Source organism: Eulemur rufifrons, chromosome 11 (assembly GCF_041146395.1).
Source record: "Eulemur rufifrons isolate Redbay chromosome 11, OSU_ERuf_1, whole genome shotgun sequence".
NCBI lineage: Eukaryota > Metazoa > Chordata > Mammalia > Primates > Lemuridae > Eulemur > Eulemur rufifrons.
The window spans coordinates 1,273,903-1,329,305 of record NC_090993.1 but is presented as its reverse complement, the minus strand read 5'-3'; the positions used below and the strand labels follow the sequence as shown (position 1 = coordinate 1,329,305).

Here is a 55,403-nt window from a genome sequence, read left to right as displayed (position 1 = left end):
TCTGAGGCTGCGATGCAGAGCAGAGATTCCGGCCGGGCGGCAGGGAGGGTTTAGGTCAGGGTGAGTCCGGACCGGGTGGGAAAGCTGAGGTTCACTTTGCTTATCTGTGTTGTCCCCTGTAACGTGTAGGCACTGACGAAGGTTACAGTATGTGGGAAACCCCAGGATGCTTGGTAAACCCCCTCCCCTTCTCTTCCTCGGTCTTTTCTAAATTTGCTATGATAAGCATACGCCTTACTGCTTTTGTTAATGCTGTCTCTTAGATCTCGACCCGAATAGGCTTTTAAAAGTGAAGTCGTAAACTAGGCCAGCTCTGCAGACCAAAGTGGCCCCCTGCACCGCAGCCCAGGTTTGGAACAGCCTCTGCGGGTGCGGAGGGGCCTCCTTTCTGCCCCCTCTGGACCTGGTCCCTCAGCCACACCCCCCTGCCCACCTTCAGTCCCGGGTCAGTCTTGGCATCTAGACTGCCGTCCTGAAACCTGTGCGGCCCGACAGAGAAAAGCACGTGCCCGAGTGGACTGGGATTCCTACGTGTTCCTGCGCTGCGACCTCCTCTGTGCCCTCGGAATCCACCCGGCAAGCAGGACGGACGTCGGCTCACGGCCGTGAAGTCTGGGAAATCATCTTGTCCTTTCAGGACTGTCAGGGTGGCACTGGCCCATCTCAAGGCATCTCACATCTTTCCTGTTCTTTACGATTCCTCCAGGACCACCAGCAGCCGCCCAGTGACCAGATCCGCACGTGTTCTCAGCCCCCTTGCTCGTTCCCTCGCCAGTGGGGGCTGGTCCGGGGGAGCTGCAGGAGGCAGGCAGAGCAGGGAGCTCCTGAGAGGCACGTGGGTCCCTGCGCCTCCTTAGACCCACACTCGGGAGAAATCAGAGCTGCCCTTGGGGGTGGTCAAACTGTCAGTTTCTGAATTGGATGTTTAAAACATTTTACAGTTGCACATTTTAATGACAGGTCAGATGCCTTTTCCTTTGGGTGCACCCGCAGAGGAAGGAAGGAGGACAGGGCGAGACGTGGTTGCCTGGGGTGACTCTTTATTTAACAGGACATTTGGGAGAAGATAAGGCAACAAGGCTATAGTTTTACAATGTCGCTAGCATTACCCAAAGTAAAGCCAGGAAACAAGCTTGTGCCGTTCCCACCAGAACTGCTAAGCGATGTCTCCTCTAACTCCACGGACAGACGCTGACGGTGGCGATGTCCATAAAGTTTTGAGGTGGCAGACAGCTTGCTTTGTCCTTTATCACAGTTGGTTTGCAACCTGGACTCCTGGTTTTAGTGCTCTGCCTCAGCTGGTCAAGAGTAGAGTCCCTCTAGCATTTATAAGACTAGATGCATCAGGCCGGATGCGGTCAAGAACTTGAGTTTGAGAACGATCTGCTATTGCCAATCAGTGTCATATAAAACCTGTCTCTCGTAATGACACAGGTTTGCTTTCTCACCTGGATTCTTCAGATGCCTTGACAAGATCGCTTCATGATGCTTCTGTTCCCCAGTGTGTTGGAAACGGTAATCCCGGCTGCTGTCTGGTAGATGCAACAGCTGCATTTTTAAACTTGAAGTTGCGTTAAGTATTCCCAGCAAGGGCTTTGTGGCCTTTGCCATTGGCTTAATGTCTGCTTGGTTGTTAAATACCTCCCTGCATTTTTTCCTAATTTAATATTGCTATAAACAGGAAAGTGTGGAAAAGTAAAAAGTGTATCCCATTTACAGATTTAAAGCTTGCTTTGAGCTTACCAAGGGTTAAGCGACTCACGTGCATTTAGTATGATAATATGCAAATCCTTTCCTTTGATATGTGAAAGTTCTATCTCCAATAGACAGTATCATTATTTGCAGCTATAATCAATCATTTAAGTAAATGTTCCCATAATTTCGAGGTCCAATACGGAGTGTTTTTGTGGGAGCTTAGTCCTTGGCCGATTTTCTATCAACGAGACGTCTTCGAGCAGGTTAGTTCTAACTTCAAAGTACTGAAAAACAGAGCCACTGTGAGGAAGAGAGAAAAAGAAGTCAGCTCAGTGACGGTTTTTAAAATGAAAGGCTATTCGAGTCCCTGCAGATTATTCTGAAAAACTGCTGTACCGGAAAAGCTGATCAAGGGCTAAGATAGCAGTGTGCTTAGATTTTTTTCCCTACATAATTTCTAGCGTCGAGCCTTTTACAGAAGGTCAGTAGTCTCTGTGTTATTTGAATCAGGTGGTCGTGAATCGTATTACGGGGTTGACGGCATACATGAAAAGTGAAATTCAAACCACATATAAATAAATCGGCATCTTCCCATCTCTGCCACAGAGCATCACATCAGAAGTTAGTTAGGGATGTCGCTGTCCCTGAAACCCGTGGTTTTCTGCCTTAATTCTTTATTAGAGTGACACAGGAACTTTAATCGGATTGATTGACCAGGTCTGGGATATGGCCTGGACGTCCAAACGTTTGCAAAGCTGCCCACACGGCGTAACCTGGAGCCAAGGCTGGAAATCCCTGCAGACGGAAGCGGAGGTTTTCTGGACTCTGGTCACTCTTAGCAAAGGCTGCTAGAGGTGAGGAGCTCTAGGACCTGGGAGAGGGGAGGCTTAGGGCTGGGGGTGGGGGGGGGAGCCAGAGGGCAAGCGGGGTGGACCCCGGGGGCCGGGGTGGACCCCGATATCCGGCAAGACGACAAAAAGCCTTGAGCTTCCAGGACTTAACACACAGCACGTTTTGTGTCACGACTGTCTGGACTACTGCAGATGCAGTCCCGGGGCGGGGTATTTCCCAAGCTACATGTATCCATAGTGTTAAGCAAGTTTGCGTCATTTGTAACCAGATAAGCTACATTTCCAGCTGGGTAAAGGTGCTTTATAATGCATAACTGCAGTGAGGCAGTCACTAATATTTAGCTTCTGGCTTCCTCCAGAGTTCAAATTTCAAGGAAAAGAGTTGCCAGAACCTCGGACCTGTGCTCCTGTCCACTCTCCTCCTCTGTCCCGTGCAGGTAGGAGTGACACCTTTGCCATCCCCACCCGGCACGGCCCCTCGCCAGCCCCCTGTGGCCTCCCCGAGTAGAGAGGAAACGGAGACCGGGGCCGAGGGCTCCTCGGCGTATATCCCACCTGGCTCCTTTCTTTCAGGGAGAGAACTTCCTGTCATCGGGATGACGGGAGAACACTTTGTGCTTTGCTCTTTGTGCAGTGGGGACAGCGACTTAACTCGGAGTGAGGATCATCTCAGAGTTGGGCCTGGCTGGGGTTCTGGACACAGGAGCACAATAACTAGAAATGGCAAACTAACTTACTCCTGTTAATTTTAAAGGGGGAGGAAGTAGAGAAAAGTAATTTGTTCAGAAAGTATTTTCAGTAGGTCTGTTCTGACAATGGCAGATCTCACCCTCTTCTCAGTTTAACCTTGCGTAGACTCAAGTCAAAGCTCGTGGGAACGGGGGGCCAGGTGTGTTGCTTTGGATTTGAGAATCATTAGGGAGCTGGGAAACAAACGCAAGTTCGAGTGCATTGTGGGATCTCGGGACCGTTTACAGGCCTGTCCCCGACGGACCGACAGATGTTTAAGCGAAACTGTAAAAAGCAGGTCACCCAAGGAGCCATCTTCCTGCCCCCACCGCCTCCCCACCCCCTCGGGAGGAGGCCCCGGTGTGAGCCGCTGACTCACGGAGATGAGGTTGAGCTCTATGGTCCCGGTGTTTTCGGGGTCCAGCTGCTTGAATATCTCTGTGGAGGGGGCGGAGAGGGTGTCGTGAGCGAGTGACCCGGGGCAGACGTCACGTTAGCCACAGCTCGCTCTTCCCTCCCTCCTGGAAATCCCTGACACTAAAGAGGGATTTGCATTCTCAGCTCCTGGAGGGACCTGTCCCTGGGCCAGGTGGTGCCACCGAGGTGGACGGCCGGCCGCTGTGACACCGAGAGAACCGAAACGGGCCTCTCCCCAAACACCCACTTACTGAACATCGTTTCCAGCCGAACCAGACAGCGAACGAAATTGTCGAAGTCGATGATGAGCTCCTCGTCTGCAAACCGGGCCACGATGACCTGGTGGAGCTGGCAGGGCAGCCTGAAACCTGAAGTCAAGGGAGCAGGGTGACCGCTGAGGGTCACCTGCTCAGAGGCCACGGAGCGAACGTGGCGATTTAAATTACGGTTATAATTGCTTTTGTGCTCTGGCCACTTTTCTAGGAGACGGGTTTTATTCTGTGAAGCCGGAACCTTCTGTTGTTTCTTCTGTTTCCAAACTGTTCACCTCCGCCCTGCCTGTTCCTCGCTGGCTCACACACGCGACTCTTGCTGTCTGTTCCCGTTTCCGTGGTCCTGTCCACCACCCCTCCTCTGTTTTGCTCTGAATCATCTTGGAGACCAGCGTCTTCCTGGATCTACACGGCAGACGCTGTTCCTGGTCAACTAGATTAATCCTCCCCCTTCCCACAGCGGGGAGATGTTGGGGGCCCAGGCTGCCTCGGCCCTGCACTTCCCGGCTTCCCTGGCAGCCAGCCGGGGCCTCGTGACCACAGCCTGGCCCATGGGACGTGTGAACAGAGGTGACATGTGAACCCTTAAAGGCAAGGAGCTCTTCCGTCAGCCTGCTGGCCGCACGTGGCGGGGTGGCGAGCTGTCCCAGGCCCCTCTGAGGGCTGGTGAAGACACGGAAGGAGCCTCGGCCCTCGCGGCGGGAAGCCGCATCCCAGCCCTGGACCTCGGGAGCCCGGATGGCCGTGCGGGACAGAGATGGACCTTATTAACCTGCTGTTATCTGGGGGTCTCGGCTGCGGCAGGATATCCCAGCTGATAGAGTGAACAACCTCACATTGTCACGTGTGTTCCCAAAGCACACCTGGCCGACCACAGGCTCGCGTCCTTTATATTGACGGCTAATTCTTTCCACTTTGGCCTAACCAGCCCCGCACCGGGAAGGAGGAGCGTGGGGGGTCTGTCGAGACTGGCTCTGCCAGCTTGCCCTGCCCGGCTGCTCCGCAGGAAACCTGGGTTCGAGACGGCGCGGACGGCGGAGCACCCTGGACTGCGTTGCGTTTTACAATCGGTCTTTGATGGGGGAACGAAAAGGATGTGTTCGTATTAACCCAGCACCTACTCTACAGCTCACCAGGTTTTGTTTTGTCTGGTACAGACAAAGTGTTCACCGTTCTACAGGTAGATAAAACACAGGAAAGGGCCGGGCGCGGTGGCTCACGCCTGTAATCCTAGCACTCTGGGAGGCCGAGGTGGGCGGATCGTTTGAGCTCAGGAGTTCGAGACCAGCCTGAGCAAGAGCGAGACCCCACCTCTACCAAAAATAGAAAGAAATTATATGGACAGCTAAAAATATATATAGAAAAAATTAGCCGGGCATGGTGGCGCATGCCTGTAGTCCCAGCTACTCGGGAGGCTGAGACAGGAGGATCGCTTGAGCCCAGGAGTTTGAGGTTGCTGTGAGCTGGGCTGACGCCACGGCACTCACTCTAGCCTGGGCAACAGAGTGAGACTCTGTCTCAAAAAAAAAAAAAACAAACACAGGAAAGAAACAGTTATAAAGGTTACCTGCTTCTTCTAACGCTCTCCGCATTTCGTAGGAATTCATGGTACCAGACCTGTCTACGTCGATTTCCCGGTAAATTTTCTGGAAAGTGCGAAATAGTTGTAAGAACCATGAGCCAGAGTAAAATAGGTAGCAAGTTACCTCCGTGGCAGGTGTCCAGTTGGGGTGAGGTTTTCGCAGCTCCAAGCCTCTCGTTGGGCCTGGGAAGAATCTCCCATGTTTCTGCCTTAAATAGCTAATAAGATTTTGCCGTTTTCTGTGAGCTGCTTTGCAAATACGCCCCTCAAGCGAATTCGCCAACTCCCACAGGCTCATGTTCTCGCCTTACATCAGTTCTGCATCTGAGCTGTCAAAAACCCCAACTCCAAGGGGCCACACGACCTTTCCGGAAAACCCTTGATGGTGGCCTTTCGGGGATCCCCATGGTCACGTGAAGGGAACAGACCACTTCAGTGGCAGGTCCCTGTTCCCGCTTTTGTGTCTGGGTTTGCCCGGCCTCGTCTGAGCTCCGCCCTGGGCAAAATTCCACTCCTCTAGGAAACGCTTCCCACCTCCTGGAGCGGCTGCGTCTTCACGTGTGTGCACGGAATGTTCCCGACAGACCCGCTCGCTCCCCCGGCCCCTCCTGGGCGCCCCCCTCCTCCCCGGGGTCTTACTTGGTACTTTTGAATCTTCGTCCAGAGAATGTAGAACTCCCTCAGCCCCAGCTTGCCGCTGCCGTCCGACTGCGCCAGTCAAGGAAAGGGTTCACCTGGGCGTGGTGTCACCTGCCTGTCCTCTCTGGGGACCATCTGATGAGCCGGCACAAGGAGGGTCTGCAGGACCCTTTGCTGCTTTTCCCACGGGCCAAACCCCCTGGGTGGGAGGAAGGGTGGGCTCGAGCCCTCCCGGCTCCCTGCTGACCCTGGTCGCTGTTTTAGTCTGGGGGTGCTGTGGGCACCCCAGATCCGGCTAAAAATGAGCCATCAGGTGGTGCGCAGAGGGCTTCAGACGGCTCCCAGCGGCCGAGCCCTCACTGTTTCTGGAATATTCTCAGAGGCCTTTTGCGAAGGGAGCTAGCGGGTGTACGCCGAGAGTCTGCTACCTGAAACCTCACACAGGCTCGGACTGTCCCTTACCGTCACTTCTCATCAAGCTTCGGAAACAAGGGGGGACACGGAGGACTAGGTTGCCTTGGGGACAGGTGGGTGGCACAGGAAGGAGCTGGAGCCCAGGGGAGGGAGAAAGCTCACGGAGGTGGGCCCTTGCCTACAAATTGATCAGAAAATCTTTTTTTTTTTTTTTTTTTTTTTTGAGACAGAGTCTCGCTTTGTTGCCCGGGCTAGAGTGAGTGCCGTGACGTCAGCCTAGCTCACAGCAACCTCAGACTCCTGAGCTCAAGCGATCCTCCTGCCTCAGCCTCCCCAGTAGCTGGGACTACAGGCATGCGCCACCATGCCCGGCTAATTTTTTTTTTTCTATATATTTTTAGCTGTCCAGATAATTTCTTTCTATTTTTAGTAGAGACGGGGTCTCGCTCTTGCTCAGGCTGGTCTCGAACTCCTGACCTTGAGCGATCCACCCGCCTCGGCCTCCCAGAGTGCTAGGATTACAGGCGTGAGCCACCGCGCCCGCCCGAGCAGAAAATCTTGACCAGACAGAACAGATTCCCGTCAGAAATACGATGGTTTAGGGAATATTTTCCTAGGGGAAGCAACGGAAACTCCGTCACCCAGGAAACAAGTTCGAGCTGCTCTGGGCAGACGGAAGTTCCTGCCCCGCCCGGCAGACCTGCATGTGCCTGTCGGGGTGGGTGGGGGACTCAGTTTCCCTAGTAAGGGAGGTCGCCGCGACCGGCCGCTCCCGGGGGAGAGAGGGCGACACGTCTGCGTCTTTCCACGCGAGATCCCAACCCCCTCCCCCCCAGCCACTGTCCCTCGGAGCAGGAAAGGGTACGTCCAGCATGTCGACCATGATTTTGCAGGTCTCGATGCTGAAGCCGTCTGATTTGATATCTTGGCCTGAAAGACAGAGAGTGAGCGTGACAGGAGAATCTTCCAGAACGATGCTTTCTAGTAGAACTTTCTACGGTGATGGAAATGTTCTCTATCTACATCCTCCAAGTACAGCAGCCACCGAAATCACTCTGTACAGCCGCACGTGGCCAGTGGCTGCCACCGGGCCGGTGCAGGGGACGTCACACGTGTCCCTGACTTGTCTGTGTGTGTGTCACGGGCAGACAGGGTCTTAAAGGTGCTTTTAAATCAATAAAATGATGATAAACGGCTGGGCCGGTAAGCGCTCGCAGGGTGGGAAGTCAGCCCTGGTTGGCGGGCGGGGAGAGAGCAGACGGCGGGCGTGTTCGTTCTGGGCCGAGCCCTGGAGAGGAAGAGGTTTGCCTGAACTGCACGTTTCTGGGGTGTCCCTGTCCCCAGCTGATTGCGAAACCTGAGGACCTGTGAGCTGCTACGTTCTACGCTCCATGAGTCCCTTCTAGCTGGCTGTGGCAGGTGGCTTGAGACCCTTGTCACCAATGTGAATCTGGCTCCCCCCAGAATTCAGGAGGAGACAGGCCTTTTGGTTACGTCCTTGTAAAAGGTTAGAACCCAACTTGCCTCAAAGCTGCCACTCTGGGCACCGACCCCTTTTTGGGTGCAGGCGTGAGGCTGTGGGCCCCAGGCTGGAGCCACCAGGCAGCCGGGGACAGGGTCCTGAGCTCAGACGCTTGTGAGAAGCAAATTCTCTGCCCCAGCAAGGAGCCGGCGACTCCAGGCCTGGCCTGATTCTTCCCACCGCCCACCCCGCCTCCATCTGCGCAGAAACAATGAGGCCTCAGTCCCCGGCCTGGAGAGCCCTGTGACCTCACTTGTGCCTGGCGGCCTCAGGGGTAAACACAATCTTCTCGTCCTCCCTGGGAAATGAGGGAGGGAGGCGCAGACCTGGGCTGGCCCCGGGGAAGCCCTGCGCCAGGCATGGATGTCACTGAAGACATTCAACCACGCTTTTTTTTTTTTTTTTTTTTTTTTTATGAGACAGGCTCTCGCTCTGTTGCCCGAGCTGGAGCACGATCACAGCTCACTGCAGCCTCCACCTCCTGGCCTCAAGTGATCCTCCCGCCTCGGCCTCCCAGAGTGCTAGGATGACAGGCGTGAGCCACCGCGCCCAGCCTCAACCCCACTTGCGAAGTCAGCAGTCATACGCCTATTTTGCAGGTAAGGAAACAAGTCAGAGAGGTTACGTAGCGTGGTTTGGATCATAAAGCTGGTAATTAGTGGAACCCCGGATGTGACCTCTGGCCCCTGGCAACCTTTGCTCTTTTTCATCACATCACACAGAACCTCCTTCCTCCTCTTGGGAGGCGGGTTGGGGGACAGGGATTACGCAGGCCTAGGGAGCGACGGTTTAGCACAGCAGCCAGCAGGGAGGGGGAGGATTTCCACGTTCCCTCCCACAGGGGAAAGAGCAGGATGGGGGGTGAGCAAGGAGGGGACACTCACGCTTTGCTAGAACTCTCCTCAGGATGGTCTGCAGTTCGAAGGCAGAGATCTCGGCGTCCTGTGGACACAACCAGACGACGTTACGGCTCCCAGGGGGAGCTGGACAGTGACTGGGCAGATGGGGGCCCGGAGCAGGTCTGTGAACCTGCAGTTCTAACAGTGCGGGTGCTGCTGTCCCCGGGCCACACTCCAAGTGGCACCGACACAGCCCGGGTTTCAGGGTTTGAATGTGCAGTGCGCTCTGGGTAGAGATCACCCAGCATTTGCTGTACAGAACATAAGTAATATTCTACCCGTTTGTGGTTTCTCTGCATTCGGTTCTCTCACACTACTTCCCCTGTCCAATGCGTCTTCTTCATCCTTTAAAACTCAGGCTTCTTGTGAAACGGCCTAGAACCGCCTGTCTCCAGGGACCGGCCCGGCCCCCCACGGAGCAGGCCCCCCACGCCAGGGTCCTCGGAGCAGCTCAGGGACCTCTGTCCACTTCTGCATTTGTGTGACTGAGGGAGGGACGCCTGTGTTTAGAACCAGGACTGACCGTAGTCGTTGCTGGCTTTTGTGGGTGTGTGTGTGTTACTCAATCAGCAGGAAGGGGGACTCCAACGTCCCCTTCCCCTGGGGCTCTCGGGTGGGGGGTTGGGCGGGGAGCAGAGGCGCCGGCTCAGCACTGGGACAAGCCTCTGGCCAAGTGAGGGGACCCGGAGGAGCTCGGTGGTGGACACCGGAGAGCACAGACACTCCTCATAGCGAAGCAGGATGACTTCTTTGTGGAGTTGTTGGGAAGAAAGAGGCTAAATAACTTCACAAGGGGCCTAAATGGCCGAAGGGTTTTGTTAAGATCAGGGAAGTCTAATACCGTCTTGTAAGTCGCGTTCATCATGGAAATCTGAAACCTTCCGTCTCCCTAAATGTTTGAGTGGAAGTCAAGGGCAAGGGGCCGAGTTTCAGCCTCAGCGGGGGCGGAACAGGGAAAATGGAACAGCCACCAGGGGAGCCCGGGAATGTCAGAGCCGGGGCTGACCACGGGCACGGGAGCCCCCTCGGCGTGCGGAGGTCTCGGGGGGACAATCTGAGTCACGTTCGCGATTTCTCGTCGCTGTTGTTCAGTTTGTTTCCTCCCCCTTTAACTGAAGTCCCCTGGGAACACACCCTGCCTTCTCCCCGGCACGACACACCTTCGGGGACACCCACCTCCCCTGCCAACTGGCTGAACAGCTTCCTGAACCCGTCCTCGATGTCGTCCTCGCTGACGTCGACCTGGAAGGGGAGAAGCAGAGACGAGGACGCGTCAGGGCGGACAATGACGGCAGCGTCCCCCTCCCGTCCCCGCAGCCCCTCCCCTGCCACGGTCCCTGTCCTCCCGCCCTCTTGGGCCTGAATTCCAAGGTTATCGGGACTGAGATAAAGCACGGTGTGAGAATTAATAAGAGAGTGTTTTTCCAAGGTAAAACACATGAGAAGGAATATAAACCACGTGGGAAGGAATTAGTTTAATTCTCACACGGGCATCTTCTCTAGCGTCCAACCCAAATGGCTCTTTTGTTTTTATTTTTGGGTTTCTTTAATTTTTTTTTTTTTTGAGACAGAATCTCACTTTGTTGCCCAGGCTAGAGTGCCGTGGCGTCAGCCTAGCTCACAGCAACCTCAGACTCCTCGGCTTAAGCGATCCTCCTGCCTCAGCCTCCCGAGTAGCTGGGACTACAGGCATGCGCCACCATGCCCGGCTAATTTTTTCTATATATATTTTAGTTGGCCAGATAATTTCTTTCTATTTTTAGTAGAGACGGGGGTCTCGCTCTTGCTCAGGCTGGTCTCGAACTCCTGACCTTGAGCGATCCACCCGCCTCGGCCTCCCAGAGTGCTAGGATTACAGGCGTGAGCCACCGCGCCCGGCCGGTTTCTTTAATTTTTATTTTATTTTTTTCAGCTGGACGTTCAGCTGAACCCACATGGCCTTTTACGATGTATTCTAGTGGGGACTCAGAAGCGTAAAGCCTAGCTGGAATGTTCCGGATGGATTCTGACGGCGGCCAGTGAGCACGGAGGCCTGTCTGCTTAGTTTCGGGCCCACAGAGTCCCAGGGGCGTCCTGAACCCTCGGACTGTTTGGCTTCGCAGCTCGGGGCTGCCCGGGATGGGGTGGGTGGGATTTGGGGAGCGACAAGTACCTCTTCAAGGTCGGCCTCGATTTCATCATCGACGGCTCTGGAAATAGGAGGGAATCGTGTGTTAGGGGAAGGCAGGCAAGGGCTAGAAGGCAGCGCTGCAGAAATCCAGCGGGACCGGGGGGGATTTCTCTGCACCCCGAGTTTCTGCGATAGCGAATCCCCTCAGCACAGAAGCACGGGCCGGCGTGGTCTCAGGGAGGTGCCGGGACCAAAACCACTGGGGCAGTTTGAGGGTTTTTAGTTTCTGGTCTTTATCGACTCGCCCTGAGGGACTCTAGACAGCTCGCTCAGTTCCCGGCTTTCAGGAACGGCTTTAAGTTCCATGTGAAACCCTCTTTGCCATGGCAAGACTTTCACGCTGAGAGTCAGGCCGTGTAGACTACTGCGTGCTTGCTCCGTGTCGGGCTGGAGAGGCGGGCGGCGCGGAGCCTGCGTGCGAGCTCCGTGGTTCGTCTGTCCTGTGCACGGCCCCCTGCAGACAGGGCCAGCCCCTCTGCTCCACGGCGAGGGTGTAAGCCTGGGGGGGGCTTCCCGGGGCCCCCACGACCTTAAACAGGCTACCAGGAGTCTGACCCCTGGCAGAAGAAAGGAGGGGACCTCTCGTGCTGACAGAGGGAACTGGAGCAGAAGGGTTAACACCCTGCGACAGGGAGCTCAGAGCCTTTGCGGGTGGGCGTCCCATCGGGGGTGGGCGTCCTGTCGGGGTGGGCGCCCTGTCGGGGTGGGCGCCCTGTCGGGGTGGGCGTCCTGTCGGGGTGGGTGCCCCGTCGGGGTGGGCGGCTCACGCTGAGGGAGCTGAGGGGACTGAGGCTTCCCTGGGACAGGGAGGGAGACTGGATTTGACAAAAGACAGGGTCATTCTAAAGCCACTGGGTCAGGATCCTGTTTCTTTGTCAGTGAGGACTGGGCTGAACACCCCAGGCTTCCTCCAAAGTCCTGAGAGCTCAGAGGAAAGGACCGTCCCCGTGGGGAGCTTAGCAAAGTGAGAGCCTGTTGGTGGCAGGGGCTGCAGCCAGCCCTAGTGGCACTTGCCGGCTCCCAGCTGCCTGGCACTGTCTCCTCTCCCACCCCAGGGCGGTTATTTCTCTGTCCTGCGCTGTCTGGAGCCGGGGCAGGTCCAGGCCTCGGCCTTCTGCGGCCGCTTCCCCGCCAGGAGCCGGCAGGCCGGTGGCTGGCCCAGCCCGGTCCTCCCCACCTGCCCTGTGAGGCCAGAGGGGTCACTGCAGGCCCCGGGGACCGGCACATCCCTGGCTCCTGCTCTTCCCGGCCCAGCCCCGCCCCGCAGCCGGGAGCCTCCCGCAGCCTTTCGGCGAATTTCCTTTGCTTCAGTTGCCCAGTGTCCATGCTGCCTTTGCCAGTCAAGTACCCAACGGATACACGTGGTTGAGGCAGCAGCCAAAGCGGCAGATGCCACTGTGAATTGAGGCCACCTGGACAGCGGCAGGAAGCCGTGGTGTCAGCCAAAAAGGGTCCCCAACAGCTGGGACCCAAGAGGACGCCAGGAGGGACCTGGAGACACAACAGGGACTTACGCCGACACTGCCCCCGTCTCCAGATGACGGGACGGGCTCACAGGTGGTGGAACACAGGTCACTAAAGTGACAACTGGATAATTCAGAGACACAACCGAAAAACGAGATTCTATACTCTATAACCAGCCCTTTCCCACCTGAATGTAACCCTGAAAATTCTTCAAAACGTCCAATCCCCACACTGACCCTTCGAGGCAGGCAGGTGTCACAGAGAAAGAAGCTGACATTTGGAGGAGTCAGGAGCCCTCCAGGGGCCAAGGCGCAGAGCCGGGGACAGGGACGGGGACAGCTGGGGACAGAGAAGGCACCGAAGGACCTACTGGTAGTCGGCTTTCTTTTCGGAGAAGACGCGGACGCAGAAGTCGCCGTCCTTGTGGGGCTCGAAGGTGGAGGGCACGAGGATGTACTCCCCCGGCGGCAGCTTGAAGCGGTTCAGCACCTCGCGGAGGTTGATGAAGGTGTCGGAGCGCTCGCGGGCGCGCGTGGTCAGGAAGAACTTCTTGCCCAGGTGGATGTTGGTCTGCCCGGACAACTGTCGCCGAGGGAGAAAGAAGCGCAAGTGGAGGGAGGGGAAGGCCCCGAACAGACAAGAGGATTACAGCGGCAACGTCTGGGTCATTTTAGACAAAAAGCAAACTTTCGGCTGGGCGCTGGGCACGGCGGCTCACGCCTGTAATCCTAGCACTCTGGGAGGCCGAGGCGGGTGGATCGCTCGAGGTCAGGAGTTCGAGACCAGCCTGAGCAAGAGCAAGACTCCGTCTCTACTAAAAATAGAAAGAAATGATCTGGCCAACTAAATATATATAGAAAAAATTAGCCGGACATGGTGGCGCATGCCTGTAGTCCCAGCTACTCGGGAGGCTGAGGCAGTAGGATCGCTTGAGCTCAGGAGTTTGAGGTTGCTGTGAGCTAGGCTGATGCCACGGCACTCACTCTAGTCCGGGCAACAGAGTGAGACTCTGTCTCAAAAAAAAAAAAAGCAAACTTTCCACCACAAATGCCCACTGGGGGACTCAGAGCATGAGCAGCAGGGAGCTCCGCGTCCCCTCAGCCCCCTGCAGAGATGCCCCAGATCCCCGCAGAGTCCCCATGAAAGCAGTGACAGGACCAGGGTGGAGAAGAGGTCCTGGTTCCTAACTCAAGTGTGGCCGTCGGACCAAGGCTGGGGCCGGAACACACAACGCAGAGACGCCGCTGTGAGATGAGACTCCACAATTCACTCCACAGCCTCCCCTTCCCGTCCCAAATGTCCTGCAGTGGCTTCCAAAAACGCCCACAGGCCACCGGTCACGCTGCCTTGCTACGACAGCAACGCACTCCGGTGGGTCGAGGGCCCGGTGGGTCTAGTTTAATGACTGGGACCTGTGAAGTCACAGCCACCGTGCACCCCGGCTGATCCAGCTAATTCTGATTGTGGGCCCAAGCGCGCTCGCATAAGCTAACTCATCCGGCGAGGTGGGCGGTTGACCGGTTTTACTGAAACAGGCACAGAGAGGGTGTGCGACTTATCCGTGGTCACACAGCCTGGGAATTGGGTCCCGGTCTCTTTCTCTTGCTCTCACGTTATCCAACAGTACAGTCTGCAGGGTTCGTCTTTTTCCCCAATTCAGGCTTGTTCCGAGAGCCACACAGGACTCTGAGAAGAGCCTCCTGCGGTGCTGGGACCGTGGGGACGTCCACCCGGAACCAAGCCCCGTGTGGCCTCTGCCAGGTCGCAGGGAGGCGCAAGCCCCACAGGGACTTCCTGGGGTTCCCTGCCCGGAGCTGAGACCGGTGAGATCTAGAACCCGAGCACCCTCAGCAGGGCCTGGAGGAGGCGAGGACTCCTTCTTCCCAGCCCATCACCAGCCCCTGCCCGAGCTTTACGACACGACCTGAGTACCAGCGGTCCCAGCCTCACGCGTGGGCAGACCCGAGCCCCCAGGGACGGGGCCACGCGTGCCAGACGTACCTCCTCCGGGACCTGCAAGATAAAGGAGACGCAATTCAGATCCCAGGGAAGCAGCGTGGGATGTCATAGCTGTGGTCCTCTCCTTGGCTGCTCCCTTCCCTCTGCGGCATTGGCGACATCAACGAAGCCAACAGGGTAACTGTTTTCCAAGGAGCTCAAAGCATCTCCACAGTGGAAAAAAAATCCTCCTATAACACGGTAACCACGGGGACGAGCCTGTACCACCATTCCCAGTGTGTAGGGCCCAGATCCGAGGCTCGACTTGTACAAGGGCACCGACCAGCTGCCGCAAAGCCCACCCTGCCTCCCGCCCACAGAGGGGGCCCGGCCCGGTCACAGGAGGGAGCAGGCTCTGCATCTCCCCTCAGCGAGTCACCCTCCTCTCTGGCCTCGGTTTCCTCATCTCGAAAATACGATCACCGAATGATCTCGGGGTCCTGCCCGACTCTGAGAGCCGGTGACAGGCTTTCCAAGCCCACGAGGTGGTGCCTGGGGCCGGGGAGGCTGCGTGTTTGCATTTGCCTCGGAGCTGATTCGTCCCAGATCTGAAGCCCTCGGCTCCTGGCTCAGAGACTGAGGGGTCCGGGCCTGTGCGCACGTTTCCAACCGACGGCGGCTGCCCGGCTGCATTTCTCAGGTGGGCGAACAGGGGTAAGGTCACCACAGTGCCAGTGACAAGTGAGCGCAGAGAGCCTTCTCCCTGGCACCTTGCCGGGGCTCTCCCCGCGGTGTGGGGGAAACTGGGTTGGAATCAGGTAGGGCGGAAGCCCTGGTTTGCAGCATGTGCCGATTTCCGTGGTGTAAACACCCCCCCAGGGCTCCTTTCAAGCTGCCAGTGAGCAGGGCGGGGGAGGAGCCGCCCCTCAGACCCAACGCACCCCCAGTCCAGCTGCCCTGCCTCTGCCTCCTGCCCTCGGCTCCCACGGCCAAGCCAGGGCCCTGGAAGGTTCTGTGCTGCAGAAAGGAGTCGGGGCAGGGGTGGGGGGGCCCAGGGGCCCAGCATGTCCCTGCGTTCTGGGTGCCCCAGGCCCAGCCCCAGCCTGCGGGGGGAGCAGCGCTTTCCTTTAACTCGGCTGGGAAGGGAAGAGGGACCTGCGGGCAGTGGGAGGGAGGGTGGTCTGTGCAGGGAGCTGGGCCTCAGCCCGCAGAGCCCAGGGGAGGCCACAGTGGCCAGTGGTCCCCTGTCCCCGCGCTCCCCGCACCCGGGCCACGCCTTTGCCGGCGCTGACCAGCTGTGCCCTCGGCTCAGTGCCGCCCCCACGCTATTTCTGGCGTGGCTCTTGGGCGTCGGGAGACCGCCCAGCACGCCAGGCTGGAGGATGCGAGAAGGCAGGTGGAGGCCACTTGAGAACGCAGTTCCCAGGAGGCGGCTGTGGGGGCCCCGAGAAGGCTCTGGAAACGCCCCGTGCCCCAGACCAGCCGTGGGGGCCGCCCCGTGTGAGCTGCTCCCAACCCCGCCAGGCCTGTGGCTTGGCTGCTCCTTGGCCGCCGAGCTCCCTGCCCGAGGACAGTTCAGCCCCTGGGGAGGGGAGGCGGGAGCTCGGCCCCTGCTCGGCCGCACCTCGTAGATGCCGAAGCCGCACCTCGTAGATGCCGAAGCCGATGGTGTGCATGTCCTCGCCCATCTTCCTCTGCCGCCGCCGGTGCTTCTGGATGAGCCCCACCAGGAAGGTGCAGCCGCTCTCGCCGTCCTCCTGGTCCTCGTCCTCCTCCTCCAGCTTGATCAGGTACTGAGGGTTCATCCAGAAAGTGTCTGCAGCCAGAGGGGACAGAGGGCCAGCCCTGAGCAGGCGAGCCGGGGGACGGGGAGAGGGGGCTTGGAGGCTACAGGGAGAGAGGGGAAGGTGAGGGGAGATGGCAGGAGACAGCGGGGACAGAGGAACCAGGGCCGGGTGGGGCCCAGCGGTGGTCCCTGGAGAGAGGGCGGCCTGCACGTGTCTGAAGCTCATGGAGACCAGGCTAGAAGCTTCCCCTTGCAGTTCTCTCTCTGGCCCTCGGACTGGCTTGTCGTGGGCACTGCTCTGTCACCCGGGAGGCAGGTGGTGCCTTCCCCTCCCTGGGCTCTAACGCGGAGGCCAGAGATGGGCCTGGCTGGGGGGACCCGGTGTCTTCTCCCTGCACAGTGGCCGGCCCCCTGCCCCTCAGGGAGCCCGGGGCCAGCACACCCTGTGCACAGATTCAGCCTCGTGTTCTGTGTCCTGCCTCTCAGGCCCACCCCCTCGCCCACCCCCGAGGTGTCCCTGCCCGCCCCACTTCCAACACCCGTTAGGGACAGGAGCTGAGATTCATTCACGTTTAGGGGGATTGTGCTCATTGCTTCCCCACACCGAATGGGATAAAACTCTAACTGTGGAATTAAAGGCACCACCTTGGGTAGGGGGTGGCAGCTACGGCCTCGCGGGCTGCCGCCTGGTTTTGTAAATAAAGTTTTATTGAAACACAAGCCACATCCACTCGCTAAGTATGGCTGCCTTTGGCTGCAGCAGAGCTGAGCAGTTGCCATGGAGACTGAATGGCCCACAAGGCCAAACGTGTTCACCGTCTGTCCCTGTAGAGAGTTTGCCAGCCCTTGATCTAGGAGAGGTGTTTGTGGGGGGGGTGGGCAGGGGCCTTTCCAGCATCCCTGCAACCCCCACGTAGTGGCTGCGTGCTTGAGCTAGAGCAATAAGGAATTTTACGTAATATTTTTAATAATTTTGTGCATGAGATAAAGTTTTGACTGCGTTTGGACTGTGACTGTTTTGACCAGGGACTGTCACTTAACATCAGGAGTGGAATTTTGCATTCGTGGCGTCATATTGGGGCTCGAAAAGTTTCGGATTTTGGAGCAATTTAGATTGAGGACTTTCAGACTGGGGACGCTCAGCCTGTGTATCAAACACTCAGGACAGTCCCTGGCACCTGACCTGTGCTCCGAAACTGGCAGTTGTCATGGTGATTGGGTAAGTTCTGATGGACTGAGCCGTCAGGGCGGAAGAGCCAAAGGGATCGGGCAAGGCTGGGCAGGAGGAGAGACCCTCCCCTCGCGTGAGCGGGGCCCAGGGGACGTTTGCCGAGAGAACCGGGCATACGAGGGGGCTGCAGGCGACAGAGGGGCCTGCCCCGCACAGGCCCCAGTGGGAGCCATGGCCGAGGTCCCCGCAGCTCGGCTGCCTGGGTTTGGGTGGATGAAGGAGCTCGTGGGTGTGAAGGGGACTGAGTTCCGCCCCGGTGGGCACGGTGGCAGTCAGAGTGGGCGCCGGGGACGCCAGGCCTGGACAGGACATCACAGAGATAGCAAGTTTGGATTCTACCTGAGGGCAGCAAATGAATGCAGGAGGCGACGGGGCTGAGAAGAGAGAGAAGGTGCTGAGACCGAGCCTCGGGGAGAAGGAAGACAGAGACGGTCCCAGCGAGCAGGAGCTGCCCCACCCCCTCCCCCGGGGGCTGCCAGGCTGGGGTCGTGCCTCAGGGTGGGGGTTGGGGTGCCCTGGCCTGGCCTGGGGGTGGGGGGGCCACGTGGCGGCGGCTCTTACTCGGGTAGTTCCTGCAGCCGCCCGCGGTGGAGCCGCGCCTCCAGCTCCCGTCCATCTTGGTGAGTTTCCACTTCTTGTAGGTGTCGCTGGTGAGGGTGTCGGGGGTCAGGTTGCAGATCTCCAGGCGGGAATAGTGACGCAGGAAGTCACTGAAAGACATCCTGGCGAGAGCAGAGACACCGGCGTCCCGGGTTACGACAGGACACACTGGCGAACCTTGACCCTCCGCCAAGGCCGGACCAGGAGCCAGTCAAGGCCAGGCAGGGCAGCGTCTCGGGGCTGAGCGGTGGGCCCCAGGCCCAGAGTCGGAAGGCCCAGATTCCAGCCCTGGAGCTGCCACTTTCTAGCTGGGTGGCTTCGAGCAAGTGACCTAAACCTCGCTGAAGCTCAGAACTCTCGTCTGTAGAAATGGGAGCCACGAATCCCAAACGAGACGACAGACAGGTCCCATTTGGTAAAGTGCGTGTGCAGAGACGTAGCTGGTCCTCAGAGTGGGCACACACGGCCGCTGCTCACACTGGCTTCTTTAGGGGCTGGGATGAAGCTCCAGGAACCGGTGGGGAGAAAGGCCCCACCTTTCCTTGTGTTTCCCCTTGGGACCTGACCATTGCTGAAGGAATTCCACTTGGCCTTTCTGGGAAGCTGCTCAGCTTATAAACCCCTTGGCTGAGATGGACACACTGACGAGGTTTAAGAATTTTTAAAGTTCAAGATTTTATAGTGAATTTATTTAGTTAGTTAGTTAGTTTGTTTTTTCTTTCTTTTTCCACCCTTTCAATGACTGACATCTTACAGTGGATTTAGAACAATAAGAAAACCAGGATCCCACGCCTCTGGGCTCTCGACGTGATAAGCTCACTTGTGGCAGACGCTCTTACTAGCAGTTTTCTAGTAAAGAACATCGAGGCCCCGGAGCCTCTCCCGGCCTTACCAGAACTCCCCGTCTTCATGGCGTCTGGTCAGCCTTTCCCTCACCTCCGGGTCTACCGTGTTCCAGTTTGGGCAGCTGGAAAACAAAGCAATGAGAGAGGCATGAGAAATGCGTGTGTGACAATGACTTCTCCTGTCTTCCCAGTGTTGAGGAACAGGGACATCCAGTCTCACCTCTGAGAGCCCAGACTCTAGAAAGGGGGAAGTAACCCACATCTGGCCAAGAGCTGCACTTACAGGCTCTCACAGCAGCAGTAACCAACCGTTTTGGCACCAGGGACTGGTTTCATGGAAGACAATTTTCCCACGGACTGGGAGTTCGGGGGACGATTTTGGGACGATTCAAGCGCATGACATTTACTGCACAGTCAGACCCCTCTGCTAATGATGATCTGTATTTGCAGCCACTCCCCAGTGCTAGCATCACCCCTCAGCTCCACCTCGGATCCTCGGGCGTTAGATTCTCATAAGGAGCCGCAACCGAGATCCCTCCATGCACAGCTTACAGTAGGGCTCGTGCGTCTATGAGAATCCAGTGTCACTGCTGATCTGACAGGAGGAGGAGCTTATGCAGGGATGTGAGCGATGGGGAGCGGCTGTAAATACAGATGAAGCTTCCCTCGCTAGCCTGTCACTCACCTCCTGCTGTGCAGTATGCAGCCCGCCCGGGGTTTGGGGACCACAGTCTTACAGCATTTTAAAGAGTCTAGAACATTCTATAGATGCAACCAAGGGGGTAAGGTGAGAGGGCGAGCTATCCTGCAAGATGGGCCAAGGCGGAGTCCAAACAATGAACACAGCTCATCAGACAGAGATGAAATAGCACAGCCCAAATTGAGATGGGCCTGGCGCTCTTTTAGGGTCAAAACTGAAGATCTGGTGGAGTGTCCTGTCTAGGCCTCGGCAGCCGAGCTGGCAGGAAGCCTTGGGGGTGTCTCTCTGCCCCGGCCGAGGGTGCCTGGGAACAGGCCAGGGAGCAGGCGGGACCGCAGGTGCTGGGCTGTGGAGGAGCAGGACCGAAGCCCCAGGAGACGCTCAAACAAGTGTTTACCCAAATAGTTGCGGGTCCAACCGGCCCACAGTAAGCCCTGGGCATCAACAGAGGGTGTCTCTCTGGTCCTCGGCACAAAATTCATAGCCTTGGAATGGAAGAAGTGGCCGGGGGGAGGCCGGGTGAATTTTTTCCCGAAGGCCCCAGAGAAGGGTGAATCTGAGCTGGGAGGGGACGCACCAGGAGGCAGTGGAAGGAATGGACGTCACAGAGTGAGCCTGGGCGTGTGACAAGGTCCCCAGATGCTGAAGTGGTGTCCTGGTTAAAAGACCCTTCAAGGGGCCACCTGCACCCCAGGCCCCCTCAGCGTGGCCTGTGCCCCCAGGGCCTTCTTTCTCAGCATGGCATGCAGGCCCTTCCTCTCTCTCTCCGATTTGCCAGCAGAACGCCCCCCAGCCAGGCCCCCCTGCACCTGGTGCCTTCCTCACTTGTCATTCCACCTGCCCGTCCACTCCACTTCTCCCCAGGGGTTGCGGATGCGGATCAGCTTCTGCAGGCTTCCGCTGCTTTCAACCTGCGGGGTGAGATCAAGGAGAGGGAGAGGCTGAGTTCAGCCCCGGCCTGGAAATATTCAGGCCAAAGAGCCCAGAGGCACTGGGATTGGGGGGTTGGGGGGTTGAGTCTGTGCATGAGGGATGGTCACAAGAGGAGGAAGGGGCTTGAGCCCAGGTCCTCAGGGCCGCCCAGCTTTGGAAAATGGGAACTAAAGTTCCCACAATCCAGTTCTTAGAGGGCCAGGCTCTTGAACCTTTGTCCTGAGCCCGGGGTGTGAACGCAGCTCACGCCAGCGTCTGCTGGCCCTTTCCCTCTGAGACTCGGCGTAACTGACTAGAGTAGGGTGTGCCTCTGTCACAGGAGCTCAGAGAAGCTTTTGTGGAAACGACACAGGTGGCGACAGGTGCACACGGCGTGTGCAAACTGACTGAGTCCTGGATCGGGAGGGGAAGGGACGTTTGGGGCAACTGGGAAAATGTAAACACGGACTTTATATTAGGTGCCGTTACTGGATTGATGTTTATTTTCTTGGGCATGGCAACAGTCGTGAGATTATGTAAGAGAATGTTCTTATCTGTAGGCAATAAACGGTGGAGTAGCTAGGAGCGAAGTATTACGACATCTGCAACTTACTTTCAAATGACTCAAAAAAAAAAAAAAAAGCACACACATAAAGCAGATGTGACCAAATGTCAACAACTGTTGAATCTAGAGGAGTGTTTGGATATTTGTTACACTATTCTTCCAACTTTTCTGTAGGCTTGAAATTTTTCAAAATAAAAAGATGTGTGTGGGCGGGCAGAGCTATAAAAAAAAAAAAAAAAAAACAGAGAAGACTGGACAGGTCAGAAGACCTGGGGTCCAGTCTGGGTGTTGTAATTAACAGTGAACTTGGGCTGCTTGATAGCATTTACAGTGACAACAGCAGGGACAGCAGCCGACTCACATGCAATGTGCCAGGCACAGTCCGGGCACTTTACATATATTCATTGCATGGACTCACCATATCCTTACAGTGGATTTTATCATTAATATTGTTATTTCCATTTTAAACATGAAACTAAGGGACAGAGTGTTAAGTAACGCGTCCAGGCCACAGCGCTGGTACGCGGCAATCAGACTTGAACACGGGCATGATGCTTTAGCGGAAAAGCGCTCAAATGCGAAAGCGCTTTGTGGAGTACAGAACACTCCAGAAGCAAAGTGGCGGTGCATTATTTTTAGCGGATCTCGGAGCGAGGCTGCAGCTCTGGACCCGACCCGGCCGCCAGGGGGCAGCGCGGCGCGGCGGGCGCTCGGCAGGGGGCGGTGTGAGCGCGGGCTGGGGACGCCGGGCTGGGGTCGCCGGGGCTGGGGACGCCGGGCTGGGGTCGCCGGGGCTGGGGACGCGGGGCTGGGGACGCCGGGTCTGGGGGACGCGGGGCTGGGGACGCCGGGACTGGGGGATGGGGGCTGGGGTCGCCGGGGATGCCGGGCTGGGGACGCCGGGCTGGGGGATGGGGGATGGGGGATGGGGACGCGGGGCTGGGGTCGCCGCGCTGGGGACGCCGGGCTGGGGACGCGGGGCTGGGGTCGCCGGGGCTGGGCTCGCCGGGCTGGGGTCGCCGGGGCTGGGGACGCCGGGACTGGGGGATGGGGGCTGGGGTCGCCGGGGATGCCGGGCTGGGGACGGCGGGGCTGGGGTCGCCGCACTGGGGACACTGGGGCTGGGGGTTGGGGGCGCCTGCGCTGGGGTCGCCGGGCTGGGGACGCCGGGCTGGGGGATGGGGGCTGGGGACGCCGGGACTGAGGACGGCGGGGCTGGGGGCGCCGGGCTGGGGGTTGGGGACGCCGCGCTGGGGGCTCCGAGGCTCGGGACGCCGGGACTGGGGACGGCGGGGCTGGGGACGCCGGGCTGGGGGATGGGGGCTGGGGGCGCGGCCGGGCCTCACCTCCTCGGCGCCGGTGACGGAGTACGCGTGTCCCTTCACCAGCTTCTGGAACGTGACGGCCTCCGAGTCCGCGGCGCTGGTGATCTGGAAACAGGAGCGGTCAGCCCGGGGCCGCCGCCCTCGCGGGGTCCCCGGGACAGGGACCGGGACAGGGGACAGGCCCTTTGTCGCACCTGGAGGCCGCCCTGCCGCGCTCAGACGCCGAACCGGGACTAACCCGAGAAAGGGCAGAGCGGGGCGCGGACGCGTGAATGGCGCCTCGCGGGTCTGCGGGCGGGAAAGGGCTCGGGGACAGGGACCGGGACAGGGGACAGGGGCCGTGGGGGGGGGGGGGCTGACAGGTTTGCTGCTGCTGTACTGAGAACGCCTCAGAGCCGCTCCTGTCCCCTGCCTGTCACCATAGAGGTTGCAGACGGAGGAAAGGCCGAGGGGGGGTTGAGGATTCCTGCCTCGAGGGTCTGACAGATTTTGGCCCCAGAGCCGGGGCTTCTTCTTCTCTCTGTCCCCAGCGGAAACCAGCGTCCCGGATGGGACGGGGACGGGGCTGGAGCCGGGCACAGCCTTTGTCCCCAGGGCGCCCGGGGACTGGACGTGGTTCCCAGCGCCCATCCCTGGGGAGGTTTGCCCGCAAGGCTACTAGGAACTGGTTTCTTCCCGGCGCCTTCTGGGTCTCCCCCAGGTGCGCTAGCCCGGGAACGGGGTGCAGGGCAGGCAGGGGGTGTTCAGGGCAGGCAGAGAGCGGGACGCAGGCTGGGGAGGGGGGCACCATCCCCAAATCCACTGCACCCCACAGCCTGGCAGCCCCTGGCCTCCAGGCCATAAGCAGTGTGTTGCATGTTGGGGCTCAGAAGCCGCTACCCCAAAACACGGTGCTGTCACTGCTGAACTGAACCCGAAGCCCCTCAAGGTCTCTCTCCCCTCCCCCAATCCCCCCTCCCCTGTCCCTCCCAAGGCCGGGTGACGTTGTTCTCTGAAGTTCCCTTCTCTGCCTGAAGCCCCAGCCCACCAAAGACTGAAACAACAGCCCTGGGTCCCTTCCCTGACTTTTCACTAACTGAACTCACGTCCCAGGAAGACAGACTGAAGTCTGTCAACGCACCCGGAGAGACTTTTGTCACAAACCATTGTCTTGCTCCGCAGGCCCGGCAGGTTTTGTCTCAGGCCACTGTATGCTCTTGGAGCCCAGTGAATTCTCCTAACAATCATTTACTACCCGCTGAAATCACCCAGCTTCCCATCCCCCTTTCCCCCAAGAAGGGGGTGTGTAACCACCTGCCCACCCCCGTATGGCCGGGCAGTCACTCTGTCCTCCCCATGCATGGTCATAAATTTGGGTGGCTTCTCTCCTATTCATTTGCCTTTTGCCAGATAGTTTTCAGAGGGTGAAGGGAAGTTTCCCACTGGCCCCGCACGAACAAGGGGGGTGTCATGTTGCAAACGGGGGCGGTGGGTTTCCCTGGGCGCTGTGGGAGCCCCCGTGGGCACGAGCAGCCTGGGAGTGGGGTGGGGGGAGGGGGGGAGCCTGGACTCACGTCGATGGAGCAGCCGAGGAGCGAGCCTTTCTGCAGAGCCTTCTGGATGATCCTGAACAGGTTGGCAGGGGGCTTCTGCAGCTCGTACCACTCGGCGATGCCTCCGGTGAAGTCCTCGAAGCCCTCGGTGGTGGCACCCCCCGAGAGCGCTTCGTAGCATCCGTTGACCCTGCAGGAGGGGGTGGATGCTGCCGCCACTGCTGACGCCAGACACCGCTGACGCCGTCACCCTTCAAAGTCCCACCGCCCTCCCCCTGCTGTCCCCTTCGTTTGATGCTCCAGGGACCCTCTGCTCACATTCTCCTTGGCTCGGTCCCCAGCTCAGGGTGCCCATGAAGGCAAGGTGTCACGTCCGCAGGTCCCATTTCCCTGGTACTTTGTGAAGGTTTAAAAAAAACCTCATAGAACCTTAGAGTTGGAACGACCTTAGTGATTTATCTGGACCAACCTCCCGTATTGTATCGATTCTTGCTACATCCGGACAGGAAAAGAGAGGTCTACTAATTGACTGTTTGGCATTTAGAGCTTAAAGAAAGACAACAATTCAATAACAAAAGCAGTTTTTTTAGCAGGGCACGGTGGCGCTGGCCTGTAGTCCCAGCTACTTGGGAGGCTGAGGCAGGAGGATCTCTTGAGCCCAGGAGTTGGAGGTTGCTGTGAGCGATGATGACGCCACTGCACTCCAGCCTGGGTGACACATGACCCCTCTTTCAGGGCATGGGGCTGTGAGGAACAGAGATCCACTTGCTGCCTCGGAGTGGAGTCACTTTAATAGCAGGAGCCAGGCAGCATGGCCAGGACAAAGCCACTGTGGAGAGGGGCTGGCGGGGGCTTCCTGCTGAGGGGGCCCTGAGCACTGGCCAAACTCGCCTCTCGGCAACCCGGTGGGCAGCGGCTGGGAGGAGATGGGGAACTGCATCTAATCAGCAACACCATAGATCCTGGGCCAGTTCCACAGTTTTCCTATCTCTACAATGGGCAGTTTTGCCATTAGCCCAAACTGCTCCTTTTAGTCGATAAAAACGTGAACTATGTCCTGCCAAGGAAGCAGAGTTCCTTCTCAAGGCCAGCGCAGTCGGCACTATGACTGATTCCTGTGCCTTTGGTTCAAAATGCCAATAGCTGCCAACTATCGGTGCGTAAGTATCTCCTTGAATGCAGAGCCCAGCGTTGGCCAAAGCAGTCCTTCTACAGAAGAGGACTCCCACTCAAGGTGGTCCTTGATTAATTCCTGCTTTTTCTGGATCAGGGCAGCGGGGGCAGGCCGTGGCGAGCGGGAGGGGAGGGACGGCCACTTACTTGGCGTAGGCCTTCTCCAGCAGGGCGCTCCAGAACTCGCTGCCCTCGGCCGAATGCACAAAGAGCAGCTCCCCGTCCTTGGTGGGCAGCCTGTCGTCCACGACCACCTCCACCCACTCGCCGTACTGCCAGAACTGCAGGACAGAGGGGGCGCGGTGAGGTGGGCTGCAGGAGGAGCTGGAGCCTCAGCTGCACCCGGCCCCCCGCCCTGCCCCCTTGCGGGTTCCGAGAGCCCATCCTGGAGCAAGTGCTCCGGTAACTCCTACCGCGGGCAGCTCCTCGCTAAGAGGGCAAGGACAACCGACGGTGGCACTTGTCCACCCCTCCAAGCCCACGCCCACCTCTTCAGCATTCTGCCCGGCACTGCGGGCTTTTTAAAATATTATTTCTCGGCCGGGCGCGGTGGCTCACGCCTGTAATCCTAGCACTCTGGGAGGCCGAGGCGGGTGGATCGCTCAAGGTCAGGAGTTCGAGACCAGCCTGAGCAAGAGTGAGACCCCGTCTCTACTAAAAATAGAAAGAAATTATCTGGCCAACTAAAATATATATATATACAAAAAATTAGCCGGGCATGGTGGCGCATGCCTGTAGTCCCAGCTACTCGGGAGGCTGAGGCAGTAGGATCGCTTGAGCCCAGGAGTTTGAGGTTGCTGTGAGCTAGGCTGACGCCACGGCACTCAATCTAGCCCAGGCAACAAAGCGAGACTCTGTCTCAAAAAAAAAAAAAAAAAAAAAAATATTATTTCTCATTTACCAGGAGAAAAGGAAGAGAACTGTAACATTTGGTCTCAAACCTCAAGTAATAAGGTTTTTTTTCAAACCTGAGAGTTACTTCCTGAACACCCTGGGCTGCCTCTCTCCTCGCCTGCCGTCCCCGCAGGGCCCAGGGAGCTTCCTGCTCCCGCCCAGTGTCCTCTGGAGAAGAGCACTGGTCCAGGAGTCTGCCGACACCAGGGACTGACGAACCCGGCCAGGCCAGGGACTGTCCCCAGCTCCCAGGACCTGCTGAGAAGCCGGAGCCAAGCACGGCGTTACCTGGAAGTGGAAGATCCCTGCGTAGTTTTCCTGGAAGCTCTGGTCCAAGGGGACCACTCGAGCCAGGACTTCTTCGTTCAAGGTGAGGGAGGCGATGGCCGCCAGCAGCCAGCAGTCACCTGGGAACAAGCACAGGGAGCTCTCGTCACAGCCGTCCAGAACCAGGAGGGGGTGAAAGACTTTGTCCCCCACCTCTGGGGTTGACGCTCAAGACAACCCCTGAGCAGACGGAGTTCTCGTCTGGGGGTTGGGGCGGAGGGCGTGGGGGCTCCTGTGAGGGAGATGCAGACGGAGAAGGGTTTGGTTCCGCTGTGGTTGCGCCGAGACGGGAAATGCGTCCCCAAAAGACACAGGACTCGGCGGTGGCCGAGCTGCATCCTCAGGGCCCAGCCCGTGCCCGGCGCACTGGGGGCCGAACGACCCAGCTGGCAGCAGGGGCTTCCGAGAAAACAGGCTCTGAAGGGGGTTTGAGGGAGAAGAAAGTGCAGTGCAAGGCGGCCGGCTCTCCGGCGGGGGCTGTGACATCACCCCTCGGTTCCCTCCATCGCAGGTCCCTGGAGTGGCGCTGGCTTCGCGGTCCCACCTCCGCTCTGTCCCTCACATAGCCGAGGCCAGAGGGGCCTTTAAGGGCCACCCCCCCTGCTCCCCCTTCCTGAGTCTGCACTAGTGACAATCAGCGTCTCTTCCTGCCGGCCTTGGCTATGGCTTCTCCCGGGGAAATTGTACCGTTTTTGTGCCCACGGCAGAACAGCAGTCGCGCATTCATTTATTCCTTTGTTCAACAACTATTTTTTTTTCTTTTTTTGAGACAGGGTCTCGCTGTTGCCCAGACTAGAGTGCCGTGGCGTCACCGCAGCGCACAGCAACCTCCAACTCCTGGGCTCAAGTGATCCTCCAGCCTCAGCCTCCCGGGTAGCTGGGACTACAGGTGCGCTCCAGGATGCCCAGCTGATGTTTCTGTTTTGTTTTTTTTAGAGAATGAGGTCTCGCCGTGTTGCTCAGGCTGGTCCTGACCTCCTGCCTCAGCCTCCCAAAATCCTAGGATTACAGGCCCGAGCCACCAAGCAAGCCTCGGACAGCAATTTAGTGACATTGTCTCAGGCCCACCCTGGGGCACCCGCTGAGATCACTTAAGCCACTTTTGCATATGGGCCCCCAGGGAATCCCCCCCAAATTCAAACTTTCTCCACCCCTTCTAATTTGTTTAGGAAAAGGAGGTCTGAGTTGGATTTTTGGATCATTGACCACAGCAGCCTCCCCCTTCCGGACTCCGGCTCTCTGGATAAAGGTTTAACTGTCCCCGGCTGGGCTTGTCCCCCTGGGGGGGTCCGTGAGCCAGGTTTCCAAGGCCTTCCCTACCACTCCAGCTCTCACCTAAGACCCTGGCAACAAGGGGCCGCCCAGACCCTCCTCGGGGGCAGGCACTCCCGGGCAGACCTTATGAATGACTCCTTTAAACTCCAGCGCTCTCTGCTGAAAAGATAAATTCATTCAGGGCCATGTCAGTAAATTTCCAGAGCGGAGCTGGTGTCTGTCCTGCAGGTCATTCTGTGCACAGGCTGCGGCCGCCGGGGGCCCATCGCAGGGGCGGGATGCGGCTGGGTTACTAATGCTTTTGGCCGCTGTCGGTTTTCCAAGAGGAGAGCAGAATATTTGCTCTGTGTTTTCTCCTGCTTTCCCTTCCACTGTCTTTCCTTCCCAAACAGGAGGCGAGGCAGAGCTGGGACGCCACTGGGGGACCCAGGGGACGCTGGGCTCTGTCACACCTGCGCCACCATCACCCCGGAGTGCGGTGGCCCGTGGACAGTCCCCGCAGAAGGGCAGTGAGGGAGGGACGGTGTCCGGCTGGGTCACGGTCACAGCCCCCAGGCCTGCACAGGGGCACATGTGCCCAGCGAGGCAGCTCGTGCATGGGTTAGCTGAGAGACGCTGCTCGATGCCAGACCTTGCTGTGGGGTCTCGCCTTCCCGCTTCGCTCCTTTGCCTTCCTGCCGCAGCCAGAGAGCCACGGAGGCACCGAGATACTGGAGGCCGCTCCTGGCTGAGGTTTGCCCTTCCCGAGACAGCGGAGTTTCAACGGGTTCCAGCAGACTGGACACCCCGCCCCAAGGGACAGATCTCTCAAGGTCCTGGTGGGGGTGGCGGGGGCCACACTCTCTGGCAGCTGTGAGTCTTCGCTTGGGAGGGAGGGGAAGGAACCCCAGGAGCCGACTTAGGGCCGCCCCTCGGAGCTGGCGGGGAGGAAGGTCTGCCGGAGGCTGAGTCACCCTGGGCTGTCCCTTCCTTACTCATTTCACGGCTGGGCAGCGGCTGAGAAAAGGATCCCCCCAAAGCGGAACTCCTCTGGCACCTGCAGTCACTTGTCATTTAGACCAAGGGCTGAGGGGCGGGGCAGGGGGGGCGCGGGGAAGGTCCTGCACTCCACGCATGTTCCAGCGCTCATTGGCACAAATGTTTTCCGCCCATTGCCGTAAACTGCAGTCAGAACCGCGTGGGAGCAAGTGATCCGAACCACCTGTGCCCTGCCTCTCCCTCCCTGCCTCTCCCTCCCTGCTCCCTCCTGCTGCAGGGGGAGGCCGTAAGGAGAGGAGGGAGACCAGGGCCGGGCTTGGACTTCAGTGGGGCCCCGGCCTTTCTCAGCCGCCCTGGACCAGGCGAACGCCACCTGTTGCAGGTTTCACGTCTGTGCCCGTGTTCCCTGCTGGCCGTCCCCCTTGGTCACTACCTGGTAGCGGAGCTTTTATCTCTAGCGTCCCAGCAGCCGTGGCCCCCATGCCTTGCAGCCGCCTCCCCAGCAGATGTGCCACACGGCCATCATCGCTAGAGGCTCTGTGGGCCGTGCTGGTCTGGAGGCTTCCTCACCGCACACCAGCTGGCCAGGCCGCCTCCTCCTGGGGCTGCGTCATCAGCATTGCTGGCCAGGATCCCGCCAGCCCTCCCGGAATACACAGTCCTTCATTCCTGAACCCCCGACGGGAGCCCCTCTGCGGCTGACACTGGGGACCGACGCCGGGCGAGGCTCACACACCCTTTAGCGGAGACGCCGCTGCTCACAGACCCGCGTGGAGCCGAAGCCGGTACGTGTGGGTTCAGGGGCCGTCAAGGGGGGTAGAAGGTTCTAGAGTTGCAGAGTATCAGAAGAGTGGGGCATCGGGAAAGTCTGACCCAACACTCGTCTCAGAGGCCAGATGAGACAGCGATGTCACCAAGTCACCATGGAACGGGGCTGGGCTGTTCCAACCTCCTCGGCTCTTCCACGGGAAGCCAGAGGCCCTCGGGGCGCAGTGGCGGGAGGGGGGGGCTGCTTGGGGGCTGTGGGGCTGTGAGGTGTGGGGAGCAGGGGGCCCTGGAGAACGCACAGCAGCCCAGTGACAGCCACCAGCCACCGGCGGTAGCAGGAGCTCAGCCTTTGGATTTCCTGGGTCCCTGGGGCCATTTCAAGTGGCAGTCACCTGTAAGACTGTGGTTACTACCAGCAATTACAGAGCCGCATTTAGCTGCAGGGCTGGTCTCCACCCTTCCTCCACCCTTCCTTCCTCCAGAAGGGCGGATTTTTCTCGCTGAGTGAGTGGACTCAGCACAGCCGCGGTCCACACTGCAGGAGGCTCCTTGTCAGGGCAGCTCTGCAAAGGTGGTTTGAATTACTCTGGTGAAGCCTCGAAGCTGAGCCTTCTGGGAAAAGAGGGTGGGGGCGTGTGGGCGGATCACGCCTGGGCAGCGCAGGGAAGAGGGGAGGGCACTGGGGAGGGCACAAGTCTAAGGATGTCACCTGCCCGGGTCCCCTGGGTGAACTGAGTCCATCTCAGGGTAGAAGGAGCAGGTAGAGAAAGTGAATTTTGCTGAGAATCGTTTCTCAGCACAGCAGCCCGGCAGCCGGGGGAGCCCGGGGCTATGGGCAGAGTGCAGGGTCTGGAACCAGATCAGGGTTCCTTCCTCTGGCAGTTGTCAGCTGTGTGGCTTTAGCGTACCCTCCCTTCTCTGTGCCTCGGTTCTCTTACCTGCACAGGGGGAGTGAAAGCGTTTACTGTAGACGGGGGCTGAGGACAGGAGGTGATGCAGTGAGAAACGCTATAGGTGTCGCTCGCGTTCCTGCGGGCGATGGGCGTTGCTGTTATCCCAGGTGGGGGATAAAAGGGGGTCTCGCCGCGCCGTGACCCTCTAGCACAGGGAACAAGCAGCGGCCAGTCAGGGACCAGGACTGACTTCAGAAGAGCCGAATGTCGTATCCTGGGAGACTCTGAGGTCGCCCCATTCACTCTCCTTCCCTCTCCATTTTCAGAAGAGACTGAGGTTCAGAGTGACGACCTGCCCGGTCTGCCAACTACCGACAGAGCTGAGCCTCGGCTTGCATTTCTGGCCACGGGGCTGGTGTCCCTGCCACCCCCGTTCCTGATGCTTCTGAGGCTGTCGGGACTTGGTGATGGTCACCCCCCATCGCCACCCTGCACCTCCATGCCAGAATCAGGTGAGCGTTCAGAAAATGACACTTCACAGACTGTCACCTAACCAGGGTCCTCCAAAGTAAAAGCCCAAGAGAACAAAGCAGCCAATATGACATTTAAAAAAAAAAAAAAGAAAAAGACAAAGCGATAAAACCTTAGAAATTGCAGACTCAAACTCAGTACTGAGAAATTTTAAAAAGGTCCACATTTCACCTTGTTTACAATTCCCCTGGGCGGGGAATTTCTCCCAGGAATGTAAGCTTTGCCTGTCTCCTCTCTAAGTAGCTTGGTGGTATGTAAACAGGACTTAAAGCATTTATTTGTCACTTGCAGTCTGGCCCTTAAGACGTTGTTAAACTTGGAAGTAGACGTGTAGTCCGGGTGGGGTGTTCAGCAGTTGCTGCGTTTGTCTCTGCATTCTCTAAAGCCCCTGGGGTGGGTCAAAGTTTCCATCAACTTCCGGCTCCATTAATTTCCATTTTCTCTAATCAATGGATTTTCCTGGGGCACCCACCTTGGGTGCCCGGGGGTCTCTGAGGTCACCTCCTTCACCCTACCTTTCGTTGGAGAGAGAAGGAGGGAACGGGAGGCGTGTTTTCCGCAGGTGAGAATGTGCTCCGGCATCTCCGGAATCTGCAGTCTGGGCTCAGACCAGCTGGGCTTTCCGGAGGTCACCAGGGTCGTGTTCTCCCTCACAGGCTGTGTCTGCCCTGATGATTCACACGGCTCCTCTGACATTCCTCAGGGCCGGGATTTTTCCAGGCCCCCTTCTCAGGGTTTAAACACAGCCCTGGCATCAGACTGACCACACCTGTACATACACCAGGCCCGCACTTCAGGTGTGGGACGGCCTCAGCATCCTCCTCTATAACACGGGAATAATCCCGGTGCCTTAGTTTACTGTCTGGCACGTAGAATATCCTCACTAAATATTAGCTGTTACAACTGGGAGTGTCGGAACTTCTAGGCGCGCAAAGACAGGAGGTGCACGACTCTAGCTGGTCAGTTTCTTTACTGACGGCCCTGTCTGGGCAGCCGGTTGAGGCTGATGGCAGGAAATAGGGTTTCTGGTTTAACAGAGCAAATAATCTGCTGCAGTAATTACAGCCCCACATTTATTATGCGCAAACAGCGAGGGTGGATTTTATGAGGATCTTAAAGAGCAGTGGCAGGCACGGCTGTCGATGCTTCATGGACTCCCTGGGAGCTGTCATACTGACGCTGGGGGACTCCGCGTGTTCGAACCCTCGACACGCACCACACCCAGACGCAAATCGGAACTCAGCTTCAGAGAGCAAGGCTGCAGACCCTAGCAGTCAGCTACTCCGCCTAATTTTACTTAAAAGGAATGTTACAGTTGCCTTTACAACAGCGAGCATCTGCTTCCTGCTGTTGTGCTGCCATGGTGAGCTTGTCGCGCAAACACTGAGAATGCCCCGGTGCTTTAACTTCCTCTCAGCAGCCGGCACTGGGGTTTCCTCTCTCTCCACACTGAGTCACCGTCCCTGCTCCCTGAGCCTCAGCCCAGAGCCGTTTCGTGAGCCACTGGTCATAGTGGCCCCAGGAGGTACAGAGACCAAGGCCTGAAATCCAGAAGCCCCTGTTCCTCCCCGTGGGAGTATCTTTGTGACCTCAGCCACTGGCCCGGTGCAGGGGACAAGGGAGGCCTCAGCTGTGTGCTTCAGAGCGGGGCTGGGGGCAGAACCACTGCCCACTAAGGGACAAGACATTCCAGGGAGCTTCTGGAAGTGGAAACCTCCAAGCTGCTTGGGAAGGGGAGGAAGCCACCACCGATCCTCACCCCTCCAGCCACGGCCTTGCAGACACGACCCGCCCTGCCCCCCCCCCGGCTGGCGCTGGGTCCCGTCACTTACCCAGGGCTCCTTGGCAGATGTCTGTGCGGGTGGCTCCTCCGACAATAAACTGGGGGTCAGCGCAGAGCTCCTGCGAACGAGACCCACAGAGAGCCGTCAGCCCCCCAGGCAGGTGCTGCCGCCGCCAGGATCTCAGTGGGGCCTCGAGCCCCTTCTCCCCCTCCCCGCCCCTCCGAGGAAAGCTCTGTAGTCACAGTCTTAGCTTGGCCCCTGCTCCGTGGGCCCCGTGGGTGGCTGGGGTCCCCTGGCTGAGAAGGGCAGCCGGTGGAGCCCACGCGCTAAGCAGCCCGGAGCTGCGTCCCGGGGGCCAGAGCTGCATTAGCTCCAGCCTCTCCTGCCGGGTGTTGAGACCCTCCGCGCTCCGGAGCTCCCCACTCGCCACGAGCACCCTCCCTCCGTTCCTCCGTGCAAGTTGATCTGCTTGCCTGGAATTCCTCCCCTTCCCACGCGGCTCCCCCCTTTCCACATTGTCCCATATTTCCAGGTTCATCGCCACCTCCTCCGTGAAGCCCTCCTTCATACTCCAAACCTCACTCCTCCCTTCAAGTCTGAGTCCGGCAGTCTTTGTCCTCTGCAATTTCGTGCTTAGCTGTGCACTGGCTGGGGGGTGCTCGTGAGTATCACCCCCTCTTTCTAACACATACCCTTTCGGGGGCAGGGGAGTGGGTCTAGCCCTTCTGGATTCTTCCACAGGGCCATGGTACTTGGGGCACCCCAATATTCTGTGCCCGCTGTACATCAGATACTGTGCCTGGAACTGCATCTCACACAGCCCTCCCAGGAACACAAGGTGGGTGTCACCCCCGTTTTGCAGGTGCGGAAACAGCTCAAGGAGGGAGAGTGACGTGTCCAAAGTCACGCAGCTCGCCAGTGACCAACAGCACCGGCGTTTGCACGCATGAGTCTAACGGTCCGACGCTTTCCATTCCTGCCCTGCCTCTATCGATTAGTGACAAGGGCGTTACAACCTCAGGGGTGACTGTCACAAGCGGCCTGATGGAACTTGAACAATTCTGGCGCCTTCCGCAGCCCTCTCTGACCGTGTTTCCTGACTCTGAAGGGCTCCACCCAAAGCCACAGAGGAAGTCGGGGCACAAATCTGGGGCTCTCTCGGCTTGGGCCACCTTGATTTGCAGGAGACATTCTGCGTCTCACAACTGCTCGAGTGTCGCCTGTGCACGCCCCCACCGTGGCCCGCGGTGTGTCCCCTCCGCCAAGCAGACGTTTTCCTGGGGGAGACTGAGGTCCCCGTCCACCCTGGCCTGGAATGTGGAGGTTCTTCCGTCATCTCAGCCCTGCGTTGCCTCTCTCTGCCCAGGTCAGGCTGTCGGGGACGGCAGGGACAGTGAGAATGTTTTTCTGCCGAGACAAATGAAGTCAGCTGGACTCAGCGCCTGCCAGCCGGGCACTCACCCCGCTGATGGGGTAGATCGGGAGCCTCTTCAGTATGAAGACAGTCCTGAGTGTGCCAGGATTTTCTCATTATGTTCCAGAACCTTTCTCATGCCTTTGGCAGCCTCTTCAGCGAAGTCAAAGTTCAGAGCGGTGCTCAGAGACGCTTCAGAAAACCGAACTTTGTGCACAGCATGTAGGGAGGGCATCAGATGAAATACGGGACGTGCCAGTCAGAGAGGCTTGGGCTTGGATTCAGCCCTTGCCAGGGCTCTAATAACCCGGGTTGGAATCCTGGCTCTGCCACTTACGACACAGGTGCCGGGACCCTGGCTCGGCTCTTAACCTCTCGAAGCCTCAGCGTCCTCGTCTGTGAGGCGAGGATGGCGCTGTGCCACCCCAGAGGCTGTTCCGAGGGCTGAACGAGACGACTACGCAAACAGGCCCTGGGAGGCGCTCCGTGGGGCGGGCCTGGTACTATTACTGCTGACGAGGTTGATGATAATCGCCGGAGACGGGGCATCCGGGGCTGAGGCTGAGTTCAGCCCGCTGGAAAGACGCGAGTGATAAACCTCTCAGAGGTTCGTCTTCTCAGGGGACAGTGGGGACAGCGCCTGCCCTTGCTCCTACCTGCCCGGCTGCGGGGAGGATCCAGCGCACCACGTGGGGGTCATGCCGGCTGTCCCCTCGCTGGGCCCCCGCACAGCCCTGGGACCCCACGGTGACTTTAGCCACTTCCCGCCCCGGAGCCACGCCCTGGCGGGGCTGTGAAATCCATTCTCCCTGGAGGAGGAATGGTGGGTCCCAGCCAGCTCTGCTCCCCTGCCCGAATCCGAATCCGCTGTCCCGTGTCCTCAGGGGCCTGTTTCACTATCCCTCCCCTTTGCCTTTAGTCCCCTCCTCTCTGGTGACTCGACACAGAACACATTCAAGCTGCTCTTATCTGGAGAAACAGCCTCTGGAACCCCCAGTCCCGTTTCTCTGTCTGTCTGTCTGTCTGTCTCTCTCCACAGGCACCTTCTTGAATGAGTCAACCACGTTCTTCATTTCCAGTTCCCTTGCTTTGGAGTCTGCAGCCATCTGGCCTCTGGTGTCACCTGTCATTGAAATTGCTCCGCTAAAGTCACCAACGACTTGCTAACGTCCAAATCCTGCGGAAACGGTTTTCTGTCCCTTGCGTGCCCCCGGCAGTGTTTGAGAAGGCAGGACAGAGACAGAGGACAGCCACAAGGGACGGGCTCTAAACACACACAGGCTGGACACAGTCCTGGCTCCAACCCGGACATCTGTTTGCCACTGGCAAATATTTAACCTTCCCAGGCCTCAGTGGCTTCAGCTGATGAGCAGAGACAATAAAAGCCACACTCCTCTTGCTTGTGCGGTGCACGGGCTGCCCGCCCTAAGCCGGGGCCCTGAAACGGCCCTACATCCCTGTTTCTTCATCCAAAAGTCCTACAGGCGTGTCCACCTGTCGGTACCTGTCCGATTCCCTTCGCTAATCTCTAAAGTCTTCAGAAGCAAAAACGATATGCACTGTGCCTGGCATACAGTAGGTATTCAATGAATGCATGAAAGGATAAGCGAATTAGCGTGTGAATTCACCGCACAAACTGTAAAGTGCTACACAAATGCCAGGCGAACACATTCTCTTGTTTGTGTATCACTTTCCCAACCGTAATGTCATTCGAGGCTCGTTATATCCGGCATTCATTCATTCTGTAAACAGTCACTGTCCCTTGTGCTCCCTGGTGTATGTCCCAAGCACTCAGGACAGTGCCTGGCATCCAGCAGGCACTCAGTAAATGCTGTTCCATGGATCCTGTGAAGAGGCGTTAGCCGTGCTGGGCGCTGGGCATATGTTGGTGAACAACACACCCACGGTCCCCGCAGCTCAGTCGGAAGGACAAATCCATGTCATTACATCCATAAATCCTGACGCTGCTGTGAGGGAGATCGGCAGGGCGCAGTGCTAGAGAATTACGGGCGGGGACGTGATTGCTAAGAATGGTCAGGACAGACCTCTCTGGGGAGGGGACAGATGACTAAGTCCCGAGGAACGAGCGTGAACCAGACTGCACTGACCCAGGTAAGGCATGCCTGGCAGGTGAGCGGCCGAGGCAGGAGAGAACCGGTCTTTGGAGAGACTGAAAGGAGGTCGGGGGTCGGGGGGTCGGGGGGCGGTTGGGGGGGGGAGACGGCTAGGCCTGGTGAGCCGGGGAAGAGGGACTGCCGGTATCTCGGCATCACCTTTTCCTCCAAATGAGGAAATGGAGGCACAGAGGTTAGATGCTCACCCAGGGCACCGACGGGGTAGCAGGGACGAGAACCCAAGTGCTCTGAGTCCCCGTCTAGGGCATTTCCTGCGGCTCTCGCTGCCCATGGGCTGGATTGGGGGCAGTAGAGGGTGGCCTGGGGGGAGAGCAGGAAGGCTTGTTCTTATAATGGGAATCTAGATGTTGAATTTCCCAGGAAGTTTTCCCAGGTGCGGTGGGGGAAGCCCTGGGAAGTGTCCCCTAAGGAGGGAGCCGGCAGGGATTCCAGGGGAAACAGAATGGACAAGCAGATGAGGGAGCAGAAGTTGTCCCAAGGCCTGGGAGGGCTGGGGACAAAGACCCTGAGGGGCAGGATAGGGGCCCTTGGAGGGTCCCTGAGGTCCCCCTGAGCATCCTGGGCCGGTGGCACCTGATGAGACACTGGCTGCTTGGAGGACCCGTGCCCTTTGTTAACTGCCGGTGTAACTGGTTCCCTTGCTCCGCTTTGGAAAAATAAACAAGAAACTCGGATTGGATAAATCTGACCACCAGGACTGTATGAGACAATCCTTAGTCACAAAACGACCAGGCTGTGGCCTGTCCCCTGCTGAAGCAGACAGAGCCCGAGTGAGAGACCACTTTCCGCTCGTGGGGAATTGTCTGCCCCCCTTTTCCCGCAGACCCACGTCCCCTCCCACCAGAACCCGGTAAAAGTTTCCCTGCGGCTGCTTTGCGTCACCCCAAGTTTCTGCGCAGCCCGAAGGCGGCTCCCCTGCAGGCCCTGCTGCTGGGATTTGAGGACAGTGACGCCCGGTCGGTCCCGGGAAGCCTGGCGGGTGGGGGAGGGGACGGGCCCGCTCGGGGGAACGCAGGCCAGCGGGGGGCCGGACGCGGCCTGCACCCCACCCCGCCCGCCCGCGCGCGCGCCGCCTACCGTGGGTCGCTTCCACTCGATGCCCCGGGTTTTGCTGGAGTAGGGTCCCAGCTCCTTGAAGCCCAGGGACGACGCGATGGCGGGGAAGGCGGGGTCCTGAAAGAGCGTCCCGGCCTCCAGGCACTCGTCCCGCAGCGCCCCGTAGTCCTGGTTCAGGTACTTGACGGCCCTCTCGTGCGAGCCCAGCCCCTCGGCCGCCTCCCGGTCCCGCGCCAGCTTGGCCGCGATGCCCGCCATGGTGCGGAGCCCGCGTTGCGCACTGCGAGGTCGGCCGGCTGCGCTCGGCTGGGGCGCGGCAGGCCCGGCGCGCTCCCAGCGCTGCGGGCGCTGATTCACCGGCGGGAAGAGCCCGGCCCGCGGGGTGTGGCCTCGGCCGCTCCCGGCCTGCTGGGCGCCCGGCCCGGGACGAGGCCTGCGCGGCGCCGGCGGCGGGACCGCGGCAGCCCGGGCCGCTGCTGCCCTCTGCGGGCTGCGGCGGGGACGGCGCGGCCGAGCGGACACTCGCGCGTCCGGGCGCGACCCTGGGGGCGCAGACCCCAAGCGATCGCCCGCGTCCCACCCCTGGGGAGGAAGGCCGGGGTAGTCGTGCCTCTCCGGAGAACACCCGGCGAGTCGGTGGCCGCGGGGAGTAGAGTCCAGGAGACCGAACTAGCCACCGTCCGCCGGGCCCAGCTCTGCACACGCTGTCTCACCTAATGCTCCCCGCAACTCTGGGAGGAGGGTGCTGGGACCGTCCCCAGCTTACACGGGAGAGAACGGAGCCTCGCAAGGGGCCAAATGACATTACCATGTCGCACAACTAGCCCAGGCAGGGCAAGGATGCTACGCCACCAAGGCCTGCTGGAATCACATGCTGCAGTTCCTGGTCAGCTACTCGATCACAGATAATAAGGTGGTTAGATCTGGCAGATAGAAAAGCAGTTTTCCCAGTTAAATTAGAATTTCAGCTAAACCATGGATACCGTCTCAGTGTATGTAGGTCTCAAATATTGCATGGGGCATACTTATACCAAAAGAAAAGTACAGTTCATTGTTTAGCTGAAACTCAGATTTAACGGGGACAATTAATTGGGTTAGTATTGAGAGAGCGTTTAGAATATGCCCGTGTCGGCGCCTGTAGCCAGTCTGTGGCGGAGACGGCATGTGACTCTCAGCTCGCACACGGAGACGCGGGTGTGTGCCACGCGGCGCAGATCTGGAGACATCACCTCCTCTCCCTCCTCTCCGTCACGGGGAAGAATCCTGAGTTCCAGGGGAAAACTATGCCTTGTTCAAAGCCGTGATTCTCAACTGGAGGCAGTTCTGTTCCCATCCCAACCCAGGGGACATTTGGCCATGTCTGGAGACCTTTTCTATTGTCACAGCTGGGAGAGGTGGTGCTACCGGCCTTTATCTAGAAGCCAGGCATGCTGTTAACATCGTACAACGCCCAGGACAGCTCCTCACCAGAAAAAAAAAAAAAATCTAGTCCAGAATGTCGGTAAGACTGAGGCTGAGAAACCATGGTTTAGCTCACCTCCCTCCAGCTTATCTGGTTCTAGCTTTTCCTCGTTTTTGAATTATTTTGTAACTCTAAGTTGTTGATAACAGTGCAATGCGAAATACTTTTTCTAAAGCTGTGTAAATGAATTCTGTCCAGTGGAGGTGCTACTTTCGCCCCTGTGGAGGAGCCAGTTTTTTGTCTACTTGCACATTTGATTTCAATATTCTCAACTCAACCAGGCGCCTGTATTCCCAGCACTTTGGGAGGCTGAGGCGGGAGGATCACTTGAGGCCGGGAGTTTGAGGTTGCTGTGAGCTGTGATCACGCCACTGCACTCCAGCCTGGGTGACAGAGCAAGACCCTGTCTCTAAAAAAATTTTTTTTAAATTCTTAAATCTATATTAATTATGCGTCTTTGAATTCTCCTTTGAACTGGTTATAATATCTGCCAGGTTGCCTCATCTACTCAGTGAGTTAAAGGAAATATTTAAAATGTGTTCGTTTTATAGCAATATGAGAATCATAATTTTACCTTTTTTATTTTTTAAAAAAAATTACCTTTACTAATATTCTCCCCTGGCCCATCTATCCTTGCCCTTAGCCAAATGTCCAGTGGAACAATCAACAGTTTCCAGGGAAGGGCCGTCTCTGTCCTCTGTTCCCAGTTGCGATGGTGTCATAAAACCCTTGCACCAGAAACCCATGAGCTAGAAACCAATGCCTGCGTCCCCATCTCTGGATTCAGAGTCCAGAGTGCTAAGGGTGTCAAAGAGGAACCTGGGTCCCCATCTCACTCGCAGGCACAGAAAGCAGAGCCAAATGTCCACGGTTGCCCGTTACTTGCCCCCTGCTTTGCTTGACCACACTGCAGTCAGGGTTCTCGCTTTCTCTCAGGGCCCTGAACTCAGTTGCCCCCCAACCCGAGCAAGCACAGAGAATTGGAGTGTCCCCCGGCCCCCGTCAGCTTCTCCGGGGAATTGGCTGAACACAGCGAGACCCTTTTCCCGTCAGACCTCACTGGTCATTTCCCCTTCCTCCTCCAGCATCCTTCCAGAGTCTGCTTATCTCTGCTCGCCCCTCCTTACCCTAGGGAAAAAAATACAAAACCCTTTTTCTGTTTGATTTTGGGATGGTCGCAGATTCTCCCTATTGCAATGGTCTGTCCTTCTAATGAAAGTCTCTCCCTATCAGAGCCCGGATTTATTTCGATTTGACAGCCTCCATCTCCGTTTTGTAAGTCCGGGCACGATGCCTGATGGACGGGTGCCACTGCCTGCCACCAGGCTCTGCTTTCTGTACTTGCGAGTGAGATGGGGACCCAGGTTCCTCTGTGACACCCTTAGCACTCTGGACTCTGAATCCAGAGATGGGGACGAGGAATTGGTTTCTAGCTCATGGGTTTCTGCTGCAAGAGTTTTATGACACCATCGCAACTGGGAACAGAGGACAGAGACGGCCCTTCCCTGGAAACTGTTGATTGTTCCACTGTCTGATCCCCACGGGCCCCACCCTGATTGCTTCTAGGATCTGGGCTCCCGGGAGAAAGCCCGCCCACCCTGCCAGGGTGGCAGAGCCCAGCCTTCCGCTCCTGCTAATCTCGGGCCAGCCCATCCCTGGAGAAGGGCCTCTTCCTGGGCAGGCGGAGGTGGTTTCTCTCCCAAGTCCTTCCAGCAGCAAGCGGGCAGACTGGATCTGCCGTTCCAGTCTAATCAGAAGCTGCATGCAGCCCGCAGGCAGAGAACCTCCTGGCCCACCCCGAACTTCCCTTTCCTTAGCCGGGCAACGCCCTCTGGGTGCAGCCCGGCAGCTGACCTTGCCAGACTTCTAGGACACGCTGTGCACACAGGACTCTGTTCAGCCAGGGCCTTCGGCTGTCCTAAGTCACCAAAGTTTATCTGCAAACACACGCGATGATTGCTGCGCCCACCATCTGGACAAGGTCCGGTTTTCAGACCTGAGCAAATACTGCTGTCTGTATCGCGCTTCCCAGAGCCTCTCGCACTCTGTTATCTCAGCAGCCCCAGCAGAGTCTCCTCTTTCTCTGACCACACGACCCCTTCCACGGAGCACGCGGGCACAGACAGACGCACACTCCACCGCACACTCCACCGCACCGCTGTGGAAAAGTGGAAACCCTTCCTAGGCTGAGTCATCCAGCCCCAAGGGCAGGGTGCGTCAGGAGCATCTGGGTTTATCCCAAACTGCCTGGGCTTGGGCCATCGTCATAAGCAAATGATAGCGGGGAAGAGAGGAGAGGGGGAGAGAGAGAGAATGAGTAGGAGAATCGGAATGTGTGTGTGTGTCAGAGGGCTATAGCAAGGGCTCTCTTTGTAGCATTTTTCTTTAGATTATTTTCTCCAGGCAAAAGTAAAACACGTAGCCATACCAACTCCATGGCCCTGGATGTTTGAGCTGTATCAGAGGCACAATCTGGCCGGGCGCGGTGCCTCACGCCTGTCATCCTAGCACTCTGGGAGGCTGAGGCGGGAGGATCCCTTGAGGTCAGGAGTTCGAGACCAGCCTGAGCAAGAGCGAGACCTTATCTCTACTAAAAATAGAAAAATTAGCCGGGCGTGGTGGCACGCGCCTGTAGTCCCAGCTACTTGGGAGGCTGAGGCAGGAGGATCGCTTGAGCCCAGGAGTCTGAGGTTGCTGTGAGCGAGGCTGACGCCACGGCACTCTAGCCTGGGCAACAGAGTGAGACTCTGTCTCAAAAAAAAAAAAAAAAAAAAAAAAGGCACACTGTGCAGGTTCTGGACGTATTAATCAAAGCTTCCTTTTTAATTTTGCACCTCCATGGCCAGGCCCTGAGCTTTACACACATTTGCACGCTTCATCTTCACAGCCGGTCAAGAGAAATCTTACCCCTCATTTCATGGCTGAGGGAAGGAGAGGCCCCGCGACGCAGCGGCAGTCGGTGTGTCCGGAGCCAGCCTGGCTCCAGATCCCCGGACCGCAGCCCTCTGGGGTCTCCCCCCAGCTGAGGGGGCAGAGGGAACGGCAGACCCAGGCTGCGGAAAGGCCTGTGCCTCCTGCCCCTCCCTGTTCCGGGTCTGTGACCTGAAACCAAAGGAGATCGGAGAGGACATAAATTCCACAGTGTTGTGAAAAACAGTGTTGTCTGAAAGGAGGTTTCTTTCTCTTCTGGAGCCGTTACAGGGTTTATTCTCTCCTTGTGACTGGAGCGTGGTTCTTGGACAGGCTGTCAGCGCTCGGCGGGGAGGGGCTTCCAGGGGCTGAAGAAGGCGGGAGGTGCTGAGAATAGGAGAGAGGAAAACTCCAGAAAGAAGGCTTCCAAAGCCGGTTTCCCGGCACTCTGCTTCTCCTCCCGGTCTGTGGGGGCTCAGGGCGCCACGTCCCTCCTCTGCCTGCTGCCGCCCCTCCCCCGCAAATGCCATCTCTGCGAGGGGCTGTCATCGCAGGGGTCCCCCAATAACAACTTTACTCCTATAAATTATATCTTGTATTTGCAAGGAGTTCCTTGCAGTTTCAAAATGCTAACCATCAGTCCTCTCAGCTCTTACAATGGGGAAATGATACCGACTTTGCATAGTTCAGAGAGCTGACTTAAGTGTCAAACCACAATGGATGTGCAACTGTTTGGGGGACCGTACAACCCTAGGTGCCATCATTGTTGTGATCAGGAACCACGGCAGGGAACGCAAATACTTGACACGCGGCGGCAAATCCTCCACTGTTAGGCTTCCTGACATAGGAGACAGATACAGGGAAATACACTTTCTCCACCCCACGGGAAATGGCAAACTCAAGTGTCAGCCCCTCAGGGTGCCGAGATGCTGGCCCCGCACATAATTTCCATCAGCAGTGGCCCCAAGACCTCAGATAAATATGTTGCTAAGCAACAACGGGGTGCTTACTAAGCAAAAACAGCTACAAGACAAGCCCCATCCCCCTGACCCCAAACTCCATCTATCACCCACATTTTTTCAGTCCTAAGTCCCTCCCACGTGGAAATTCCAGACCCCTGCCGCAGATGTACGCCCAAGTTCACGTGGTAAGGAGGCCAGGAATGACACTCAGCCCTCCTGAGGACGCGCCGGTCAGTGACGGAGCCAGCCCAGGCCGTCGGGGTCCGAGCGCCGGGCAACCAGGTCCCCCTTGGCCCAGAGAGAGGCTCTGCCCGTCGGTTCTCCAGGGAGGACACAGAAACCCTGCGGGGGCCAAATAAGGGAATTTCACAAACGGGCCCAAAGAGCTGAGTCTGGGTCTGAGTCACATCTTGGCGAGGCGGCCACAACAGCTTCTGACTCAGAGCACAGAGATTGCCGAGCTCCTAGCAGCAACCAGGACAATCACAGCCGCACGGGCTTAGAGGAGGAAGAGCAGGCCAGGGCTGTCCCCTCTCACGCAGTTTAACTGCAGTGGGAAGCCGGGGCCAGGGGTGGGCTGTGACCGCCCAGCTCCAGCAGCCGCGGGGAGGGCTGGAGCCAGGAGGTCGCGTTCCTCACGCTGAGCCCAGCCTGCTGGGCGCTGGGTGTGTCGGGGGCCCAGTCACCCGGCCTCTGACCCAGCCGTGCCGGGGAGGCCTCTGCCTCCTGACTCACACTCAGAAGGGAGCGTCTTCGGAGAGTCTCTTTCCACCCAGGCGGGTTGTGGACTGATCAGAAATGCAAGTCATGTCAAGACCTAACTGCTGTCTAACGCATGATCCGTGATGTGGGCTTGAGAAGAGATCAGAAAGCACAGTGTTGAGTAATCAGGGCTGTCACCTTAGCGTTTTCTTCTGTGACTCCCGTTAGAGCACGGGTCACCTGTGCTACAAGTGCTCACCTGTCTGACTCCCGCCAGCCTGCCCGTTTCTGAAATGGAGAGACCGTGTCTTCCTCACTCGCCTCTGCGATCCTGGCACAGCGCCCGGCACCTGGTGGGGGCCTCGCAGAGGTTTGATGAATGCGGACCGTAGGCGCAAAGCTTTCCCACGGCAGGGCCTGTTGGCATCTTCAGCGTCAGCGTCATTGATACAGGGTGGGGGAAGTGCCGCGGGGGGCCCTCTGTCCTGCTAAAGGCGTCCCCGAATTGAGAGTTTTAAGGAGCCCAGATTTGACATCCACCAGGATTGTTCCGGACGTCTGTGTTTGGGGTGGGGTGGGATGCACCAGACGTCTCTGTTTGGGGTGGCGTGGGATGCACCATCCCTCTTTACAAGAGAACCAGAAGATTCCTGCCCAGGGTGGGGAGCTCGTGTCTACTCCAGGAGAAAGGTCAAGAATGTCGCAGGACCGAGGCTCCGTGAGCATCTGCCGCTGCACTTCCTCGCGCTCTCGGGGCTGCCCGGTGCACCCCTGGGGTGCGGGTGCCGGTGTGGGCGCGGAGGGGTGCGGAGCTGAGGAGATCTCTGGGGATCTCTGGGGCCAGCCTGGCCGTCAACACACAGCCCAGCTTCAATGTCCCCTTGCCAACTGGGGCATCTGGGGCCAACGACAAAGTCCCGGAAGCCACGGAAACCCTGACAACTCCCTGGGCCTCCTGAGAATTCTGTGCACGGGGATACGGAGTGGGCGGGGGGTGCTGGGAGTGGGGTGCTGGGGGTGGTGCTGATGGTAATGTGGGGCGGGGGTCCAAAAATTATGCAGTGACACTTGTTAAGGTACGATAAGGAAGACTTCATTCGGGACCATCGCGATAGGTACGGGGACCACCGCGATGGCATTCTGCAGCCGGGGGCAAAAACTGGGCTCAACAAGTGGGGGGTTATAGCCAAGGAGCAGGGTGGGGGTCGGTGGACAGCAGATTACTAAGAGGAAACATCTGGGGTAAGGGGGACTCAGGCTAAACCACCCTAATAGGATTCTTGCTGAAGACAGGCCAGGGGGTCAGACGTCACCGTCGGCTGGTGGAGGACGAGGAACTGAAACCGCCTCTGCAAATTGATAAACGGGTGCAAGGTGAGAATCGAGGTAAGGGCCTAGCTAAAAATGAGGCACAGGCCTAGCTAAAAATGATAATAATTAGCCACTGTCCCCCCGTTTGCTTCTCTATAATTGCCACTCTGGAGCCACCGAGCTGGCGGTCATAAAAGGGTCTTGGCTTTCCCTTGGGCAGGGGGCAAATGAACAGGACCCCACTCAGGTATTGGGGGTGATTGATTGGATATTGAGGGTGGGGGTTCTGGCTACACTGACGCAGCAGGGTTCTTTGCTAAAACTGGATTAGACAAGGAAGTGCACAGATGGGAGGAGGAGAAGGTTCAGGAGCCTCAGTAAAGTTCGGCCCGGCAGAGACTCTTTGTCAAGGGCCAGAGGAGAGGCTGGGAGGTGAGGCCGGACTGGACGCTGTGGGGCCTCGTAAGGGCGACGGAAGGGCCGCCGCAGGGCTAAGGGCGTGAGTGTGGCGGTCAGGCTGGGCGGGGAGGGGTGGGCCCAGGCAGCTTTGGTGGAGAAGCCCCCCAGCCCCACGGCAGGCGTTCGGGGGGCCATGGAGGCTCCTTCCTGACAGCAGAGCTCTGGTCAAGAATGCAGACCCTCCACCCCTCAGAGGAGCCCCTGGTGGAGAGGGAGGTGGCTCCTTCCGAAGACAACAGGCCCTGCAGTTTCCCCCGTCCGTCCCCACTGGCGGGGAGGCAGCCCGCAGGCTGATCCCCGCACCGCAGGCCTGCAGGCTCTCGCGGGACAGAAATGACTCTCGCCACCCTTTTGTGGAGTTGGGATGATTTGTTCGCGTCCTGGAGAGTTTTAACAATCGCCAGGACTTCCTGAACAACAAAAACAAACCGGCTGGCCGGGCGTGGTGGCTCACGCCTGTCATCCCAGCACTCTGGGAGGCCGAGGCGGGAGGATCGCTTGAGGTCAGGAGTTCGAGACCAGCCTGAGCAAGAGCAAGACCCCGTCTCTACTAAAAATAGAAAGAAATTAGCTGGACAACTAAAAATATATACAGAAAAAATTAGCCGGGCATGGTGGTGCATGCCTGTAGTCCCAGCTACTCGGGAGGCTGAGGCAGGAGGATCGCTCGAGCCCAGGAGTCTGAGGTTGCTGTGAGCTAGGCTGACGCCACGGCACTCACTCTAGCCCGGGCAACAAAGCGAGACTCTGTCTCAAAAAACAAAAAACCATTTGCTTTTAAAATAGAAAAAAAACATAAAATAAAAAACCAAAAAAAAAAAAAAAAAAAACCAAAAAAAAAAAAAAATACACAAGCCGATAGTCAAGTCTTTACACCTAACCCTGCTCGCCATTGTGCACAATGGCGGTGACGTCACAGCCCGGTCACATGACCAGGGGAACATGGCGCCGCCGAAGGCCTCTTGGACGTGGCGTTGGCGCCCTCGCGTGGCCAAGTGCGGGGTTGGCATTTCCAAGCGAGGAAAATCTGAATTTGGATGCGGAAAAGGAAATCTCTCCGTTGGGAAGAACTTTGATACTTTTCAGCGTCAGCGACTGGCAAAATGTATCGCCGTGGGCCTCAGGCGACAGGTCCCAAAGCCCTCGTAAGTTTCCCTCTTTCCGTATTTGTAATTCTTTTCTCCAATAATAAGAAATATGCCTTTCATCCTTCTAAATATATTCATTCATTTATTTAATCCAAGAATACACAGAAAGTAGTTTCAGAACTGCTAACCCATACTACTAGGAAAATCAAAATACCAGCCAGTGTTTGTAGTTCTTTTTGCCTTTACTGAGAATATATAGTCAAAGTGCTGTGGGCAAAGTCTTTGAATTAGTTCTTTTCCCTCCTTGCAACAGATTCTTTCTGAATCTGAAATCTGTTTGGAATGGGAATGACTCGGTTTATTCCACTACCCGTAGCCAGAGTGTCGTTAGCTGTGGAGGTTCCTTTCACATGAAAACAAATCCTCACTTTTTACATAAGGTGGTCATGTACATAGAAATACCAAATATACATGTAACAGAATGCAAAAAAAAAAAAAAACATATTTTGATCACCTCCCGGGAGTTGTGCGTTCAATTTACCAGCGACTTAATAGTTTTACTGGCCTTCTGCTGACATCCTAACTGCACATTAGTTCTCTCCACCCACATGGAAAATGACAGTATTGGCACACTTTAATCAACTCCAGATATTTTTCTCTACTTAGAACTCTGAGAGGTTGATTTCTCCCCAGGGGACCCCAGATAATAGACAGCAGTTCTGACTCTCTAGAGGTGGGCCATTCGAGGCCACTTTTAAACAAGAGGTCGTGTGACATCCCTGAATATTCAATTTTATATATGGTGTTAGCACACTTCTGGTGACAAGAGAGTTTTATTTTTATTTATTTTATTTTATTTATTTATTTATTTATTTTTTTTTTTGAGACAGAGTCTCGCTTTGTTGCCCGGGCTAGAGTGAGTGCCGTGGCGTCAGCCTAGCTCACAGCAACCTCAAACTCCTGGGCTCAAGCGATCCTCCTGCCTCAGCCTCCCGAGTAGCTGGGACTACAGGCATGCGCCACCATGCCTGGCCAATTTTTTGTATATATATATTTTAGTTGTCCATATAATTTCTTTCTATTTTTAGCAGAGACGGGGGTCTCACTCTTGCTCAGGCTGGTCTCGAACTCCTGACCTCAAGCCATCCACCCGCCTCGGCCTCCCAGAGTGCTAGGATTACAGGCCACCGCGCCCGGCCGAGAGTTTTATTTTTATGACTTACATAATGACATCTTAATTTTTACTTTTTAATAGTTGGCCTGTGTCCTTTGCTCTCATGTTTAGTAGTTGGCTGTGTGCTTTGCATCGTCAGGAAGCCTAACGCTGGGCAAAGCATGGAGTTTGTCGCTAGGCCTGGACCCTATTTCATCCCCCTTTCCCGCCCTAATAGTGTTCTCCCTATTGTCCTTGTAGGCAGGGCCCCTAGGGCATCTTTTTACTCATTTAAAAATTTTCTTTTATAAAAGTATCTGGAATTCATTCACATTAGGGTGTAAATAACAGATAATGGCTTAAAGCATCACTCCTCTCTTTTAAACTCCCATGACACAGCCCCGTCAGCAGCAGCCTCCCCTCGGGATGGCCACATAATCTGCATAATTTGTTGGGCCGGGTGCAAAATGAAAATGTACTCACCTTGTTCAAAACCCAGGAAAAGAGTGGCATTAAAATAGACAAATATAAAACTTTCTTATGGGTATTTTTGTCTGCTTGTTCTATTAGTTGCTAAGGGTATTGTATTAAAATATCACATTAAGATTATATATTTTCCCTTTTTGTCCTGCTAATTTTTAATTTATAAACAAGGGCTGTCTGGAAAGTATTCAGCTGTTGTTACTATAACGAGAACATACTACATGGCTGGATGCTTTGCAGACAGCCCTTGTATTTTGAAGGTACGTTGTTACAAGTGTACAAATTTGAAATTATTACTGTATCTACCCCATGAATTTTGTTATTATGAAACGTTTCTCTGCATCTCTAGTAATGCTTTTGTCTCAAGGTGTTCTTTTTCCGATATTAGTATAGATGTATCAGCTTTCTTTTTGGTAAGTATTTGCACATATTTTCTCTGTCCTGTAATTTTTAAACTTTCTGTATCTTTATAATTAAGCTGGGCCACTTTGTTGTTTTTAACTAGTCTGAGAATTCTGGTTTTTAACAGATAGTCATTTAGATTTAATAGAATCACTGATATATTTGTATTTAAACCGACTGTCTTCTTTTTGCTCCATCTGTTCTACGTTTTCCTTTCTCTTTCTCTTTTTTTGCTTTCTTTTGGATTGACTTTTTAATTATTCTATCATTAGGTTGTTAGTTATATGTTGTTTTACTCTTCTCTTAGTGGTTATCCAGCACAAAATGTCAGTAATGCAAAGATTAAGAAATCCTGCTTACCCTTCTGTTTTCTCTAAACTGGCAATAAAATGTGATCTAGAGGTTTGATTAGATTCAGTTCATTTTTGGGAGAGGACAGAATTCTTCGCAGGTGGGCCTTCCCATTATATCACATGCGAAGGCAATCCTGTCCCGTGCCCAGATGCACAGATCGCTAAGTGGGTTTAGGTGTTTCAGCCTCAGCTGTCCATGATAAAGTTCCTCAGTAGCCCGTGAGCTAATTGTATCAGCACCCATTGGTGACAGCTGCCTAGATTCACTGTTTCTTTAAGGGCTGCAAGGTGGTGATGTTTCTGTCACTTGTTCTCCTAGGAGCTGCAGTTCTCAAGAAAATTGTTGCCTTATCAAAGATTTAATTACCCTAAAATACAGCCCCTACAGGAAAAGCAGGATAAATGTGTGGTTCTTTCTCTTTATCAATTTTCAGAATCCCTGGTCATTTAAAAATGTTGGAACTATTCTTTGTAGGTGTTTTCAGAAAAATCAGCTGGCAGCCGTCCTCCCAGTAGTGGAAAGGGGTATCATTGCACGGTGTCATGCCAAGCACAGGGTTTTAAATGAGTCCACAAGGCCGCTGGGAAGAAACAGACTTCTAGGGGGCAGCAGAGACCACCGGCTGCTGGAGCCGGAACACCTTGGCTTCGATACCTTCCCACACGCATGCCTGTTGCAGCTGCTTGCTGCCTCGTGTCAGCTCGCTGGGACCTCAGCTGCTCTGGGAGGCCACGTCCCCGTCCCCGTGCTGAGCAGAGCTGTCTCCGCTGCCATCAGCCTTTGCCACCTGCTGCGGGAGAGGGAGGCAGCATCTCCCGCGGGACTGGCACCGGGAACCCAGCGGCCCCCGTGGGGAATCCGTCTGTGACGAGAAGGCAGCCCCCCCCCCCCCCCCAGTCCAATGCCCCGGGTGCGTTCTGCGTGTCATAAAGTGATTGTCACTTTAACCAGTGTCGGTATGGTATCTTGGATAAGCAGGTGGGCTTTTACCTAACACAAACCGGGGTTCAAATCCTGGTTGTGCTGCTGGGCAGCTGTGGATGGAACTGTTTCCTCACGTGTGGGACGTGGCTGGTGATAGTTGCACAGTGTTGGTGTTGCAGAAACGGGGCACAGTGCGTGTAAAGGGCTCGGCTGGGGCTGGATGTGGGTGCGTGTGCGTGTGCGTGTGCGTGTCCACGTGCGTGGCGTCCCAGCGGGGACACCCGCTGTTCCCTGGAGGATGGCGGGAGAGAAATTAGAGACCGTGGGTGTGCTCACCACTTCCATGAAATGCTGTTGTAAAAAGAAAGGGAGAAAGGGTGCGGAGCTTCCGGGCCCTCTCTGGGCCGCGCCTCCTCCGTGGGTTCAGCAGCCTGGAAGTTCTCCGAACCCCGAAGCTCAGGGATTTGTATGGTGGCTTCATCACACAGGCACGATCAATTATCAGCTCAGTCTCTAGCTCTTCTCCCCGGCTTGGAGGATGGGGATGGGGCTGACATTTCCAAGCTCCTAGCCATGGCTTGGTTTTAACAAAAGCGTCCCCTGTCTCCCAGGATATTCCAGGACTTAGAAGCCCTGTGTTAGGTACTGGGGTCGGAGCCCAAATATTAGAACAAAAGATGCTCCCGGCACATTTGTCACTGAGGAAATTGCAGAGGTTTTAGGAGCTCCGTGCCAGGAACTGAGGACAAGGACCCAATTACGTATTTCTTATTATATCACAATGTCACAAGAGGTATCCTGGCTCTGTCTTCTCGTCCCACTCGCCAGCCCCGGCCACCGGAGCTCGGGAAGGAAGGAATCTTGGGAACCCCCCTCCCCACCTGGCCAGCCCCGCTGCCGCTCCCCTGGGGAAGCTGTCATCAGTTCTTGCTTGTTCCTAGCGACTGCCCCTAACTACAGAGAAGTCCACACCCAGGATGTCACTGAGACCCAGCACCCTTTCCCCTGGTCTCTCACCGCCCGCCCGGCCCCAGCCACACGGGGTCACTCATGTTCTCTTTCGGCTCCATGTGTGAAAGAGAACTTCCTTCCTGCCATCTTCCTGCTGCTCCCCTGTCTCCAATGCCCTTTTCTCACTACCCTCTGTCAAGATCGTCACCCCTCACGTGCCTTATCCCTCAGAGCTAACTGGAATGCCACCTCCTCCAGGAAGCCTTCCTTGTCACTCATCCTCAGCATTGACCGCTCTTCCGTTGAGTGTTGCCCTGTCTTTCCATGGCACTGAAGTTCTTTGTGGGCAGCTATGGTGTTTATTTGTCCTTTTGTCTTTGTACCAGCATTGACCCCTGCCCAGCTCAGTGTCTGCATGGTGATAGCTTGTAGGTGGAGCTTACAGACAGAGCTTGTAGGTGGAGCTTGTAGACAGAGCTTACAGACGGAGCTTGCCGATGGGGTTTGCACGGCGAGGGCTTGCACGGAGGGCTGAGTGAGTCACCGGATTTCTTCCTTTCAGGTATCACACCTCCCAGTCCATTGCCCAGATCAGGGCTCCTCCCTGGCAGGTGTAGGCCTTGCGTCATGGAAAGAGCGTGGAATTTACAATCAGGATTGGGCTCCAGTTTGCCTGACGATGCATCTACCTTACAGACTTACCGTGAGTCTGCAGCCAGCCGTGGACAGGAAAGTGCTGTGCAGACCTTGATTCTACTCAGGTGAGCACGTTCCTTAGTCCTACTGGGTTGGCCACTGAGGCTCCATCTCATCTGGGCTCCCGGCTGGACTGACTGGGCCACTTCCTGCCAGGGTGAGGGCCTGGGGTGTGATCCCAAGACACAATGAGTGGCCGCACAGGCCTGGACAGGGATGAGCCCACGAGCCCTGACCCACCCACCAATTCACATAACACAGAAGTCACCACTTTAAAGTGTGATTTTTAGTTGTACAACCGTCAACACCATCTAATTCCAGAATATTTCCATCACCCCAAAAAGAAACCTTAGCAGCCAGTCCTACTCTCCCTCTCTGCTCAACCCCCGGCAACCAATAATCTACTTTCTGTCTCTCTGGGTTTGCACTTCTGAGCATTTCATATAACTAGACCCATGCAATATGTGGCCTTTTGTGACCGGCTTCTTTTACGTTGCATGTTTTCAAGATTCACCTATGTTGCAGCATGTAACGGTATTTCACTCCTTTTATGGCTGAATAATGGTCCGTTGTATGTGGATACCCCATTTTGTTTATCCATTTGTCCAACCAAAAGGTTGTTTCCACTTTTGATTATCATAAATAATGGTCCTATGAGCATTTGTGTACAAGTTTTTGTGTAGCTATATGTTTTGAATTCTCTTTCAATTCCTCGAAGTGCAATGTGACTGGGAGTTCCTCTGCAACTCTGTGTTTAGCATTTTCCAAAACAGCTGCACCATTTTGCATTTCCACCAGCGACGCGTCAGAGCTCTGCAATCCTGACACAGGATTCTGCCCCTGCTTGCCTGAGCGCTCTGAAATTAGAAGGCCCAGGAGAGAGAATACTGCTGCCAGCTTTCAGCCAGCCCTTTCCCGAAGTTATAGTTATGCAAGACAATAAGCGTTGCAAACTTTCATCGTCTGAAAAGCACGCTTGGGCCCCTGGGTGCAACGGGGGTGATTTATCTTCCTTGCTGAGGGGATGCTGCAGCCTTGATCCTTCTGGCCGAGGAGGAGCCCGCTGTCTGAGGGTAAAGCTCAGTGCGCGGGATTGGCTGGTGCGTGGAGAGGGGAGTGTCACTCAGCCGGGCTGTTTGCCGAGGAGTGTTCTTATGATGCCAGGCGTGTGTCAGGCGTGTGTCTCCACAGCCTCATCAGCCTCCTCGTGGGTCCTCGGGCTTCCCGGCAGGGAGCTGGCGCTGGCTCTTGCGGGGGGGTCTCGGGCGTGAGGCTGGAGAGACGTCTGTGCAGGTGGACAGAGACCCAGGCGCGGGCTGCTTTCTCCTGGGTGCCCAGCTGGGTAACAGGGCACGTCCGCTGTCTGCCCACGGGGGTGCTGGGAGGCAGAGCCTTCCCGACTCTGCTGGCTGTTCTTTCCGTGCCTGTGTGCACGAGGGCTCTGTTTGCCGAGGCCCAGACCCGCCAGCCTCGACGAGGAAGGGGTTGTTTCTGTGGCATCTGCATGCGGGAGGGAGGTGATTTAGGCAGGAGGGGTGGGAGGGGATTGCTAAACCCAGAGGATGTCCCTTGTGACCAAGGAAAATTACCAGCTGCGGACGGAGGACGGAGGATGGAGGACGGGCTTGCTCATTTTCGTCAGCCCGAGGGAACGTCGTCTCCGGGAGGCGCAGGGGAGACGCAGAGGCAGGAAAACAGTCCCACGAGGTCCCTGCTGATGAACTCATGACCCCGCCTGAAGGTGTCCGGTCCTCGGACCTGGCGGACACTTACCCAACCCCCGAACACCTCACACCCGTGGGTGTTTACTCCTGCAACACATGTTTACCGAGTCCCTACTATGTTCCAGGAGCTTTATGAGAGGCAGAGATACAACGGTGATGAGCACAACAAACACGGATGATTGTCCTGGTGGAGATCGGAGCCCGGCGGGGCAGAGAGGGAGAAGGGGCGTGGGGGTCGAGGCAGAGGGTGCTCAGGGTCTGTGGGGGCCGTGCGACACCCCCCTCGCCCTTCATCCTAAGAGCAGGGGGCAGCCGCGGGCGGGTGGGGTGGGGCTTAGGCTCGGCAGTGCCAGGGTCGGGTTTGTGTTTGCTGCGCCCGCGCTGAGTGGAGCTAAGATTGCTCACGGACTTCAGCCACAGCTTCAGACAATCGGGGGGTAGATTCAAGAGCAAACACGAATGTTTCTTTCCCGTCCCGCAGAGTGACTAGATTTCTCCCTGCATCCCAGGTGGTGGAGGGGGTTCTGCGTGGACTGACGGGGTCGTGGTTCTGGTTTTGGGGAGGATGGGGCCACCGCAGTGGGACCAGGGCAACCTTGAGGGCTGCGGAAACCGTGGCTGTGAACACGGGAGTTGCGTGTTAGCAGGCACACGTCAGATCACAGGAAAAGTGGCGTTGCAGGAATGAAGAGTCCCCAAGGGGTGGGGGACATACCCAGTCCTTCTGGTGCCAGCTTGAGCCTCTGAAGGTCGTTTGGCTGGAATTGCTGATGAAACCTGGGAAACCACATTTTTCTGGGCACCGTTCTTTCTGTTTTTCTTTCTTTTTCTTTTTTTCTTTCTTTTTTTTTTTTTTTGAGACAGAGTCTCACTCTGTTGCCCGGGCTAGAGTGAGTGCCGTGGCGTCAGCCTAGCTCACAGCAACCTCAAACTCCTGAGCTCAAGCGATCCTCCTGTCTCAGCCTCCCGAGTAGCTGGGACTACAGGCATGTGCCACCATGCCCGGCTAATTTTTTCTATATATATTTTTAGCTGTCCATATAATTTCTTTCTATTTTTAGTAGAGATGGGGGTCTCGCTCTTGCTCAGGCTGGTCTCGAACTCCTGAGCTCAAACGATCTGCCCACCTCGGCCTCCCAGAGTGCTAGGATTACAGGTGTGAGCCACTGCGCCCGGCCCGTTCTTTCTGGCCGCCCAGACCTACCCACCCAGCTACGTGCTTAACACAGGGGCTGTCACTGGCTTAGGAGGTTGGGGCTGGAGGCCGCAGAGGTCGGCAGGCCCAGAGCTTCTCGGACTGTGGCCCTCGGTCCCCTGGTCGGGCATCACCTCTGGATAATGGTTTGAAAACTGCAGCTTTCCTGGGTCTGACCTCAGATCTCTTGTTTTGGGGGGCAGGGGATGTGGGTAGGGGGTGGTGTTTTGAAGCGTTTGAGGCAAGGGTTCTAGAGGATTCTTCTGCACACTGCGTTAGCTTCCTGGGGCTGCTGGAACAAGTCACCACGAATGTGGTGGCTTAAAACAACAGAAACACGTTCTCTCACCGTTGTGGAGACCAGAAGTCCCAAATCACTGCAGTCAAGGGCCACACTCCCCCCCGAGGCTCTAGGACAGGGAGCAGCGGGGCCAGGGTCTCTCCTGGGTCCGCCCCTCCCCTCCATGGCCTCTCCTCCTCCTCCTCCTCCATTCAGTCTCCCTCTGCCTTCCTCTCAGGAGGACACCCGCACGGTTAGGGACAGGATATTGCCCACCTCAAGACCTTCACCTGATTATGTCTCCAAAGACCCTTTTCCCAAGTAAGGGAACATCTACAGGTTCCAAAGATTAGGTCCTGGTGTCTTCCGGGGCCTATCTTCCCATCTGCCACCAACACCCAAGTTCAAAAAACTGTCGCTGTGGTTCACATCCTCGGGCCAGACGAGGAACCTGCAGCCCACGGAGAGGCACTAACCCAAGGTCACTCGGCTTGTAAGTCACTTCTCAGAGGAAGACTTGTGACTCCTCGGCCTTTCTGGGCGTCCTGGCTCCAGGGAGTAAAGACATCTGACATTTCCCGAATGCCTCTTGCGTACGAGCTAAGCTAATCACAGGTACCATCTCGTTCCTCTTCCAAACAACCCTGTGAGGTAAGTTCTCCTATGATCTTCCACTTTACAGATGAAGAAAATTAAGGGGAAAAGAGATGACATAACTTGCCCACGGTGACAGGGCCAGCTACCAGTGGAGCTGGGTGGAGACCCAGATAGTCAGCGGCCAAAACCTGCGTTTGTGGGTGGAACGAACTCCGGTTGGGCTCATTCCAAATCTGCTCTGTGCTTCACCACTCTCTGATTTGTTTTTTTCTTCCTAGAAAATTTGGAACCAAACCTTTCTGGAAGGAAAGGAGGCCCTTCTAACCACTTGCACCTCCAGGTCCTGGTGAGTCTTTTCCCTCCAGCTGCAGACAAACCTTCTCCTCTCAGCCAACGGGCCCCACGCAAGGCAGCAGGTCTTGCAAAGAGGCCAA

General features: G+C 56.8%; 1 protein-coding gene across 1 annotated transcript; it reads right to left on the bottom strand.

Moving 5' to 3' along the window:
- Positions 1-1,040: 1,040 nt before the first annotated feature.
- Positions 1,041-37,638, bottom strand: LOC138393376 (calpain-2 catalytic subunit). The gene is made up of 21 exons (XM_069484499.1): positions 37,338-37,638; positions 32,760-32,829; positions 26,444-26,562; positions 25,409-25,542; positions 24,110-24,278; positions 22,578-22,661; positions 20,580-20,665; positions 19,102-19,176; positions 18,171-18,331; positions 16,239-16,408; positions 14,656-14,667; positions 13,025-13,236; positions 11,173-11,209; positions 10,197-10,262; positions 9,006-9,063; positions 7,465-7,529; positions 6,186-6,254; positions 5,532-5,610; positions 3,944-4,060; positions 3,655-3,713; positions 1,041-1,995 (listed from the first exon to the last, which is right to left on the bottom strand). Exons 1-21 carry the CDS (start codon positions 37,572-37,574, stop codon positions 1,972-1,974), a joined length of 2,103 nt encoding a protein of 700 aa, XP_069340600.1. The 5' UTR covers positions 37,575-37,638; the 3' UTR covers positions 1,041-1,971.
- Between the last annotated feature and the right edge of the window lie 17,765 nt (positions 37,639-55,403).

What these genes read in the sequence shown, in the direction of transcription:
- LOC138393376 (XM_069484499.1), bottom strand. Translation starts at nt 37,574, where the DNA reads ATGGCGGGCATCGCGGCCAAGCTGGCGCGGGACCGGGAGGCGGCCGAG. An exon ending in TCGAGTGGAAGCGACCCACG is followed by an intron (nt 32,830 to 37,337) that starts GTAGGCGGCGCG and finishes TCTCGTTCGCAG; the next exon opens with GAGCTCTGCGCTGACCCCCA. An exon ending in TCGGCTGGAAACGATGTTCA is followed by an intron (nt 3,714 to 3,943) that starts GTAAGTGGGTGT and finishes CCCCCTCCACAG; the next exon opens with AGATATTCAAGCAGCTGGAC.